Source organism: Alligator mississippiensis, chromosome 7 (genome assembly GCF_030867095.1).
Source record: "Alligator mississippiensis isolate rAllMis1 chromosome 7, rAllMis1, whole genome shotgun sequence".
NCBI lineage: Eukaryota > Metazoa > Chordata > Crocodylia > Alligatoridae > Alligator > Alligator mississippiensis.
The window spans coordinates 21,192,800-21,264,888 of NC_081830.1; the positions used below are offsets into that span (position 1 = coordinate 21,192,800).

The window sequence follows — 72,089 nt, forward strand, 5'->3', positions numbered from 1 at the left end:
AGTTTGTGAGGAGCCAGCAGTGAACTTCAGCCAATCCACTGTGAGAGCAGAATCAGTGCCAGCGAAATCCAAGCCGCAGAATTCCTCTACCCACGCTGCTCCTATGATTAATGATAGAAAGGAATTAAAAAAAAGGGAGAGGGGAGAAGGGGTGGGTCAACAGCTGAGTGCAAGGCGAGTCGCTAGACAGGGAGTAATTAAGATACTTGGGTAAATATGATTAATAAGCTCAAACTGGCAGGGTGTGCAGTAAACAAGGGCTAACCAGATGGTACCCTTTCCTTCTGACAATGCTGTGAGCTCGACAAAAATAGGAAGGCTAACTCCGGATCCTTTAAACTTGAATATTCTTATGCTGGGAGGCATCAGCATTGGGCCGGAGCGGTGAATCACTTGATAGGAATGAACGACATTTCCTTCTTCATCCAGCGGCTGTCAAACCGGACTGCAAGTGTAAAACAAATGGGTGTTCTCTCGCGTCAGGGAGGAATGCACCCTGTGCAGAGGGCCCAGTACAGGCCAGTGCATCTCTTATGTCCTCAAAGGAACATCTAAGCCCCTGACCCAGCAAAAGCATTTAAACATGTGCTGATCTTTTTAAGTATGAGACTAGCCCCATTAATTTTGCTCCTGTCAAGATATATGGAGACCCAATCTGCCTTTAGGAAGGGATCCTGGTTAGAGAAAGCAGCTACAGCTAAGCCCGCAAACAGGCCTCCGTGGTGCCCGAAATCCAGCCTGCCCTACCTAATCGAACTTGGGGTTGTGCCCACTTCACGGTGCACAGAGGCTAGTAGCTAACTAGTGTGCTGCAGGGCAATATATTGCTATAAGGTTTGTGTGCGTGTGAGAAAGAGAGAGAGGAATTGAGGACCCACTCATTGCATGCATATTCAGTGGCTAGGAATAATATGGTGACTGCCTGGGCGCATTGAGGGGCCCTGCGTGGTTGTATCATGGGGTGTCATATTTATACGAATAGGAACTATTCCCATTTTCACCCTTACAGAATCAGTGACTTGTCTTTTGAATCTCTCATTTACTTTGGTTCACATTAGTCACTGTCACAGCAGAGCCTGTATTAAAAATAACAAGTGCACTCAATCAGTCCCCAAGCCCCAAACATCCCCAAGTAAATCCGGTACAACTCACCGTTATGTGAGGAGCCACTTAATAAGATGTTATAATGCAGCTATCAGTTTTTTCTCAACTCAGGTGCATATAGAGGGAATGCATCTGAGTGAGCAACTACACTCGGGGCTAAACTGTGCCTGTGGTAGGGTGTAAAAAAAGCACCACCTCCGCTTGGGAGACGCTTTATTCAAAAGGCACTGCACTGCCTCCTTCTTGAAGGTAAATAATTTCCAGCTGGTCAGAAAGATTGCAAAGAACTTAACAATTCCAGTTCATCCAAAATGCAACATTTAAGAGGAAATGTGCATATCTCAATGACCTTTCATTTAGAAAGAAGCTGCCAGGGTTTGGGCAATAAGTCATCTGTAGAAGATGCATCTAAATAGCTCTTACCCAAACCAGGTCTTTCAGAAACATCAGCTCCAAAACTCACAATTTTCAAAATACCGGTAATTATGGGCAGCTTCCAAGATCTCAGAGTGGTCCGTGTGCATTTTTCAATTACTTATTGTCCAGTGCTTTGAAAATGTCTATTATAATGTATCAGTAACAGATCAAGTAGCTCCTTAGACTGCAAGTTCACAAGGCCCCATGCTTGTCCTTGAAATTTGTTGCCTGTAGCAGGCACCCACAGTAATAACAGCAAAATAAAGGTCTCATCTTTGCATAGAAAGAGACAGAGGAATGGGAAAAGGAAAACTCTTTAATCAGAAAGATGTCATCCAGGAAACAGCATGTCACCAGTTTTGGCGCGGATATGGTTCTTTTTGTAACGCACCATTTTAATTACGTATAAGCTGTCTTATTACTTTAGTCAATTTGTCCTGGATTGGGAAAGCTTCCCCTTGACAATGTCATAGGTCTTGAAGATGTCACTTTTAATTTCTCTGTGGCTCAGCTCACTAACTGCAACAATACTTCAGCTGCCTAGTTAGTCTGTAGGCTCCTCAAGGCAGGGACTGCCTTTTACACAGCACCTGGTGCAAGGAAGTCCTGATGAGCGGGAGCCTCTGTATGCTGCTGTAACACAAAATATCATCATAAAGCAAGGTCTGATTGTCTCAAGGTAGGAAGGGGCTCCCACAACAGTCAATGACTGGTAGGATGTGGTGAAAGGATTGGAGTTAAAGAAGAAAATGCAGCTCACTGGCATGGCACATATTTTTCCAATATAAAAGCAAATGGGGGAATCCTTAAATAAATTGACTCTATAAAAACGTCTCTTTGCATTACTGCCTCAACCTTTTCAGGGGGAAAACCACAAAGGTTTTGTTTTCATGGCTCCCGAATAAAAATATCATTGCTGCTTCATAATTTTACAGAACCAACAAACAGTCCATATCTATTTAAAATACGCAGGCGGCACAATGTACGGGCCCCCTTTGGTAACCACCAACCGACCAACTGCAAGAGCAGCTGCCACATAATTACAAGCCCTCGTCACGAGTGCGGGGAAACAAGTTGTGGCATTTAGGAAAGGTCTGCAAAAATAGGTGTCAGACCTTAACTAATAGTGATTGTCCTTCCATTCTGCTGTAATTTACATTTAATTCACACGTTTCATTTCCATTTAAAATATGATTACAGTGTTTTGAAGCACATCTCACCTGTCCCCTCCTATTACAGCTGGATGAAGCTAACAAAAAGTAGCAGGAGCTAGGCAGACTACCCAAGATCTTGGCTGTCGGATCGTAAACGCAAGGTACCTTTCCCAGATTGGGAGACGGGGGACGAGAACGCTTTAAAGCATCGCAAGAGGGGAGTGAAAGACCAGAGGTGTCCTCGTAAGCTTCCCTTGCTCATGTCCCAATGATAGGATTTGTGACATTTTCTTATCGACTGCCCTCACTAATAAGAGTATTTGTACTGATGTAGCAATAAGAATATTTCAAACCCTACCAGGAGCAAGCATGCTATGTGAATGCAGCTTCGCCCAGTCGGCATCTTAGGCTGGGCATCTCTTCTGGAGATTTGCACCAATGGAGCGGTCTCATTTTTGCTGCCCTCAATGCTTAGAGATCCCCTTAAAAGGAATAAAGCTAGTTTCGGGTTTTTTTGTTTTTACTTTTTAGGTTAAGTGACACAGGAATAACAAGTACAAGAGATATCAGTCTAAGCTGAGACCTGAGGGTTCTGGATTATCTCCTCTGGGGCTGGGCAGTGCCATCTTTTACAAGGTCCGCCTCCATCCCCAAAAATGGGGTTCAGCATTTGAAGCCTTTTAAGGCCTGGCTGACAGGCTCTGTCTACACTGCAAACAAAAGTGAGATTGCCACAGGCTTGGATGTACCCAGGCTAACTTGAACCTTGCTAGCTCAGGGAACAATGCGCTGAAGACATAGATGGCATGTACAAGCTTGTCATCGACTTGGGGACGTAACCAGATGGCTGACATTCATACTGCATTGTCAATCAAGCTAGCTACAGCTAACTCGGGTATATCTACAAATAGTGCTGTTGTACTTCCCAACCCCAGCGTTAGGTGCAGCCTAAGAGTAAAGTGACTTCTGAAAAGGAGATTCAGGCAACCAACGGCCAAGGCTACTGGCAGCCACAGCAGTGATTATAGGGTTTGGACTCTAAGGAGGAGCCATTCGCTGAAGCAAGATTCAGGGACTTGGAAATGATCTGGTAAGCCTTTTATTTGGAGGCAGCTGGTTAAAACCCAGGGCTGCTTGCTTGTAGTCAGCCTAGTCCTCTGTAGCCTATGTTATTATCACATTTAGCATGTTTCTTGAGACATCAGACATTAGGCTTTGGCTGGGAACTAATACTCCATAATTCACATACTGGAGGTTGCTCTTTGCAAGTTGCAGCAATTTGCACCAATCAGTTTAATTTTTGTTCCAACTGTACTTCCCCTTCCTAATGGTAAGTAATAGCTCCTAATTGTATACACCGTTATCTGGCTGCTTGGGCATCCAAAATGAACTTTCTTTGAAGCTGCATTTCCATGAGTTGTTCAAAAGTAGGGAGTAAAGGGGAATAAACAGACCGAGCGTCTGCGTTTCATTTACCGCCCCATTTCCACTTCAGTAGCATCAGTAATGACAGAACACCTTGGAAGGAGATTTCCCCTTTATTACTGCAATAGCACCCAGATGCTCCAGTGACATCAGGACCCAACTGAGCTATGCACTTAACACGGACCGCAAGAAGCAGCAGCGTTGGCCAGACTGAGCTTCCGATGTGAGGCTGACACCATTGCTAAACACAGGTGCTCACAAATGTTTAAGATGGGCTTAAAATCATGGAGGTTTAAAAAAACCCAAACCAGTAATTTTTTGGTGTTCCAGATTTTTTTCCATAACTTTTCTTTCTCTTTGTGCTTCCCAGCTTATCCACAGAAGCTAGAAATTCACTTGAAAAATAAAATGGAGGCCAAGATGCTCCCATAAATACCATGACTCTAGCACTATAGTTTTAAGAAAGACCAGGAGATTTGGTGGGGGCTATTTCAGTTGCCCTGCAGGTGTCTTGTCTCTGAGGAGCACCCAAGAGGTAGTCTCAAGTGGCTTGTTAGGTGTATCGTCTTCACATGCAAAAGCTGTTGTCATGATGTAAAAGAAGTAAGCACAGCTGGAGAGTTCAAGGGTTCATTGGACCTCACATGGAAGCACAGGGTTCGGTGCATGGGAATTGTAACAAAATGCTGCTGAAGCATTGCATCCAGACACAGGCCCTAGTCCTGTACTATGAGACAGGTGGAAAGTTCACACCCGGAGAATGGAGTTCAATATAAGTTGTCCTTGCCTTAATATGGGAAACAGCAGCCTAGGAGGAACCCAGCTTGGGCAATGGTTTATCCAGAGAGCATCCTGAACTCAGAGTACAACTGAGAAACTAGGTCGCCTTTCTCATAGGAAGAAACCCATTTATAGGAGGTACAGCTTTCTGCTTGATTTCGTTTGAAGGACCCCATTGACCTACTACACATGATGGTGGCTTGATTGTGTCATTGCACAGCTGCTAGGAAGGCAAGTGTCAATTGGGTTTCAGTCCCAGCTCACAGAGATCTCTTCCCCACTGCACACTTACGTGATCTGCTTTCAACACCTCTTTCTCCCTTGGCAGGTAAGATGCTCAGAGAGAGATGGTGATTTTTCATGGGAAGATTCCAGTGATTAGTGTTCACTGTCTAAATCTCAGCATCAATTTTAAAACCACTGGAGCATCCATTTCATAGCTATGGCTGCATTTTCTTCAACATGGCAGCCGGCTTCTGCAAATCCAGGTGCACAGTCATTTGTTCTGATTAGGCAAAGAGTTTGAAATCTTTAATTTGCCTCTCTTATTTTCCCCTGTTAATTTAATGTAAAGGCTCTGCTTGTAGGGAAGGGGGTACATACATTATCTATGTATTTGGGATGAAATAGGTCTCTGGGCAGAGTCCTGCAAAAGCACCGAGTATGGTGACAAAATAGAGTTTCAGTGGGGTTCGATTTGACTCCATACCATAAGATTTCAAGATTTCTCTAAGGAGGTGACTGCCAAATTTCTCCTTCAAGGTGGACAGCTGGTTAACTCCTTTCAATGCTGGAGCAAATAAAAGCCTATTCATACTTTAGCTCTCCCAGTTATTTGGAGGAATAAGCAGCTAATGCCCCCAACTGGAACGCTTCCATGCTTGGGTCATCAGCATGTATCAAGCATGCCCTATGTAATGTGACAGTCGCTTCCTTGTATTTGCAACTCAGACCAAGTGCCTAATGCTGTACACATGCAGCTTCTCCGTGCCTGACAGGCGTACAAGGCTGACTTGCGTGAGGGCCTATGTTTAGGACCATGCTTTGGAGCGCATCTCTTCTCTAATCCGTTGCAGACTTCCTCATCTCTTTTTTAGAACAATGAAGCAATAGTGCAAACTTCAGGCTGCCTTGTCATAGCATCTGTTCGTCTCAGCTTTGACATATCCAGTGCTATGACTGTCTTTGGCCAACTCTGTTACACACTAGAACTAAAAGCCTAAAGCTGAGCTGGCGGGTTGCTGCTATCCATCAGCGGCACAGTTGCCCTTCGACAAAAACTGCAGGGATCCCTACCAGATCATGCCTATATCCTGGGCCAAAGCATCCAGTCTCAGCTGTTCCCAAATGGCTTCCGATACCCAAAGCATCCAGCTGTGCAAATACTTTGAAGAGGGCTCCAGTTCATGTTTTCCTTGTTGGCCCACAAAAAGCTTCTGGAAAACAAGACCTTAGCAACCCTATATTACCTAATGCAACACTGAAATGAGACAGAGCTGTGGGAGGAGACCTGGCTTGGAAGGAGGCCTGTGGCCAGCAGCTGTCTTACTGCTGTGGTTTAGCAATCCTTTCCTGGCAGGAGGGTTGCACAGGGTGAAAGGACAGAATTTGGTCTGAAGACCACAAATCCAAGCCCAAGCTTGGCCTGAAAAATGCAGATGTGTTACCAATTTCCCTTATGTGAATGTCAAGAAGAGTGACTGTCGAGCCATTTTAAAGGAAAGCCTCATGTATGGAAAGACACTGACCATTTAGGCCCAGAGCACAATATACCTGATGACTCACTGTACGGTAAAGACTTTACTGGCACGATGCTGATATGGTGCGTTAGTTATTTGTGGAGCATGCAGAGAGGGGGAGCAGCTATAATTATTAATATTTGTATTGCAATAATACCTTAAGCTCCACCATGGACTTGGATCCTGTTACACTAGGCACTATACAAACAGAGGAAAGATATAGCTCCCTACCCAAAAGACTAGCTCAATGGGAACAATGGTTTCTACAGAATTGAAGTACATCACTTGCAGGTCCAGAGAAATAGAGACATCTTGAGATCCTTCTTTCTGTCTTTCTACGGTCCTGTATCACTGTACAGCTCAATGCTGCTCTTGATTGCCAGGGCATCAGGGAGTCCCAGTTCTGACTCTGACACTTTTGCTGCAGCCTTCACCATGTTACTTAACTTTGCTGTGCTGAATGATCCCCAGCTGTGAAGTGGGAATGAGGAGACTTGTGTACCTTGTGGAACGGCTCTGGGCCTGAAGCGGTTAATAGTTGTAAAGTCCTTTGAAGAAGAAGAACAGCATGGGTGAAATTCCTCTCTCAAGACTTGCTCTGAGCACGAATGCAGGACTTTGATTCTGCCTAGAGCTTGTGTGGGTGCCTCCACACAGGGATGGAGTCCATTATATTAGCTGCTATTGTAGCTGCGGCTTTGCTTTCACTGAAGCTGGGTTCCCATAACACTGAGGAAAAGAGCAAAGGTCGTGAATCCCCCAAATCACCCACTGCCTATCCAAGCTTCTCCTCTGGCTCTAACACACTCTCTGTCTTAAAGCCACCCCCTGCTGTCAGGATCTGCTTCTCATATTAGATAACCAGGCTTACCTCGATATAGATAAGACAAAGCCTTCCAGACCACAGTCTGCTCGACTACAAGGAATGCGGAAATAATGAACGATGAAGGCTGGCCTAATTTTACCTATGACGATGCTGGAGTTGTTAAGGGCTTGTGTATGCTGACTGCAGCCTTCAAAGTAACGGCACCAACGGGGACCCCAAGACACATTGGAGAAGCCACTGTTTGCTCAGCGGTGCTGGAAACCAGCTGATGCTGTGTGGGGGCAAAATGCGTCTGATAGCTGTTGAGGTGCGCAGGCATCAGGGGGTGGTAGCTGTGCCGCTAGCCAAGTCGGGGGGTTTTGCTGGCTTCACATGGGGCAATTCCCCAGAGTGGACAAGGTTCGGGCCAGGTTCACTGGCTCTTCATCATCCTCATGACTCAGGAAAAAAATAAGTGGTATTGCCAATCCCCTGAAGCTCTTTAGAGGGAGGGTTTTTTAGACACAGAAAGCCTCATCTAGAAAATAAATCAGAAATACTCTCCCATCACCACCACTGTCCCCCTGTACTTCACAGCCCCAGCACCCACCCACAAGGAGCTGGGAAGGCAGGGGCACTCTGATTAATATCTGCTACGTGTAGGGGAAAACAACAACCCTGTAAACAGTATTATTAACCCATGGGCTGGCGATAAATCAGCGTGAGAAGGTGACCTCAGCAATGCTGGAGTAATCCTGTGTGTCAGGGTAAATTTATGAGGCCAATTTTATTGGCCTGTATGACCCAGGCTCCTTGGAGATGTTTCAGTAACAAATCCAATCCATATCATTTATTAGCTTTGTACAGTGTCAGCCATAAGCATAGTAGAGATCCCATTAAAACATATTGCTCCCTCTGCAAAGGATGGGTACAAATAAGCTATTGGATAATTGTCAGCTACGAGGAGCTCCCAATTAAGAAATGGCTCATTGTGGATTTGCTCTCAAATCCATAAACTAGCTGGGGTTAGGATTGTGGTGGGTTTTTTCTCGCCCCCTCACTCCACTTGACGACCTGCTTGATGGCACTTGCAACTGTCCTGGAGGAAAGGAGAAGAGATTGCCTAATATAAGTAAATGAAACAGCCTGGCTTTTGGGGACAGGCTGCAGCTGGTGCTGCACTATGCATAAGGTGGGTCCTGGGAAGGCTCAGCTGCCTGAGCTCATCACCCACAGAAGTCAGTGCATTTCAGCTCCATTGGCTTCTGCTTTTATCCCAGGTAAGTCAGTAACCACTCCAGCTTTGGCATGCTAACTAGATGGCACTTCAAGCAGTTCATTTAGGACACAAAGTTCTTCCCTTTCTTGGCCTTTTTCAGTGACATGGTAAGGATCTACAGCTATAGGGCCTGATGCACTATTGCCCGGCGTTTTGCAACCACTGCGCCACTTGCAATGCAGGCAGGGCCGGTCCAACCATTAGGCGAACTAGGCCTAGGTCACCAAAACTTATATGCAGAACAAAAAAAATAACAGGATCATTATAAATAACAGCCCTGGCTGGCTATGGCTCTACCTTGGTCTAGGACCTTTGGTTCAGTAAGGAGAGAAAGACCTCTGAAAAGATCTTAGAGGAAAGATCACTCGCGACTCCTACCTTTTCAACCCTCAACCGGACTTATGCCAAGAGCATACTGCTGGCGACGCCATCCTAAAAGATGAACCCCTACTCCTACAGCTCGTGACACTGATTTCTTACACCTTCAGTACATGTGAAAGTTCATTCAAGACTTCTTATTTTCCTCTATACTTGAAGTGGTGGGGGAGCCGCGGTACACAGTTTGCCTTACCCTTGGACCGGCCCTGAATGCAGGGCAATATCAACAAGCCTTATCAGCCCAGTTGTACTGCAGAAAGGAGAATTAGGATTTTTTTTTTTTCTTAAACAGAAACTCAGTATTATTTATGGGAACTCCCCCTGCAGGACAGGAAACGGCTGGCAGGACAGGAGGCATTTGCCGTCCCTAGGTTTTGATAAAACGCTCTATCTAGGAAAGGGACGGATGCTCCTTGTGCATGACACCCTCCCACCAAGGAGCAATTGCACTTTCACGTGGGCACCTCCCGGATTTGATCTCTGCTTGCTAACCAGAGTCTGGTAGAAGCAGTTTAGGTCTGTTTGACTGTCCCTGTCATCATAAGGTTTACGGATGGTTAATTTATTCTTTATAGCACAGTCATTGATGGCTGTTAAATCACAAATGAGAGCCAATAAAGGGTGAATTGCAGCTGAAATTACACTGTTTATATGACAGCAGAGTGCCGGCTAAAAGATTCATATGCCGCTGATGAAGTACGTTATAAATTTTAATTACCATAGTTTGTACAAATGACATGTTTGAAATGCTATTGAGTAATGTGACCCTGATAATGAAACTATAAAATAAATCATTAACTTTCTGAATGAGCTTTTTTATTTCCATGCTACATGAAGTAAACTTTCCAATTTATTCCACTATAGCCTTCTTAAAAAAAAAAAAAAGAAAGAAAGAAAAAAAAAGAAATGTTACCAGCCACCTCCTTCACTGGAAGGGACACACTGGCACCCAGACTGGGACAGAGCTGGAATGGAGTATGTTGCAATGGGCAGGAGGGAGAGCAGCCAAAGCACCAGAAGTACTAGCAGGGTCCCTCTTCTTATTGTCAAATGAGGAGTTCCTCCTCCAAATACATCTGGATTAGCAGGGGGGAGTGCCAAGATTGAGGCTGGAGACTGAGAATAAAATCTCCCCTCCCCCTCCTTCTAGATACAGAAGGGAAGAAAATCTTTATTAGAGTTGGGATGTAATTATAGCTCAGCCTTTGTCGTCAGTTTTGAAATCCAAATCATTAAAGGCTCCCTGCGGGGCTCCCCTTGCATCTTTTGAAGCAGGTGCCGAGGTGCCTCGTGGCCAATCTTGCAAGAAGAGACCTGGATAATTCTTCTGGATGTGACTGCCAAAGGTGAAGGAGTCAAGAGCTGCTGTGTGAGCCGGGCAGAGGATTTCCTGGGAGCTTCCCTAGGTGAGGTATGTACCCCAGGCCAGTGTCAGACAAGCATCTGGTGCTCTAACTCATTCCTTAGAAGAGTGAACCAGATTAATCAGAAGAGACCAAGAAGTCAGCTGTAATGAGCCTGTGCCCTCGCCTGGTCATCTGCTAGGTGAAGGACCATACCCTCCAGCCTGGTAGAGGGCATCAGTTCAAGAAGCAGCCCATGCAGGAGGTGGCTCGATGGCATCACAGGGCTGCAAAGCCACTATTGACTAGTTTTTTTGTATTACTGAGGCACCTAGCAGCCTTGGCCCTAGATCAGGGCCGCACCATTGTATGTGCTATGCGCAAAAGAAAAAAAGACAGTAGTAATGCCTTGCAACCTAAGTAAATGCCAGGTCCAGACAGGAATTTATTACCCCAAAATACAGGAAAGGAAAACTTCACAGAAGTGTTTATTTAAATGATGTGCTCGCTTTGCCCCTCAGCCTATTTTCTGCCTTGGAGATGTGAACATGACCTGCAGTATAGTGTTCGGTGCCTGCACTTTGCCATCTTTGGAGGTGGTCACACTTCAATGCTGAGTCTCAATCTGGCTATGGCCCTGTGACCCTTCAAAGTGAAAGCCCAGAGTGAGTTACAGAGCTAGCTAACAGCTTTCCTGGACTTTGCCAAACTTTTTCAGAATTCTCCTTTTTTTTTACTGCTTTTTCAACCAATTTAGAGAGTCATGGATCGGATCCAGCTTCTGAAATCTCGGCAACAATTTATTCTAAATGCTGACATTGTTTCGAATGATTGTATTTTGCATACTTCTGCAACTAAAAATCCCACCCTTTTCAGCCTCTCCTGATAAAATACCAGTATTGATCCACCACTTCTGGAAATTGTAATAGTTTCCTTGCCTGAAGGGGTAGGTGGCAGACTTAGCCCAAGACTGAAATTCGGCCCAACTGGTTTTTTTCCATACTGCTCAGTTGCAAGGCCCAACCCTTTTTTTTCCGAGAGTGGGAAAGCTTTTCAGATTTTAATACAAAACCAGCTGGACAACAGAAGCAATGGGGCAGACTTTGATTCCATTAACCTCCACACCATTTCAGGTCTCCCCATCCAGCCTGCCAAAGCAATGTGGCTAGCCCAGGGGTGGGCAATTATTTTGGGTGGAGGGCTGCTTACTGAGTTTTGGCAAGCCATCGGGGGCCGCATGACATGCAGTCCAGGGCAAATTAATATTAACTTTCTAAATTTTTTAGAGGCCCTGCGGGCCGGATAGAATGGCTTGGCGGGCCACATCCGGCCCCCGGGCCGCATTTTGCCCACTCCTGGGCCACCCTGCAAGGCTGACTGAAGAAGGAGGTCAGAGAGTCAAGTACTTACAGTGGGTGGGCTTAAACAGAGACTGGATAATTTATGACCAATAACGACATTTGCTTTTCTTTGGTCTGGGCTAGAGGCAAATGTCAGGTTTCAAGGCAGCAGCTGCTCCGTGCTGTGGTCAGGAAGGTATATCTCCAGTCCTTGTTCTGGATCCACAGTTTGTGGATTCAATAGGGCACAATTGACCTCTGAAACACCAGCTTGTAGTATCCTGGCCCTATTCAAGTGACTGGCAGTGACTTTGATACCCTCACAGTATCCAAGGGCTGAGTGCTTGCTGCTTTCTCTGTTCAATTCCTGAGCTTTTTCTTCTTGTATCTTTATCCATGGTCTCTCCTTAGCAGAGCACAAGCCCAACAACTTCCAAACTTCAGCCAAATTTCACATCTGTGGTGTTTCACTGGATTCTGAATCCAGACAAAATGAGCTTCCTTCCCCCCACTTCCCTGCTACCTAATCTACTTTCAGAGCCGTTGGGAAACTGGACACACTGCCTCTGAGTTAGAAACCCTACAGTTTCTTCACAGCCACTTCGTCTCTTGAACCTGAAGCTTACCTTTCATTGGTTCAAGAGGGTAGGGATCGTTTAGAGTTAGTCTTGGCTGTGAGTCATTGACTCCATAAGTACAACTCGCAAATGTTGTGGCCAGCCCATCACCTCTCACAGTGAAGGTCTTAGGTTGCTATTTTCCCAAGGTGTTTTGAGTTGGATGAGATTTTAACGCCTGCTTTCCGTCTTATCAGCCGGAGCAAAAACATTTCCAGGCAGACTGCTCATGCCGCCCTACTTACCATTAAAGGAAAGGACCACATTATTGCTGTTATAAACCATTGATTAAGGTTTATAATAGCAATAATCCCCTCGAAATTCATTGTTACTGCAGTTAATGACCAGTTTATTAGAGCGTTAACCATCCTTGGCAATGGGCTGAGTCGTTTAATGCTGGTAACGACCAATTTCTCAAGGGTTATTGCTTAAATAACAATCCTTTGTTAGATATATGCTCAACCACCAGATACCGCTCCAGCTGGAACCTTCTCCTGTGAAATAATTGTTAATTATTTCTTTCAAGTTTTGCCACCATGTCTTAAAGTTTCAGATCCAAAAGGTTGCCTAGCAGAAAAAGTAGCTGAGAAACAGTATGTTAAGATTAGATCAAGCACAAGGAAGCAGACGGTAGAAATCACACGGGTCCTAAGTGAGGGGCATGGAGCGCAGGCAGCCGAACTTCTGAGGTCCTTACAATTCTGGTTTCGGCGATTCTGCAAACACTGGTAATATGACCTGTCTGGAGACCGAACAAATCCCAAACTTCAAATGCAATCCTCTAAACATCCCACGGGGAGGAGGCAAACTCAAAACTATGTTATGGTTTTGGTACCAAGCCTCCTGCAAAACTTGAAGAAGTCTATTTGCATCTGTGGAAAAAAAGCTGTATCTATCATAGTTATAGCTGTCTTCAAACCCTGACAGGGCCTAGTTCCTGGTTTGGTGGCGGCTAAAAATCACAGAGGAGAATTGCAAAAGGTGGGTCTCTCATGAGAATATCTCAGCTCTCAAGACCTTGGTTGCTGGGGCATAATGTCCACGAGAACAGGTTGTGTGTTTTCAGCATCAGTGAACTTGTGCCCGAATCCTACCTCTGACTTAAGTTCTGGATCCTAATCCCAAACATTGGCATCAATCTGGTCTACAGGGTAGTCCCGTGGAGGCTCAGCCATTGACCTGCTGGGTCACCTTTGGCAAGTCTCTGCACCTTTCTGTGCCTCAGTTTCCACAGCCGGAAGAAGGGGATAATGTGACACTGGCATCCTTTTTAAAGCCCTTTGAGATCTACTGGGGACACTCACTATACATAGCCAAGTATAATCGCTGTTGCTGATGCAGAACCCAACTCCTATGGGTAACGTTTCAAACAGCCTACGTGCCTTAGGAGACTAAGTTGCATTTTCAAAAGCGATTCTGGCACTTAGAAGCTGATGGCTCAGTTACTTTCTTTGAGACTGGGGATCCGAAATCTGAAAATTGATACTTGGGCATCTCCAAAGGTATCCCCGCTGTTCTCATTCTTAAAATGTCACCATCCATAAGAGAGTTGGCTCCCTGTGTGCAGAGAGACATGGACCACACAAGTGCAGAGGAGGACAGTATTGCCCTAGGCTCCTGGGTGCAGTGGCAAGTGACCCAGAAGAGACAAGCCCCATCCAGAGCCATTCCCCCATTTTCATTTTGTTAATATGATCTGAAGGATTTTTTCACATTTAAGTATTTCCCATCATGTCACGTTAGCATCATCCTTTAATGGCATTCATTTTGCCTAATGTGATACGAAAGGTACAGATATGATTATACTTTAATTGTGTCATATTAACCAAAATAAATACGGAAAGCGTGAAGCTAATGCAGCCTGATGGCAAATTGCTCACGTGCTAGGAAGCCAAGGAGCTGGCACTCGACCCTCAAATGAGAAAGGAGGCTTCTGTGCTTCTCCAGAAGTGTGTAAGCAAAATGGGAACTAGACCTCTACGTAGACCTTCCCCAACAGACTACCAGCTGCACCCACCTCCCCCACACTCAGCCCAGATGTGGAGGGAGTCACTTGGAGAATAAAAGGAGAGTCTACCTACAGAGAGCTCTGGAGACGGATCTGCTGAGACTTTGAATGAGATATCTTTCTTTGAAAACGTTCCACTTCAAAAAGTCCTTTTTTTTTTTTTTTTTTTTTTTTTTAGAAATGAAAATGTCCCCAGCCAACTGAATTTAACACTTTTCAAACTGGTCAAAGAATCAAATGAAAATCCAACTTTTTAAAATAATATTTTTGAAGCAGCATATATCAGAAATCAGTTTGCCTCCCCCCTGCCCAACTTTTGTCTCCATAATGCCTCTGTCTTAGTTTTCTAATTTGTCACTGAAGAAGTGCAGCAAGGGGGCAGGGAGGGTAAACCATCAAAACCAGAGGAAAATCAAGATCCTGGTGTTGGACCATTCTAGTGCACAGATTTATTAACCCTAGTATCATTGCAAAGATCGCCCAGGGGGAGTCCTATATGAATGGCTAAAAGGGACTGCACCTTTATCCACCGCAAAGTCTCGATGACCCTTCCAGCCGTGTCTCCTTGGACCCTTTCCTCTAACCGCTGGGCAATTCCAACACCTGGTGCAGGATCGTAGGGACTCTGCATTCAGGCTGCTTCCTTGGTAGCTCCTCCACCCCAAAGTTCAGGCTTCTTTTCCCATATAACATAGTTGCCATTTGGCTTCCAGCTGTGCCTTGTAGTGACAAAGACTCTTCAAGTAGGTTCGTGTTGTAGCAAAGCCAAGGATGAATGAAGGAACCCAAGCACTGGTCTGTTCAGCTCCTCTGCCCTTCTCTTTGTACCCAGAGCTGCAGCCTGGGTTCAGCCAGGCTGGATCTGTTTCTGGTCCCTGTTGTGACGGCTGCAGGGATTTGAGCAAGCGTCCGTGTTATTTCAGAGATAACGTGAGCAGAGCGGAGCATGTCACAGGATAATGGTCTCCTGCTGTTAGAATGTTCTTGGCATTTATCAAAAATGACACCAGAGGGAATATGCTCCAGGGAATGGAGGTGTCGATTTGATGACTGCTATTCGATGATAAAAGTTAACAGAAATAAAAATGAACCCATTGCAAAATAGCTTATTTATGGAAGGGCCCAGCCAAGAAATGGAACAGAGTCTAATTGAAATATTTAGAGAAGGCTGGAGAGGGAAAATCCCCTGCCCACCCATTAATGCTTTTCTGGAGGGGAGCATTATAACTGCAACGTAGTACTAGGGTAAGGTAAAGGGTTTCTTCCTGCTGTTCCACACTTACCCCTCATTATTTCAGTCATGTGGAAGAAGACATGGACAAGATATACCAGAAGTACCAGAATAACAAAGCAGGCTTGCTCCTCTCTCTCCCGATTTCCATTTTGCTGCTATTTGGCTTCCAAATAGGTTCTTGGAACATTGATTTAATTCCCCTCCAAACTAAGGGGCTGAATACACTAGCAAATTACTCAGTAGTAGTACCAAGCCAATGGGGGTTTCTGGAGGGCTGCAGATCTTGGAAGGCTCCATTTGGACAGGTCAAGAATACCGGACTCGGAGCCTTTGCTGTGGCAGGTTGAGGTCGTGGCTTTGAATGACTCCTGAACTGAAGGGCTCTTCAATGCAAAAAAAGACCCTGAAATCCAAAAGGACCATTCTGACACAGTAGAGAGTAAGTGACTACAGTGGAAACCCCAATTCAGTCTGTTAATTAAAATTCTGAAACACACAAAAGGCTGATGAGCAACCAAGCACATAGTACAGTTGATAATCCAACACCCTATGTCACCTGTCAGGACTCTCCCTTCCCCATCCTGAAAAAGAAAAGCTCAGCATGACTAGTATGTTACTTAGGTTTGTTTCCCCCCCGCACAACTTCTTTTCTAGGTGAGAAATGCTTCTCCCAGTTGTTTAGCGTCGGCATTAATCACACTTAGTTCATTTTTATGCTTCTATAGCAGGAAGACTGAAGTAGTAGCCGGTCATCTTGGGAAGCAATTTTGCAAATTTTCCATTCTGGTGGGAATCCTTTTGCCATAGCAGGAGCTTTCTTATATGCAGGCAGTATCCAGCTAGGTCTTCTGCTCTCTGGCACATTGGCAGGAATGTATAGCCCCGAGGCAGTTTGCCTGGTAGTCGCCTCGGAGAAGGAAATCAAGGTTTCATAGAGCTGAAAGGCCAAAAGGGACTATGAGATCATGTAGTCTAGCCTACTATATAACACAGGTCATTAAATTTTGCCCAGCTTGCCCCTGCATTGAGACCTACAGCCTGAGTTAGATTAAAGCATTTCAGTCCTCAGGAGAATAGACTATGATATGTTGTGAGCAGAAAAAAGGAGAGGCCAAGCAGTACCCAAAGGCACTGCAGTGGCAGAGAATTGATTTTGTGGTTATTTTCAGATGTTCCTACCAAGTGAGCCATGCTCTGTGCTGCAAGAGGAAGATGAAAACCTGACACACTCTCTGCCAGCCAGACCAGGAAGAAAGTTGCTTCCTGACCCCAACCCTGGTGATCAGCTGCCCAGGTACTAATGAATTTAAGTTCTGTTGTGGGAGTTCCTGATCCGAGTGCCTAAGTCATTTCAGGGGTGTTGGTTGTAGCCGTGTTGCTCTAAGGACACAGCAGACAAGGTATTTTGGGTCAATCCGATATCTTTCATTAGATCAAAAATGTCAGCACCCAGAACATTGTAGACTACCACCCTGAAGGCTGATGCTCAACTTTGTTGCCTTTCATGAACTACTTGTGTCGACCAAAATGAGACCTGGCTTTAATGCTTTCCAAAGATTGCTCTCCAGGTGGGATCAGTGCTTCAACTGCTGACAGTTCATGGTATATTCCAGTGCATAAGGGGTTAACTGAATCTCACTCTCTCTCTCTGACACACACACACACCAGCATTGCACACGTGCACCACATGAGCCTCATTTCCCAAGCCATCCCCAGTGTGCAATGCATTGAAAGCATCCCCCTGGGCCCTTTACTGAATATCAGACCTGTTAATGATGGCACATCTGCTTCCCGCCAGCTTACAGCTCACTGGGTGGAGGGAATCCCTCAGACAAGCAGGGAGAAGCCTGTTACAGGATCTACTCACTGTACACACAGACAACGCATTTCAAAAAGGGCCCCTGCTGTCCTGTCAGACTTGTAAAGTAATTGATATGCATGCTGCCAACAGATACTGTATCATTCAAGCAGTCAGCAAACAAGAGGGCACCCTACAGGTATTTCAGTCCCTGCAATATGCTTCTGCTAACTGCGGGGAGGGTTTGCTTTTGTACAAGCGGCATCCAGGGAGCACGAGGCGTTACGTCACGTGTGTCACGATAGCACGGCACTTGGCGTGAGCCCACGCCGAACTGGTTTCGCTTGTAATGGCACTCGTGAAGCACAACACGCCGCACCTAAAGCAATGGCAGCCTGTTGCTGCTGTTCGTATTGCATCCGTGCCAGGGGACGTGACTGACAGCAGAGCTCCATTTGTTTTAGGTGCTGTACAGGCATCGCATGACACAGCTCCAGGCCCAGAGAGCTTGCAATCGGAACGTGCTAATTGACAAAGGCAGATTACGAACCCATTTTACAGATGAGGGTCACGGCTCAGAAAGGTCCACAAACTCACTATCACCCAGGCAACCTGTGGCGGGGCTAGGGAGTAAACCCAAATGATCTTATGAATCCCTGTTCAGCCCTGCACTAACAAAACCATCCTCCTGAACTGTAGTTTGAAACCTAGGTAGTAAACTTTCCTATGGAGGGTACAACAGATTATGTTTTTTAAGCAGCATACAAGTGTTTTTAAAAAAAAACAAGTCTGTCCATTTTGGATAGACAGAAAAACTATGTCCTGGCCATCCTTGTAACAAGCATCTTCAGAAACAGATCTGGCAGAACACTGTTATTTCTGAATATAGCTATTGCTGTTAATTGTTATATTGCTATTTTGTGGTGGGTACTATGGCCAAGTTTACAGGAAAGGTTTGAATAAGAGGAGGCCAGTAGCAGAGAGGACTAGACCATAGTTCTCTCCTATGCTGGGGATTACACAGAGGTGATAGAAAACAGCCAGTGATTTTTTTGGTGATAGTCTTAAAGTTGAAAATAAGTTTCATTGCACAGACTTGCATGTGAATTATTTTTGTTTTTCACAATTTGCACATTAACTTTTCAATGTTTTTTTCCCCCCCCAAATGTTTAGTCAAAATACTGAAAATATTTCCTGTTATTGTTGTTTTAATATTGTAAAAGTCTTTTGAAGGGTACATTACACCCTGTTCTATATTTATACCACATTCATCATAGTGATGTGTAAAGTTAGCAAGACTCAAAGCAACAATACGGGTAAGACTTTTTGTTCCAAAAATATTTTAAATGAGGACATAGTAGTAAGATATTTTCAACAAAATTAAGAATCTGCACTTTTAGCATCTTGTTTTGATTTCACCAAATTTGCTCAGTTCATGTGAGGCTGCTGTCTTTAAGCTGAAAAACCTTAACTCCTGAATTTCAAAATTGTGTTTAAAAATCAGTCAGTTCATCAGAACATGTGAAATTACAAAGCAGCTCCCATTTCTATAATAGATCAAGACCCTCACTCCACAGCCAGCACCAAAGATAGGTGCATAGACTGTGAGTACTAAAATAATGCCTTAAACATTTGAGCTAAAGTACTCCTTTAGCTATATTTAAGTTGTAGACTGTGTAGTTGCTGAAACCTGCCACTAAAGGGAGACAGGAATGAGTACATACACATGCGGCCACATACCACATTTCATTTGACAACCATTATTTTATACCCAGCAATACAAAATGGCCTGGGAAGAAAGTAGGAATTCCCCCCCCCCCCCCCCATGTCATAATAGAATTAGAAAATATTTGTTGTTTTTGTTTAGCCCTGGTAAGTGGCACCAAATGAACTGGAAAAGTATAGCCAAGTTAAAGGCAGAGCCAGAGAAATGCAATGTCCTTGTTTCCAGTCTAATGCTTCTCCCCTGTCAAGCATTTTCCTTGCAACTTTAGGAATGCAAGATGCCGACAGTGTATTCTTGACCTCTGCCTTTTACACAGGAGTGCGGAAAAGGTATTATTTTTGCTGTTCAGTGATGCAATCCAAGCCTTGCAACAATAACAAGGGATTGCTGGGCCTCAAGCTGTTTGAAAACTGTGTTGCCTGCAAGTAAATAAATATAAGTAAAATAGGGCACATAACCCCAGTTATTTCCTTTTGCTGTTAGCAGTCAAGGATGCTAAAGGCTTAATTCACACCCTGGCTAAAATGCCCAGTGCTTAAGTGCGCATAAGTCTTATACTGGCCCATTGCACAGAAGTGGATTGTGTCTCCCTCTTACTGCATTGTGATGATCGCTCTGCGTAACCCCACTCTCCTACCCTAGGGCAAAGTCTTTCTGCAAAGTCTGTGGCTTGAAAGGTTCATGACTTTCAGGAGAAGCTCCTTCTTCTCCCTGTGCTATGAATTTCATTTAGTTTATCTGGGTCTCAGTTGGCTGAACCCTTCATAAAGGGGCTATTTGGATATGCCTATATGGCACAGTGCAGACAAACACTTGCTCTAACTCAGGCAGAGCTCCAGAACTGGAAGCAGGGCAAGAGTTACACAGCAGCCTGCCCTGCTATCTTACCTGGGTAGCGTGCCATTTAACATGCCAAGCTAGCCCATTTGGAGCAGGCACAAGGACCTCAGCGCAGCCTATTTTGTTGCAGGGGTGTTCTCCTAAAGGACACTATTTTGCCTGATTCAAGATTTAACAGAGGTCTCTGGTGTTAAAAGAGTGAGTCTCTGCAGCTTCCATAAACTCTGTGGGGCAGGCCCCGATGGAGATAGTAAGACAGTCTGGTGCCCTGGATTATTCTATTGTTATAAAAAATAATAATTTGGGGGCAGAAAATTGAACTCATAGTAAAAAAAAATCAGGGCCTGTCATTCTAACTGGAAAAGTGGGGGAGAGGGGAAAGGCACCAAGGACAGCTTTTGTTGCATGGTTTCAAACAATCCCAACCATGCATATTTTATTTAGTTACACGCACACAAATCCTATGATATAAGTGGGAATTGGAGTTTCCAAAACAAGCCATCAAAGACATTCCAGCAGTAAGATGCCTCTTGCTTTATCAAGATGAACAAATTAAGGGGCTATTCGCGACTGGGGCCAAGTTCTGCCCACTTTCGGGTTTTGAAGGTCTGTTATTGTTATCTCAGCTGTGGGAAGAAAGGAGTAGGAGGCGAGGAGAAGGACCTTGAAGCACCTGGATTCGCTGGCCTTACATTTAATAGGAAGCAGCATGGGCCACAGGGGACGTGTCGCTCTTTTCCACCTACATGTTATTCCAGCCATAAATCCGAGTGACAAGCTTGAACTTTTCTCAATTGACATGTTTACAAGGGAAGTCCGCATTTGACAGGAAAATTAAGCATATCAATCACTTAACGAGCTCGTTAATGAATGGCTCTCAGATCTCTCTGATTTTGTGCCTGGTAGCACAATTTATTGATCAACTGTGTCCTGCTAGGCCTGCCTGCATCCCTCTCCAAGCCAGATGTTGACCCTCCACACCGGTGGCTGGTCCTGGTCAGGGTTTATCAGGAGGTCAGTTTCTCCCTGAGACCCCGTCTTTCCCTTTTTCATTTTTTTTCCTCTTTTTCTTCCTTTCTCTAGGTTTTTTTTTTTTTTTTTGACAGAACAAAGAGAACAGATGCAGGCTCCGGGCCTCTCACACCCACTCAAACATATGGAAGCTATCTCCTCTGTCTTTGCAATTACACAGGAGCTTGCTTTTCAATGGCTTCGGTTTTTATTGCACAGAAACCAACCTATTCCTACATAAAACATTTTTACGGTCTCTCCCCCAGGGGCTCCTTGGCGAGGTCTTGTCAGGTATAAAAATGTGCAGGACCCCTTGACAGCTAGCGGCAGCTTTAAACGTCCTAAGTGCAGACTTGCAAGGCACTCGGTGAGGAGCAGGCAGTGGTTTAGAGATAATGGAGTAGGTGTGGCCCTTGCTGGACAAAACATGAGCGTCAGGGTTTCACTGAACATGAAGTGAGGTGAGAAGACACCAAGATGAAGCTGGAAATGGTTAAAAAGTGTGTGTGTATATATATATATATATATATATATATATATATATATATATATATATATTCTCCCCGAGCCTCCTGGGAGAAGGTGATAGCTTTCCAGAAATGCGAGAACACACAAATTATCCCCAAACCTTAGTTACAATGAAAGACGGAGAGAGGGACCTGATCCAAAACCCTTGTTATAAACCCCATCCCAAGTACTGGAATGGGTGTGAAATAAAATCTCACTAAGAATGTATAGCAGTCCCGCCTGAGCACCTCACAGACATTCATGAGTTTATGCACATGGTGCCCACACCTGCTAAGAAAGGATTATGCATATGTTACAGCCAGAGGCAATAGGGCCCAGAGGCCCTGCTCCTCCAAAGTGTGTAGATAACTATCTTATCCTGCTAACTCAAGTGAAAGCTACTGCTCTCTGATGAGTAGGACAACCCTACTCTTGGTCGTGGAGGAAAGGCAGGTCCTGAATGACTTGCTCAGGGTCACACCAGAAGTCTGCAGCAGAGCCAGAAGTGAATCGAGATCATTTAAGTCCCCGAGGCCTGTTCTTTCTCCTCACTATCGGAATTCAGGCAAGGGTTTCTAGAAGACGGGGTTGGGAAATGCTTGGAAAGACAGTGGAAGAGACATCTCTGAATTACTCCACCGTCTAATGGATTTTTAAAAATATATATATAGCACATCATGAATAGCCCCAAATGCAAAGACAACAATTTAAGTGTTTCAAATGTGTTCAAGGTAATTCCAAACAAATCTTCAAGCCATTTTAGACTATAAAAAGCCTCAGCTAAATCACCCGTTATGTGGCACAAGTGCTTGTGTTGCAAAATATTGCAAAGATGGAAGGCAAAGTTTGGAGAAGTGACAGCTAATACTTATACATTAGTTATTTAGCATAGAAGACAGATGTGTAGAGGACCGGTTCTTTGCCTGTCAGGATGCTGTGAACAAATGTACGTTCATTGGTCACTTCCTGCTCCTCCTCCTCAGGGGATGGTTTTAGACTGGGGTTTATGGAAGGGAAGGGAAATTCAGATGTCATACTCTTTTCAAAACTTATCCAAGCAAGAGTGATAAGTCAAGACAGGCCATGCAATAGTGAGAGAGTTTTTTTCACTCTGGTTTCCCTCTGCAGATATCAAATTGCTTAACACATTTTGGTCCTGACCTGTATTAAGTTTCCATTTATAAATAATTAATGAACTGTTAATTACTCTTACAAGCATGAAACAGATAGGGGTAGCATTAGACAGAGAGAGCTGTTAACAAGTCAAAAAACGTTACAAATGGTTATAAATCAGACTTATAAGCTGAGCTGGTAGAAAATTTCCCAGCAAAACAGTTTTCCACTGAATAATGCTGATTCAACCACACGCCGCTAGTTATGCTATGCAAGCAAAGAACATAAGCCGGGTCCCTGCCCCACGAGGGTTACAATCTAAGTATACCTCTCAACCTGTCCTGACTTCAGCAGCCACTGGAAGCACTGATTAACCTTTTATCAAAGTATATAGTAATCCATTACTAGTCCTTTATACACTCTCCATTAGTGGAACCATAATACCAACTCTGATCCCAGCGTATATTATAATTTAGTACAATTCCCCTTGGAATTAAAATGATTTGTGCCTGAATCACTCTCCCATGCACTGAGGAAAGCCAAATTTAATGCCACTGAAGTCTATGGCATACCGCAAATACAAATGAAAGGTATTTTACCTAATTTTGCCTGAGGGTAAGAGCATGCACGCAGACAATTGCTGAGGACTGGCTAACACGCTGTGAAGTCCCATCCTAGCTTGAAATGACGTAACTTGTAAGAGAAGAATTGGATCTGTTCTCTCCAGTCCCCAGATGGAGAAATGTAAGTTGAGGGGGTAGGATTTTAAAATGTATTTGGCTTTGGCCTATTTGTGCTCCCCTACCTGTCCATGGGATTTCAGTGGGAGTAGAGCTAGGGCAGTGGTGAGTCCCACTAAACAGAAAGGAAGTCATTTCCCTCTAGTCACATAGCAGACCAGGGTCAGATCTGGAACAGATCCAATAACTACTATATCCCCAGGCTGGGCCATAATTGCACAACTCAGAGCACCAGATGCTGCATAGCATTGCATCAGAACGGGCCGCCACATTATTTAGTTTTATCCAGCAGACCCCCCATGCCTGCACATTTACCACTTTAAAGAATCCTGATCCCGTTCATGAAAATACCAGTTGTAACACAGATGGCCAGAGTGCAAATGCTCCGACCAGATGCATCAGTACGGCCTCCTGCAAGGCAACCGTGGACTCCCAGCCCGGGACCTGAAGCTGAAGACCCCTCGCCAAGAGACAAGCAGGCAGCAGTAATGCCAGGTGCGCTAGTAGGGCACCTCCTGCTGTCTGAGCTGGCAGGAGCGTTGCTGAGAGCAATGCAGCTGCAAGTTGCTTTTGGCAGACAAAACAAGATTGGAAACGAGGAGCCAAGAAAGAAGTGATGCCTTCTCAGCATTTCTCACCTTGCGCAAATGTAGCTATCTAGATGGACAGTTTCCACCTGAGCTCACTCCTTTCCCTGAAAGGACAGGTTGTGCTCCTGCCTCACTGAACACTTCCAGTGCTTTGTAGATTCGTTGCCTCCTGCTGGAAGATCACTAGCAAAAATGAGCACTAGAAACAAACCCTGTGGTTTCCCATCTTCCACTTGCATTTTGCAGCCCTTTCTCAGTATTCATTCCTGCCCAGGGCAGGGCATTGGACTCGATGATCTACTTAGGTCCCTTCCGACTCTACATCTATGAAACTATGAAACTATAATCCTTCACCTGTCTGGTCCAGAGAGAATGCAAGCTCTTAAGGATGGGAACTGTCTCTCAATGTGGCTAGGGACAAGACATTACACATAATAAACTGGTTTAAGTCATCAGAAACTAGTTTAAACCTGTAACAGAACAGACATTCAGTGCACATAAACCAGTTTCAAAATGGTCCAAACCAGTTTGAGATGAATCTGGTTGAATGTAGTGTTCAATTTAACTGACCAGCATGCCTACCTGCACATTAGGGACCTGCTCTTATTTGGGACCTCTATAGACATTAAGGGAAGGGTCCGTTCCATGTACAGCTAGTTTTATTGTCCACAGTGCCCTCTCTTTGCCAAGGAGGCCGAAGATTAGCAGCAGGTCCTGTATTCGATTCTGGATCCTTTAGGGTAAAAGCTGCCATGTCCATAAAGAACAGCTGGGTTAGGTTTCCTGCCTGTCTTGCAGCATGTCTTGCAGCACTCCCAGCTGAAAGGGAGAGCAAGTTACTAAGAAAGAGAGGTCTCGTGAGGTCTCCCAGCTCATTCCAGGAGACAATGACCTGCGTAAGCAGGTGAGACACTTTGTGTTGATGGAATTAAAATGTGTTCAGGGTGGAGTGTCTGCACTTTGGGGTTGGCTGTCCACTGATGGTGGGGATGACAAGACATCTCCTGCTTCAAGGGGGACTGGTCTCTTCTCCAGTCCATATATTTTATCATAGCTCTACCATTCAGGGCCAGAACCCCAATGTGCAAGCAAGAAAATCCCTGCGTAGAGAGTTTACAAGCAGGAAAACATGTCATAGACAAATTAACCTACAGATAAGGGAGAAGGAGGATCTGGTATCCAAGAAGACCAGCACTATCCAAGTTTAACTGCACTTGGATAGATCATGTCTCAAAGCAGGGAGGGCCAGCTCTTCTTTGCTGACATGAAATTCCTGCATGTAAGAAATAAGACTTAAGCCACATGAACCCCTCTCCAACCCAGGCAGTGGCTACAAGTGCATCAGAACTGCTGGTTCAGGTCCCAACTTCTCCCTGATGTACTGCTGGGCAGCACCGAAATGCATGGGGAGACCTAGGGGCAAGAGAGGAAATTTGGATGCAGTTGAGCTCGACTGGTGCTGCAGTACAGCATCACTAGTGCCTCCTGCTGACCTGCTTGACAGAATTGCACTAAACTGCTCCCATCGGCTGTGACTCAGACCTTTGGCCGGTCACTGCTCTAAGCTGCTCCTCACAGTTTATAGCAGGTCCACATTGGCAAAGACTGGATCAGCCCAAGTGCAGTCATAGATGCAGGGAGCAAAGTGGTTCAGATTCCTGCTCCCAGCAAGGGGTAGGGGGAAGGAAGATAATAGCACAGGCAGTCCCTGACTTCTCGCATTAGCAAACCTGAATGGCTCTGAAGGCTGCAAAGAGCCTAGTGCCAAGAGAAAAGGACGCCCTGAACCCAGGCCTGGCATAGCTAGCCATGAGTCTCTCCACCTGGCAGGCCTCGGGCAACTCGTGGTCAGCTGGGTTCTGAGAATTTTCCATGGAAGGTTTTCTTTTTTCTTTTTCACTTCTTGCCATCTTGCAAATGTGATTTATTCCCAGACAGCATCCCAACCTCTGCCTGCCAGAGGAATAGAGCTGCCGAGCCGTCTTTCTGCTACATTGCAATAATGCAAATCCTTTTGCTAGATGTCCATATTTCACACTCTGCCAATGTATTAATCTTGCTGGGAGAGAGTGGAGCGTACGCAGGGAAAATAAACTTTTTTTTCCCCTTCCCTGTGTTTTTGGGCTCCTAACTTTTTTTGTGTTTGTGCCCTGATTTGAGAGAGACGCACACACTCTCTGTCTCTCTCGCTCTTTTCCTTTCACCAAACAGATGTAACTATTTATTCCTTATGTCCCAGTTTTCCTGTAATTTCATAAAGTGCAAATTTGCTGTCCTGCTCCCAAATGCCGAGTCGGTGGTTTGTCATAACAGTCATCAGTAACTGTCGCTTTCTGCCTGGGGCTTAATTAACCCACTCGCTCATTAGCATGTCCATGCAGTTGTAAGGAATGAAAGCCTGATTATTTTCTACAACAGTCGCAGCCAATTACTGCACCGAAATGGAACCACATTAATCAAATCTTTAGTACAGTGGCAAATTCAGAGATATCAGATTGCAAAAGACTGCAAAACTAATATGTCACTGTCAGCGGAGCTACGCAGGCATTTAGCGAATTGCATTAAATAGATGGCTTCGCTGAAACCGCATGAATTTAATATGTGATGGGATCTGGAAGCTATTAGCGTGACATGGCAAAGTAGTGGGAGCTTGGCAGCTCTGGACTTTATCCATGAACTTAGGAAACTAATGTAAAAACTTTTGTGTGTGTGTATGTGTGTGTATGTGTATCTTTGTGTTTGTGTAACAAAAAGACTGCCTGCTTGGGGAAAAGGGCATTGATAGATCTTCAAAAAGTAACAAAGACAAGTAACAAACCAGCCCATAGTAAATAGCTACTGGAGAGCACACTGGAGAGCGTTGTCCACCGATTAGCATATGGGGTTGGGGTCAGGACTCCAACTCTTCAGTGTTGTTGGCCCCAAAGGACACCTGGTGGAGGATTAGGGCCATACTGTACAAATGAGTATCGCAAAGCCAGCCCTGCCCCAAATTGCTCGCAAGGTAGTAGTTAAACATATGCAACAGGTAAATAAGCCTGGGGGGTACAGGAAAGAGGAGGAGGGAGGTAAGACAAGAGTAGAGACAGGTGTTTGCCTAAATTAGCTGTTAGGATCAGTTAAATATTGCTCACTCTGCCTCTAACTCTGTGTGGCCTTGCAGGATGTACTTCTTCTTCCAGGGCCAGAGTTCCTCCATCCATGTAAAGGGGATAATGTTACTTACCTAATGCAAGGGGAGCATTGGGCAGCCCATTTCCCTGCACTACTGAATGAGGTGCTTTGAAGTACATGGGCAAAGTCTTGCTATCCAACGACAATCCCAGATACAAACAAAACGCATGTTAAAAACACCAGGTAGTAGTATTTGCACAAGGTCTTGCAAGCAAAGCCCTTTTCCCCAAGCCATTTGATATACTAATGCCCTTTCCTCCAAGCCATTTGAAGATCTGAATAGCAAGGCTGGAAAGAAATGGAAGTCAAGTGAAGGAGGAAGTCAGCTACCAAGAGAATAGATCAACTGGGATGAGATGGAGTAGAAAGCTACTGGGCCATGATAGGAAGGGGGGCCATGATAGAGGGCAAGGCCCTGCAGTAGCACCGGTGAGTCATTGCAACTTCATGGCAGTAGCCTGGGGAGGAAAGAGGTGGGACATCCAGAGAGGGCTTTACAACCAAAGGGTAATACAGTCCCTCCAAAGTTGTTTCTTGGATCATGGTGGCACCTGTGAATCCCCGCTATAGCCTAGGATGATTTTATGCCAGGAGCTTTACAAGCACCAAACAAAAAGGCGGCCCTCATCTCAAAATACTTTCCAACTCAGGGGGAATTTTGCTCTTGATTTGAAATCAAGCTAGGTTCACTCACATGGGTGATTTTGAGCTGGATCCTGATATGAGTAGAGGGCCCTGGGAGCTGGCTGGAAATGAACCAATATAAAGCAATTCCTTGGTAAGTGTGAGGCAGCCTGTCTATGCGTCTTCCCAGATCTGTCACAGAACAACCTGGTCCGTAGACAGAGCAATAGAGGGCCTTATTACTCTCTTCCACATCAATCTGGAGTCCCATTAGTATGACTTGATTGAAGTTGCTCTTGTACATGCAGATCAGCACCTGGCCCCTACAGCAGAGACCCATCACAAGTTCGTGAGCGACGAGGAGCCCAGCTGCTGTTCTTGTGCCAGTTGCCATGAGTTCTGGTTCCCTTCCAGGGTACTGGGACGGGAATGCCAGGCAAGGAGGCAGACAGAAGTTAGATGTCAGAGCTCCTCTTAGAAGTTCCCCTCTTACGACAATCCCCAGGGATTTGGGGAAGAAATGAAGCATCGTAGATCACCAAGTCACTAAGTTTAGATCCAGGTCAAGTCTGCATTTGGGATGCTAGTTCAAACCAATCTCGAGCAAAACATAAAAGGCTAATCCATCCAGCATATAGGAACTACTAAAGTGCTTCAGACTGGCGCTCCATTCTGCCAGGATTTTACCTCCGTGCCTCGTGCTTGAGAAGGTGTGAGAAACCTTTCAATAGGCACTTGTTAGGATGGCTTGTTCCTAGGCACAAATGTCTTCCTTGCCTCCCTCGCCCCTCTCTAGAGCTGAGCGAGAGCTTACCAGCTGTGCTCCTCAATAATGCAAGCATTACTGAGGCAACACAAGGGTACCTGGGTGAATCATGCAGCTTGCAATGTGTATTAGTTTAATACCAGCCTTCAATATCCTTCCCCCTTCATCAAGCTGCCACTGTGTGAGCAAACCTTTAGTCCCTCTTGGTTATACTTTGCAATATGGTCCCCCTCGAGTATTAGTTGTAGTGGCTGAAAAGGTCCAGAGAGGAGCGCGGAGTGGTATAAGCGGGACCTAAGAGGAATGGAGTGACATAAGAAAAGCTCTGGCTTCTCTCCGTCTACCCACTATGGTCTGTTTTTTCTTCCTGAGTGTCACTCCCTCTTCTGGCTGCAAGTTCCTGGTGGAAACAGCTAGACACGCTCCTCTTCCTTCTTATCAGCTTCCCTAGGCATTGCGGCTCTGCACACTCTGACACTTCTGGATGTTGGAAGCACCAAGCACTCTGTGCACCACAGCTCAAGAATGATTTAATGGGATTTTTCTATTTATGGTCCCACAGTGGGTACAACTGACCACCAGGCTGAGGTCTCTGCCAAGGCCTGTGCCCCTTTTCAGGTCCTCCTTAGCTCCCATCGCTCAGCGCTCAGCTCGTGCTGGCCCTCTGCACAAGCATGAGTTGCACCCAGACAGAGTGAGATATCCCAGCAACTTAAAAGAAAGTCAAATACAATAAATAGACGTGCCAACTTCAATCATCCACCGAGCAAGCTCTGCACACTCAGGCGTGAGCATTGTGTCCGTTCACTTTTAAGAGCCTTTCGCATGTTCTTGTTCAGGGACCTGGCGACATGCTTTGAAGGAATCCAGGGAAATGCTGACAGCAATGACTGATGAGTCTCAATAGCTAGGGTCTGCTCTTACACAAACTGCCTTCATCAGCAACTTGCTGCTCCCATCAGTTAATCTTGCAAAAGGTACACTACTGGTACATTTGTACATTTCCTTTCCCAGTAACCTAATCTACCATCTAGTTTATGCATACATGCTCTGAGCTTTTTTATTTTTTTTTCTAAGCAATCAATCTATCCAGCTAGGAGCTGCAACTGAATTTAAATACCAGGGTTTTCATTATCTCCAACATGGAAAAGAGAGAAGGGGGGTGACACTGGAAATACAGTGAAATAAATTCCAATCTATTGAACAATATATTCAAAGGTATGTATATTTCTGCAACCATATAATGCCTAGTATATTTTACAAAATCTATTTCTGCAATAATGGGAATATATTTTGAAGGTCTATTGTGAAAGCCTTTTGCCTGGGTTCTTGCCATCCTCCCTTTTGACATACTTTAATCTTTGAGAACTGTTTCTTATTACTTCTACTCCATTAGCCCCTTGAGACCCTGCTGGAGGTCCTGCTGTCTTAGGCACTGTACAAATGCATGGCGATGGACTTCCCCATCTCAAACGTATCACAGGCTACTGGATAAGACGAGCAACGGGCAGGACACAGAGAGGGTGAGTGACTTGACCGTTGTCCCCAGGTGAATCAGTGGCAGGGCTTACCTCAGCTGACCCCTTAGTCAACCCGCCATCCACTAGACTTCTCCCTACCTAGATGTATAAAGTTAGTGGTAAGATTATATACATCTTGGGAGTAGGTGGTGACATGCAGAAATAAATAATAAATGCCTAAATAAATAATAAATGCATAATTACCAATAAAGCATTAGGGGTTACATATGAGATGAATTTGGCCCCATCTATGTTTTTCACCATTATTTAAAAACAATGTAAGAGGCATAAAAAAGTAGAGGCTAGCCACCATACTACAGGGGTATAGGTTGTAGCTGTGTTGATCTAAGGACATAGGCAGGCATGGTTCTTTGGGTAAATCTGATATCTTTTATTAAACCAACTCAAATAGTAGGAAAAATTCTTTTTAGCAAGCTTTTGGGTATAAATACTCTTTGTCAGGCTGAGGTTTTGGTGGAAGGCAGCATTTATTACTGATCTGATCCATCCATTTTGATAAGCTTTGGACCAGGCCACAACCTCACTTCCAATTCCATTTAGTACAATAAAATGTAAGGGTTGTCTCAAGAGGGATTGATATTTTATAAAGTGCAATTCCCCAGAGTACTAATTAATTAGTCGCAGGACACAAAAGCAGTCTCCGAGCCAAGCAGGGTGTCACCTTAGAGAGGATAACAGTCTGCATTTATAGCTAACCAGTATTTGAGTGAATTGCCAACTGGATTGTAGACCTCAAAAATATCCAGATACTGACAGATGTCAATTATGACGTGGTTTTCTAACTTCCAAGTCAGGATTAAAACCACTGGCATCTCAAGTGGTGCCAGGGAATACTTTTTTTCAAACCAGGTGTGAAGTTGAAGCTGTGATGACTGGTAACTACTAAATAACTTGGAGCACTTTTTACAGCGCTGCCTCATTCATCCGGGTGTCCAGGTTAAATTGAACTTGGGCTCATTGCTTTCTACCAACCCAACGCCTTTCTTGCTTTCCTCTCCCTACTCTGTTTTACCTCTGTGTGACATGTTCCTTAATTTCTCATCCAGACCTGCCGTGTGTATTTGTTCTGGCTTCTCCAGAGGTATGGCTGCATTTTGGTGGCATGCGAGGTGTTTCCTGTTTGTTAATAACTCTGGGGTATTTTTGAGAGGCACTGAATAAATGCAATCTACTGCATGGCTTCAGGTCATGGTGACTATGATCTCACAAACACAGCATTGCTTTGCTCGCTGTTACACAGGACATAGCACCAATTTGGTATCAGCTCGATCCATTGAAGCCAATGGAAAGATTCCTGCTGGTTTCAAAAAAGGGCTTTGGTTCAGGCTTTGGGCAAGATGGGCCTGTCATCTGTTTGCCTGAAAATAGCATTGTAAAGTCATGCAGCCCAGCCAGGTCATTTGCTAAACCGTGGTCCGAGCACACACTTCTGTAACCCTAACCAATACCTGCCTGTCATCTGCTTTGCACGTTGTAACAGTAGCAGGGGCTCAGCATTGAAAGAAGTTCCCTTTAAAAATAAACGGAAATGTATCCCCCTGGAATAAATAGAAACATGTCACACCCATGCAAGCGAATGGATTGGGTTTCTTGTGCCGGTGAGAGAAGGCAGCAAAGAGGGTTTCCCACCTGTGGAGCCTGTGAGTTATGGGCCTTTTCTGCTTGTGAAAGAAATGTAATACCGACATAGCCGCAGGCAGATCGCGGACACCGTGCCTTAATCCTCCCTCCTTACCTACATGTCCCGGCCTATAAGAACATGAGCACCAGTTGAGCATCTCTATTTCTATTCCTCCCCTGTGCCCATACAGGGAGCAGCCTGCAAAAGGCACTGTCCCCAGAAGCATGGACATGTGGACCAGGTGTGTTATAAGGTGGAGATTGAAAGGCTTTCAGTAGCATTGAACGCCAAAACCCAATTGCTTTCTAAGCAAGGTCAGGTTAACTTTCCACTTGAAAGACTTGCACAAAGGGCAAAGACATTCATAAGTCCTTGAGCAGGACAGACCCTTGGCTGGTGTCAACTGGTCAAGGTATGAGTATTTCTGAAGAGGCCCGTTCTATGGCAATTTATATTTCATTTGCACTGAGTTCAGATACGCTCAAGCTGTAAGTTCTTCCTTATCTTTAATTGAGCCTCCCCACCCTGCCCGGTCTTCTTCAATACAAGAAAAAAGAAATTTCATAGACTTTATAGACATTAGGGCTGGAAGGGACCTCGGAAGATCATCGAGTCCAGCCTCCTGCCCAAAGGGCAGGAAATCTTCTCACTGGTAAGACTGAGTTAAAAACAGAGGATGCAATCAACACCACCTAGGAGAAAAACCCTGCATGGCCAGAAGAAGGGCTGGAAACCTAACAGCCAACATTTTTAAAACATTTCACAATTTGACTGCTTTTTGAAATCTTCACAAAAAGCCAAAATTCAGAGCAGCTGAATTTTCCATGGAAAGATCTTTCCCCAAACCCCTTTGCAGAAAATAGCCTTTCCAAATAAATGGAAAACATGCTTTTTTTTAGTTTAAAAAAAAAAATCAGGTTTTTATCAAAAAAAATTAAACCACATAATTGTTCTGTATAAAAATAGTCACTTGGAGTATTTCAATGAAAAGTGGGGTGGGGGAGTTAATCATCAAAAAACATTGTTTTCACGGGGGGGGGGGGGGGGGGAAATCTGGCCAGGTCTAGAAATTGCTTTAAATCTAGGATGCTAATAATATAAATGCATTTGCACCCAGGGCCACATTTTTAAATTCTCAGCATGTAGTCTGTGAGGTTGTTGTCATGCAGTCTGTGCGGTTGTCGGTCAGATTGTTTTTGGAGCCTCTCACCTAAATCCTGGGGAAGTCCCAAAAATAGCAATAGTAATATTGCATTTTCTTGTGCCTTCTCCCTTTCACCTCTTTGGTTCAAGGGGGCTCTTGACTTTCTTTTTTGGTTTTGTTTTCGTTGGGTTTTTTTTAACTTCTTCATTCCCTGATTACTGAGTCAAATGTATCCCTGTGCAGAGACCTGGCCCAAAACCTAACTATTTTGTAGCACGTTAAGTGATGCATGGACTTTTTTGTTGCACAGGTACAAATTTCACCTTGTGTTAGTTTATCCCTGCGTAACACCTAGGAGAGCATAGCAAGGAGGCAAGGCTTACAGCAAGGACGTGGCCCCCAGATCAGGTCATGAAAAACCTTAATCGAAGCCTGTACAGGAGAAATCATGCATAGGGTTGCCCCTTTGTAATCTGAGTGCAGGGGCCTTCTGAGTTCAAATAGTCTGAATTTACAAATACTGAAAGAGGCTTCGTTCAGTCTCCTCTGCCATGGGCAGAAGAAACATTTCTTGGGTGTGCACACAACGATTTGCAGCTCACCTTTTAAACAACACTGCCCTCCAATCAATGCCCCCCTTTCATGTTTCATCACAAGGTTTTTATACGCAGCCAGCCAATGGGGTTTTGCCTTTTGCCGAACATGTTTCTTTTCCTTGTTCTATTTCTTTTTTCCCCAGTGGGAACTGTACAGAGACTGATGGTTTTATTTTACATGAATCACTGATGATCTAACAAATTAATTACCTACTCTTTCCCTTTTTACTGAGCGAGGTCATAAGAGGTTTCACGGGATCAGCCTACCACCCCTAGCTGGTGGTATCATGGCTCCTATTAAAGACTGGAGTCAAATGTCAAAATTGCCAGTTTAGGTTAGAATCAGATTTAAATGTATCTTATTATACACAGAGGCACACAAACTCAATATGTCATCTTTAATGGTTCAGAACAAAGCCTAGAAAAATAGTGTCCCGGCACACAGGAATTTTATAACCTTTGATATATAGCTTTCATTATTAGTAATAATTTCTGTAACTGCATCCGGATTCGCAGGGACACACCATGAATAATAATTCTACCTCTTGATTCATTCCCTGTTCCCTCCAGTCTTTTCAGGGGGACCCAGATTCCAGAAGTTACTTTCATCCCAGCAGTTTGACACCTTCGGAGCTTCATTCGGGAATAACACCCCAAAAAAGACTTCCAGCTTGGTTTGCTGCACAACAGCAACATTTTGCTCATGTTTTACCTTCTCAAACCTGTCTTTAGTTTTATTGTGCATTCCCCCCATTTTTGGCCACCCTCCCAACATGCGTGTCACATTAAATTCTAATTATCAAGACAGCACTTCACCTAAGTCATCGACAGGCCCAATTATTTCTAATGCATGCATGCAAAAAAAAAAAAAAAAATCCCCACATGTATACGCATACACACAAAGAAATGAACAATAAAAAGGCGTTTGCTAACCTCCGCCTTTTTTCACAGTCAGGCTTCAAGTTCACATGTGAATTTATGCCAGTTTTGACATTAGCAGGAAAAATTAACAGTTCTCGCAAAAAAAAAAAATGAAACTTGCACAAAAGAGGTTTTGTGTTTCAAGCAGAATAAATTATAGTGTGATGTTATTAAAACACTTAGTTGTTAAGTTGCCAAGAAAATCCAGTATATTCACACGGACTCAAGGACCTGTCTCCATGCAAAGTAATTAAATTAGATTTATGGGCTGCATTACATCAGTGTTTGATAGTTCATTTTTCCTTTCTTCATATTTTGTCCTGCTTTATTAGAGCATGTGACAGATGGTAAAAATAGTGTGAAGTTTCTTGGCCCTGTGCTAAATCCCCCTTCGGTAGTATATCTCTCTTCTGTCAGTTCTCCCCAGCGATGATAAATTAACCTCTCCTCTTCTATCCCGAGTGTGGCAGTAAAGCACTCTTTGACACAGCACTATCACTTTATCTTAATCTGTGCTGTTCTAGGGGTGGGACAGAGAAAGGGGGGGAGCAAAAAGGAAAGGAGATGATGCAATTGCTACCATGAGTTTAAAAAAAAAAAGAAAAGACTTATTGTGTCAAAAAAAATACCAAAAAAAAAACCTGGTAGGGAAGGGTGTTGATTTATATTATCTGCTTTGTTGTATTTTTTTTTCCTTTGCTGTTTTCTCTGTTACTGCCAAAGTGGAAGGGGTATGGCTTGGGCAGGATTTACTAGCACTGGGGCTCCCAGTGGCTGACTTTCCAAGGCATCCTCTCTCTCTGATATGGTGGATGGAGGGTCTTTTTCTCCAGAAATCTGGTGTAATTTATGTCCCAGTATCCCTGCATGCTGCCTTTGCAAGAAGGCAGCACACAAATCAGCTCAGCCCTGCAGAGGCCTTGGCAACCACTGGAAGGTAAATTAAAGAGTCTTCCCCACACCCCCACCCGCATCCCCCCAACACACACACTCCTGCCCCACTTCATCAAGGCTTTATGGTGTGCACTCAGATGACACAAACCTCCCCACGTCCTCCACCCTAGCCCAAAGGAAGACTAATGCAGGCACCAGGAAATGGTGCCACTTTGACTTCTGCAATTCCACAGGCTTTCTGCTCCATGTTTTCTGTTAAGTGCTGTGTAAATAATTATCTTAATCTACTGCCCAATGCAGAATAATGGGAGGGTTAGAGATTTGCAAGCCCTGGGTAGGTGAAGGGCCCACTCTGCCACCATCTTCCAGCACAACCTTGGGCAAATCACTTAATATAGCTGTATGAAACAGGGACTAGCATTACCATCTCCTAGTAGAGGTTTCAAATCTCTTTGTGACTGTAAGCGTATCTACATGTACAGCTTATTGTGCCAGGCAACAGCACCTGCCAACACACTCTGATGCTCTGCCTAGGCTACCTTCTGAACCAGAAGCAGTATGGCCACATTTACACAGCTCTCGGGGCAAGCAAATTAGCACCATTTTAACAAGGAGTGCATAGAAACTCTTAGATGTATGTGGGACCCAGTCACCTAAACTTTGAAATAAATGGGATCTGGAGTAGGATGGGGTGGGGACTGCCTGCACTGTGCTTCTAGACCTTCTCTTTGACTTGCCGCATGACCCTAAGGAAGACACTTGATGAGACCCCACAGCTTGTTCATATAAAGCAGGCAGGGGTGGGCAAAATGTGGCCCGGGGGACCGGATGTGGCCCACCAGGCCATTTTATTCAGCCCGCAGGGCCCCTAAAAAATTTAGAAAATTAATATTGATCTGCCCAGGGCTGCCTGTCATGTGGCCCTCGATGGCTTGCCGAAACTCAGTAAGCGGACCTCCGCCTGAAATAATTGCCCACACCTGATAAAGTGTAAGCTTCCAGAGACTGCCTCTCACTTTGCATTTGTACAGCACAAAGAGGAACCAATCTCACGAAGACTTGTGAGACAAGCCACCCAATGTGTGAAAGCAGAATTAGCAGGGATGCCTCTGTGTCAGCATTGCAGGAGTCATATAAGGCACACTCTAGCTAGCTTTCAGCTAGGTAGCAGCCTAGTATTGGGGAAACTCAATGCAAGCCTGTGAAACCCATCCAAGACGCTGGGAAAATGCATGGGTGACTAGTCCATGCTGAGCTTTGTGCTGACGGAGCTGAACTATGACTGGCAGCCTCAAACTAGGTAGGGTGGGTAGCTTGGGTATGCCGCAGCGTACAGCAATGGCTGCAGTGTAAGCAATATCCTTAGGTGTGGGGAGAGGGTTAGACGCCCAGTCAGTCGCATTCCTCCTTTGATACTGCATTGCCTGCTCTCTCCATTTAAAAGCCAATTCCTGCCTTTACAGGGACCATTTACTGTGCATCTTTCTTTCCTCCTCAGCCAGATTTCAGCTCCAAGCAATTGATTGAAGTGTTCAGTCACCTGGACCGTAACTAAAGAACACAGGATATTTGTCACAGACAAGAATGTAATCACTTTGCACATTGAGGTATATTTCTTCCAAGCATCCTCTGTTCAGTGAGAAGGCAGAAAAGGTGAAATGTGGAGTCCAAGGTGTTGGCACTCCACTCAGTTATACTGACGTAAATCAGGAATAACTTTACTGCCAGCAATGAACTTTATCACACTGATGTAAAACCATAGGGTGAACCTATATAGTGGAATCCATACTTACACACATTCCTACACCTAGTTAGACTGAATTGTATTGTCTGAGTCTGTCAAGGTGAAACGGCTAGTAGTGACCTCCTCTTTTTCTTTAAAGTGGCCCCAAGAGAGATAGGAGGAACCAAATTTGTTGGAACAAGCCCAACGGTAAATGCCTATTTCACCAGACTACAGTTTCTCCATTGCTTGCTTAATGATATGGTGCACGGGCAGGACTAGATAAGCAACATTTCACAAGGATGCTGATTGCAGGAGCCCATTAAAGGCACAACTTGTCCCTAGTGCCACTGCCAAGGTGCTCCATAAATGCTGATCTGGCCTGGACAATTGCGGAATGGACTGCAATCTATATTATAGAGCTAAATGGCTCTTTCAGGTCATTATGGTCTATTAGATCAAGACCTTAAGGCCTAGCGATAGAATTTTTAATTCACAGATCAATAACCAGATAACACTAATGATGGTATCAATGCAAGTTAAGAACCCGAAGGAAATACCGCACAGTGCAGTGGGTGCACTGATTCACAGCGAGAATGGACTTCGGTACGTCACATCCTGCCTCTGGCCCCAGTAAGATGATATAAGAGGAATAAATGAAGTGCAAACTTTTTTTAGGCCTAAATTACTTATTTATATTTTAGTATGGGTTTCCTTTCCTTTTTAATATTGGGCTCTGTTTTCTGATTTCTAACTGAATGAGGCAGTCTTTAGGGAGAGAAAATCTGCAGGTACTTGATTCAAGCAGATGTCCACTGTTTCTATCCTCCATAAAGCCTTTGCCTCTTCTGTAGCATAGCTCTGAAAGCATAGTGTCAAACCGCCTGCCTACTCAAGGTGGAGGCATCTGGTTTGCCTGAAGCAGATAGCTGTCAATCACAAAAGCAGAGGGGATCCTTCTAGACAGGTACCTCAAAAGCACAAGGAGGGCAACTGTTGTAGTGCTATGGATCTGACCCAAGCTATGCAAAACTGGAAATATCTTTTGACGTACCTGTCTTCTGAGGTTTGCTGCTTGCTGGGAATAAGTTGGCAGCTGTATGTCAGTTTGGTTTTTCATTGATTCATTTGTTTTTCTGATAAGAAACTTGAGCTGTTTCGGTTCTCAAAAGAAAAGAGCAGCCAGATATGGAGGCAAATCCCAAAATGGTTTGCATTCTTTGTGTAACCATGAACATCATTGTTACTACTGCTATTGATATTAGTAATTTGTTAAAATAGCAGCCAACACCCCGCTCAAGATCGGCTGCCTATTGTGTTAACAATGCGCAAATAGACAGTGAAGAGATGGGCGCTGCCCTAATCTAATAGTAAAATGCAGTGGTTAAAAGAAATCAGGGGCTGATGAGATGCATCGCCTCACCACATTGTCACCTTTCGCTCCAAGTGCAAGCAACCTGCCTTCTCCAATATACACACAGAGCACAGTGGACAGTTAGAAAACTGAAGCTAAGCACATGCATTTCTCCCTCCAGGGACAGGATGAGAGAGAGCAAACTGCACATGACAAATACTGGTGACATCGCTGAATGCAGGACCGGAAGATGCTTGGACACTGGAACGATGAGGCAAGATAAGCACAAGAATAGGACAAAGCAATAATTGTGGACTGGATGGCCGCATCTCTTTCCCCTTATTTCCTGTTGTGTTATACTGGAACCTAGAGACCTCAGCCATAATCAGCCACCCATTGTTGCTGGGGGCTACACAGACACCGCTTAGACAGCCTGAAATCTAAGTAGACTAGGCAGATATATGTCAAGGGGGAAAACATCAGGTACAGGAGAGGAGAAAGTGAATTGCCCAAGGTCATGCAGAAGGTCAGTGGCAGAGCCACAGCTAGGGTCTCCTGTTTCCCAGGCCAGTGCTGTACATCCTGGGCTGGGCTGTCTCCCTCAAAACTTATCTCCCATTGACTATTTTTCCCCATAGACCCAAAACTGTGAAGAAAATGGGGCTGCATCCTATTCTTCCATTTTTGTGCAGCTCAGACCTGCAGGTCTAACTGTATTAACTAGCCAATCAGATTTCATTATGAGCTGAAGTAATGCTTATCATTAAACCTGTAATTTATTTCTTCTTTATTTCATAAAATGTGAAATATTACCATTCTTCGGGTGCCCAGAGAGAATGGGGATGCTCCATTAAGTTCAACACTGCTCCTCCATAAGATGCAGTAATTATATGCAGCTTTTTTACTGCTAAGTTCCTACTTGCAGATGCTAACAAAAGAAATAAGCTTTTAATCCAAACATAATTAATATGAATTACCTCCACAGTACACCCTGGCTTTGCACCATTAAACTTAATTTTTGTTTTGCATGATAATTGTGTTATCATTACCATTTATAGGAGAACTCGGGGACCTTCACTTTGTTTTCAGCCAAGACCAAAGGAACTGGAAATGGATATCTATGTGTTTGCAGCCTGAAAACTCAGGAGGGAATTACTGGATTTGTCCAGCCTTTGATTTGTCTTCACATTGCATCAGCGATGCAGAGTTTCTGCAACACCATCTTCCTTTTTTTTCTCATCGCCACTAAGTGTGGGGAGGTAGTGGTGTACTTGGACCATTTCAGGACTCCAGTTTCAGATGAACTTGGCCTGACTTGTGCTTACATCTGAGCCACATGAACTCTGCAGTTTTTAGCACAAGCCCATGGCATTCCCAAGGAGCTTGGCTTTGATGGTGGGCTTGCTTAAAAGTATTCCTTCAGTCCCCGGGATTTCTTACAGTCCCAGCTCACTTTGTCCTACTCCCTACAAGAGGTCGCTGAACCTTGGAAGCAGGATGGTGCTGGGGAAAGAAGCTCTAAAAGACAGCTTACCTTAGGCGGCCGCAGTACATGCCAGTTTTTGCCTTTGTCTGCTTTAATAATGCATTTTAGGACACTGCTACAGTTCATGACTTCCCCAACAGGAGGTGCAGAACCAGCCGGTGCCTGAAGCGTGGATGTGTGTGTGCATCCATGTATGTGAAGGAATGCTCAGAAGAAAACCCCTTCTGGAAAGGCACTTCAAATACCAGGCCCACTGGGAGACAGCTGAGCCTAGGAATCATGCTTCCCCTAATCCTGCTTACCATATCCCAGACAGACAGAGGTCTGGCCCAAAGCTCTTTAGTGTCTGAGGGCATACAGTACGCAGGTAGTTGGACCCCTCTGATAAAGCCCCCGTGAGCTATTCAGTCATACGTGCCAAGACTCTGACTCTCTGCTCAAGAGATGGCAGGAGATTAAGCAAGAATGAAAACCCATTTACTTTTTTAGGAATGCAAGGATCGGTGTGGGCAGCTGCCTCTGGGGGTCCCAGCATGGGCATGAACTAGAAAGAATTTGGCCTCCACGATAGCTAATTCGATAGCTAATTTGTTTGTCTCGACCATTCCTTGCCTGCCCATGCCTCTGCACACTTTTCATGAACACAAACACCCATGTATCCTAACTAGATCTTCCTGTTCCTGCACTGGTCCTGCTGGCGTAGAGGGTATGGGTTGAGGGTGACAAGTACTGGAGAGCTGCAAAAAGGAAAGATCATAGTACATGCACAAAGAAGTGTCCTAGCCTTCCTTCTTTGTGCTACAGGGATAATTTTATACTGACTTGCCTTTCATCTTATGGAGAGAGCTGTGGTGCACGGCCCCATGTAAGGGCACACTATTATCATTGTTATTGTCAAGCCCTACCAAAATCACTATTTTTGCAGTTCTGTCCTGATGTGATCCTGCCCCAGGATCCCTATAAGTGTAATTTCAACTGCTGCAGCTGCACATGAAGAGTGCAAAGGATTCCTGGTTGCCTCTGGAGTGAAACGTGCTGGTGTCACGTGGCTGAGACAAGGAAGAGAAATACCTGGTGAGGAGGACAGAATTGGGCAGGAGTTTTGCAGATGGAGAGTGGCTCAGAGATGACCATCTCTCCTTTCTGCAGTTGGGCTCTTCAACCTTCCTGAGCCCTGATGGAGCCCATTCACCCTTGTCAGATCAATTTTACCTTTTGCCCTCCAAGCATAGAGCTGGCCTAGGAAATATGCCCAGGTGCCAGCCAGAATCGAGCTTCTAGGCCATGGAGCAGTTCTGCCAGGAACTCTTAGCTAGCGATGCCAGCCACTTGACAGCACCCTGGGCCTCGAGAGGTAAAAAACCTGAGCCTCTACAGCAGTGGTCTCCAACCTTTTCAAGCACAAGGTCAGTTTTTGAATTAAAGTGCAGTCCAGGATCTACCTGTGCACAGGGAGGAGGCAGCCACTGCTGCACACTGTACTTTGTGCCCCGGGAGTGGCACAATGCCACGTGCCTGCTGCCACTGGGCTGCACAATCCCCCCTGCGTGCGCACTGGGCAAAGGGTGGGGAGGGCAGGCAGAGTGCTTGCACGCACATGCGCGCACACACTCGGCCACCCCAAAATATTTTTGTCCCCTCCACCTATGGAGATGGGGGACTGAGACTGAGATTGACTGTCAGAGCTCCATAATAGACCAGTCAATCATGATCTACCGGTTGGTAACTACTGCTCTAAAGCTTGAGCTAAAGACCCATTCCCTCTGTGCGTCACATGCAGAAAGGAGGCACTACACACCCTGCCCAGTGGGTTACAACGGCAGGATGAATGTCACCATCCACTCCACTGTGGCGGGAAGGGGGAGCCAGGATTGCTTTGGGTCCTGGTCCTACAAGCCCAGAACACTTAGACCAATACAGAGTCCCACTGTTAATTAAACATGCACCCTGTGACGAGTTGATGCAGTCATCCTCCAGGAGGAGGGAGTCCAAAACCAAGCCCATAATTATTTATTGAAATTATAGCCGCCGTCGAGCCAGACTGAATTACTGCAGACTCCATTAGCTGTCTTACTGCATATGAGAGAGAGGGAATGAGAAAATGATGGATGGGAGTGAGAGAAAAGGTGGGGGGGAAAGAAAGAAAAGAGGAAAGTGAAAAAATGAGAGACAGCATGTGAGAACAGCAGCAAGCAGCGGAGCCCAGAGTAGAGGACAGAGACAAGAACAGTCAGTCTCCCCTGACTTCATTTATCCCTGTCAGGAAAGTTTTCAAGGCAAAGCACCCAGATGATGCCAGCTTATTCCAGGGGACTGCTGTCAGACCTGACTACTGCCGGAGCCACAGGTGCAGTCTGCAGATGCAAATCCAGCAGGCATGGTGTACTCTGTTGTCTTCAATATCCATCAAGGCTCATGTTGTGGGTGAACACAATGACATGACAGCCAGTACTCCAGAAAGCATCCTATTTCAGTTGTATGGGGCCAGGCCAAGCCCAGACACCTGAGCATGTGATGCAGGTGCTGGCCACATTCTTCTATTGTATATGAAAGCATAGCCCAAGCCAGTCAAAGTTTCCTGGCTGTGTATTCAGCTACTGCTGATGAGAAAAGTGCAGGTCAGGCTTTGGCCGAAGTAAGGCATGAACCCTCCAGAATGGCAAGGAGTAAAGATCACACACACAAAGAAACAAGTCTCATGAGGATCAGTTCTGAAAGGTGCAATGCAAGCACCATGTTTCTTTACTGAATTATCTCACGCACGTACTTGCACCCTGTCTATTCTGTATGAGCTCCTTGCTTTGTGCCTGCCTTGAATTCTCAACTTGTAGCTAGTCGTGGGTGAATTGCTTGAGGTTTGAAGAAACTTGCATTTCCTAATGAACTGAAATGCCCAAGTCTCTTAATTAGCCAACCCCCATGCATTTACTGGGACTGTGTCAACACCTTAGGTGTTAGCCAGGATGTTAGAAACACAAGGGCAGGAATTAAACACTTCTCTGGATATATCAGGCCCCTAATATTTTCCATCTAGAAATGACCAAAGGCTGAGTGGAGAGAGCTCTTCTCCTGTATTTGTTACAGTTCACATGCACAGATGTCTAGCCCCAAGGCCTGCGCCTCTTGTACGGCCCACTGGCTCTGTGTGTCCCTTCTTCATGGGGGTAATTTTGCTCGCGGGGGTAATTTCACTCACAAGGCACTAACTAGCCTGCTCTGAGGCTAGCTGCTAAGGAGTTTCTCTGACAAAGAAAGGGGGCTCTTGAGCTAAAGAGTGACTTAATCACACAGGTACTTGGGGATTTGTGACTTTGACAACCGTGTGTGTTAACAGAGAAGATGGCAGCTGTCGGCGACATGGAAGATCCAAGTTAGCTTCCCACCCAGCTCTTCCACTGATTCCTTTTGTAATGTTGGATAAGTCACTTAACTTCTCTGGGCCTTAGTTTCCCATTAGAGTTTATAAAGCACCAAGTACAAGGATGTGCTGTCCATAACTGCAATACAAAATGATATATACTGTTAAAACCTTCAGTGCTGTTGTGACGGTGAGGTGGTCAGATACTAGGGTGAAGGGTCACATAAATACTTGGATAGAAAGCAGCAGGTGCAGCTGATGGTAACCCAGGAAGCTGGCCAACAAATGAGGTGGATGAATAAAAAGAACGAATATCACCACAAGTGCCTGAACCTTTAAGAAAGGCACGTATCATCGTTAAAAGTTTTCTCTGTAGTTGTCTGTGATCAGTACTTTGAATGATCACATAAATATATTAATTACACTAATTAATTTCTTCAGGAAAGCAACTTCAGCAGCTGGAGACAGCAGGTATCTGAGGGAAGGTTTGAATATCGTTTTGCAGGTAGTGCAGTCTCTGCAAATTCCTTAATTAGAGCTTCTCAGTAAACCTGAAGTTTGGGACATGGTTGTGTTTTGGGGAGTTTGTTGTTGTTGTTGTTGTTTTTTAATCTGCCTTTCCTTTTTTTTCCTCTTAAATTTTGTCAATGCAAAACGTTGTGAAAAGCACAAAGTGATCTTACAAGGGCCTAATTAAAGAACAATCTGAAAGCAGCAGCTCATTGTACAAACATAACCAGCCGTAGACCGACCTGACATGAGCAGGAGTAATTGCTCGTGGTTTCGGGAGAAGGCCTGGGCCACGCTTGTGAAGGAGCCCAGCGTGGCAGGCCTCCAAACCAAACAGATTGGGAGCCTGTATGGAGTAGAAGAGAGTACAGCACAGGGACTTACTGTCATCATTATGTTTCTAGGGGTGTGGCATGCTACGGGCCATCAGAATCGCCAACCATCTCCCCCTATTTTTCTTAGGAAACCTGTTCTCCTGTTCTTAGGAGAATAGGCAACAGCTGCCCTCTGAATTTGCCATGAGTTACTGAAGTCTAAACTTCCAGGGTTAACCCATTTAGCTTGAGCTAAAGCACTAAAGCTGGCAGCTGCAACAGAGGTGTCATAGCCTTTGTGGTTCAAGCTCATGGGAAGGCCTGTAGCCCATACTGAGCAGTGGGGTTACTAATAGGTTCAAACCCTCTTCAAGCCCTCCGTGACTGTGCCCTTGAGATTAGCCACCCAGGTCCTGCGAAAAAATAGACATGTGATATATGAAAATACAGCTCCCCAGCCTTGGCCAGCGAGCCAGAAGAGTTGGAAGAAGCACCGGAGCTCTTGAGCACCTCTCCCAGTGCAGCTGGGCTCGGATCAGGTGGTGGTTATCCTGTCTCGAGTCTCGCCCTGTATCATCAAATGGGCCTTGTTCGCTCCGCACACCCTGCTTGTGAGGGGTCGGCCACCGTGGCAAGAGCCGAGCTCCTGGTATCAGCAGGGCAGTGACTGCCGATTCTCCGCTGAGCGCATTTCTTATCATGAAAACAGCCAGGAGCAACGTCTTCAGATCACACCTTCTGCCTGACATTCTCCTGACACCTTCAAAGGCTTTCAAAGGCATGGGAACCTGGCTGTCTTTCTGCTTCAAGCAGCATGATGCTGACAGACAACTTCTACCGTATAGCGAGTGTGCCAGCTGGGGCTGTGGAATAGCTCATGTTCCTCCCCTTCTCCCCCCCCGCCCCCAAACATCTGGGAGCCCCTGGATGTGCTTCCTCAGTGTGGGGCAGTATGGGTCTGTGTCCTTGATCCATTTAAAAAGCCTCTTTTGGGAAAGGCCCCTAGCTCCTTCCGAATCCCCAGGAAGCTACGGTCGTGTTCAACCATTTGACTTGTGCTAGCCAAATTCTGCCTGAGAGTAGCTCTCTAGATGATAGTCATCTGAGTTTGACATCACAACAGCTCTTTGTCTTTCATCTGGGTGCTGCCAGGTTGGAGTGAAGCAGGTTAATCTGCTCTTTCAGCAGCCAGGGAAGCTGAGACACATATAAAAGTTTCGTGTTTCTACAGAGCCAGGAAGAGGACGTTCCCCTCCATCTGCCCTACCATCCGCAAAGTCCGCATTTACAGCAGAGATGGTGCTTGTGCCTTGCTCACACCAAAAGGGCTGGCCTAGAAATTGGGGCTGTCTGTTGTGGTTGTCCCCAGGAACTGGTCAGTTCTATGATGGGGGAAATATTACTGTTGCATGGCAAGCAAGACGGTATTGTAGCCCTGTGAACCTCTGTTATGTTCAATCTTGCAGGGGAGAAGTCATATCTTGATCCCCAGTTGGATGTCCCAGGAAAAATCCTGGAACATATCCTCCAGTGACTGCTACCATTTCCAAATGCTATCAGCATCCCCAGAACCCTCTGTCTCTTCCCAAAGACAACAGCAAAAAAATATTTAAAAACTGCTGGTTCTGGCACCTGTGAAGAGCTGGCTGACACCTGATCAGGACAAAGCCAAAACCTTCCCCGCAACTTGCCTTTTCTCTATGTCGGCATTACAAAGGCCATCTTCTTATGAAGTAAGTGTGGCTACAGCCGCTGTGCCCCCCCCCATCCCCTTTCCAACCTGCCTACTGATAATAATGAGCCCAGACACTTTTATTATCATTATTAATTAGCACTTTCAAGCAATGGAATTAAATCAATATGGTGGACTGAAACTAATTTTAACAAGCCATTGAGATCAATCATCAGGACTTTTATCTACATAAATGCCACTAAACTCAGCTCGTTAGTGTAACATTAGCTGGAAAGGGGGGGAAGAGAAGGAAGACTGGCGGGATTTTAATTAGGAAGACATAAACTGTGCCACAATTTTTCTTCTTTGATTTGCTTTTAATCTCATCTGTGAGTTCTTCTGGTGCCCTGGCTGATTATTACTCCCTTCACCTCCTATCAGGAAGCAATGGCAGTGGGAAGGAGAAGAGGGGGAGAGGAAAAGGGAAGGAGAGAGAAGGAGGGCAAACACAAGGAGAAATGTCTTTCCCATCCCTGTCACTCAGACTTGGTGGCTCTGGTGTTCTTCTCCTTTAGATGGCTAATGACTTCCTACAGCCAGGTGACCTTCCAGCAGGGATGAAAAGTCTCAACAGGACGAATAGAGGTTGAGAACATGCCACTAGGGGACACTTGGGGGGAATGTCCCCTGTTGGGGACACCCAGCCATCTCCTCTGTCCCGTCAAAGCACTGGTCTGAGTAGATCACCAAGGTAGAGGTGGAGGAGACTCTCTAGGCCCTATCTGATGCATACCCAAGGGCTCAGTGCAAGATGCCCCCTCACATTACTTTGGCTAGGTTGAAATGGCTACAGGGGCAGACACCGGGAGAGCCTGCTGATGATGAGGAGCTCACCCTGTGGCTCAGCAAGACCGTGACTTAAGACTGGATTTCTGGTTTCTTCTCCTGTGGGCTGAGTCTGAGGGATTGCAATGGAAGGTGAGAGGCACAGTGTGTCCTTTTCTCCTAAGACATCTGTCGTAGGTGCTCATGGCCTGTGCATGGGGTGCAGAAAGAGGATCAAGTCCTACCCATCCCTAGGGACTGTCTTGTCCTAGAAGCCGTAGAAGGTGTTAGCGTGATGATGATGCACCATCTCTAGCAAACACTATTCTCTGGACACAGAGAAGCTGAAAACTTCCCAACACGCAACATTCCTGTGTCAGGCTTTTTCTGTAAGCCAGAGAAATAAGCTGGTCTGCTGTGCCTGGGTTTTGGGAGGACTGGGTGATTTTTTTTTTTTTTCTCTTTCTGGAGTTCTGGCATGGCTTTGAAGCTGGCAGAATCTGACTTGCCTGCTATAAGCAGGAGTGGAGCATGGCGTGATTATGCCATCAATCACCAGAGTGCCTTGCTAATAGGCACCTCTGAGGTTTCCTATGATCAAAGCTGCCCAAATGAAAGGGGGAGAGAAAGGAGGTGCCTTAGCAAAGCTGCCTGCATTCCCCCAGGCTCAAACCCTCCTGAACAGAAAAAGAGCTGATAGCAAGGTGAGGTTCTGCGAGGCCTGGTTTAGGTTCAGCAGTAATCAGAGGCTATAAAATTATCCAAGGCTGGGATTAGCAGGTTATAAATGGCACTGGGTGGTGTAGTAAAGGCATCCTGTTGCAGCTCCAGTCACAGGCATCTTAGATGGGCTCCAGACTTCTGCCAAGGGCTGCCCCCAGTCCGCCTAGCTTAAAATACATGCTCCATTACCAGGGCAAGGGTGTCAAAGGCAGGCAGGCATGATAACAGTCACGGCACTCCTGTATTTGCCATTGGCTTCAGAAACTTGTGTGTTTTAGCCATGCTGACCCAAGAGGCCATTTGAGCTGGGATGTACCCTTGACCTTTTTGAAAGTCAACACCTGGGCTGCACTGGTGAGCAACCTCTGCCACAGCCACACTGGCCACACTCTGCACTGGTGGGCATCATTCCCTGCGTGCAGTGCCCTCCATCTCTAAGATGCAGCAGAGACGTACGTACAATGCTGGATGTTGTTGCTCTTAAACACAAGCAATGATCTTTGCAGCCTCGCAAGAGTTACAACCCTGAGTGAGCTGCTAGGGGACATAAATACTGGGGAAAAGACTATACCATTCAGTTAATTCAGGCCCTGACACTACAGCTCTACGTGGGGCTTTTGACAGCAGAAATAGTTCCAGGAAGGTGGGCTAAATACTCTGCTGCTCTAAATAGGCGAAGCTGTATCAGCATCAGCAGAACTCTACTAACCACCAGTTTGGACCCCGTGGTATTACTCACCTGCTGAGACGGGCTTTGTCTGTATATGGTCACCTAGCTGATATGAATATGCGCATCATTCTAACCAAAGCAATCCGATGGGATTGTGGTACGAATGGGAAAAATAACTGTGTAGGCTAGACTAAAGTAGAAAAAAATAGAATATAATATGCTCCATAGATCCTACCTATATCACATGCTGCACGTGGATTGCACAGGGTACCATATGCATTTCCATCTGTTCATTTGAATCGTCTCTAAAGATTCACCCCTTGTTAGCCAGGGCCCTTAACAAAGACTTGCACCAAAACCCACTGAAGTCAATGAAAAGGCTTCTTTGACTTCAGAGGGCTTTGTACCAGGACCTGAGTCAGTAATATTCAGTGGGTGCATCTACATATGCGCTTCAATGCAGTTGACTAATTAGCACTGCAGCAAAGCGTCACTGTCCACATGTGTGCCCACATTAGGGCGCAGTATATTAATTTACTCTACCTTAGGATAGTACTGTCTGGGACAAGTACTGTCCTATGGCAGAGTAATTTATGCTGCCACGGTGTACATCTAGATGGTGACTGCGGCTGGCTAGGGCACGAGCCCTACCCCTGCATTGTAGCACCCTCGTGCCCCAGCCAACCCCTCTGTCCCCAGACGATGCCACCTGGAGCCCAGGGCTGCTCCACCCCTGCTCGACATGCTGTGATCCCAGGTGCACGTGTAAACATGTAAACTCCAGCAGAAATAAACTCCAGTGCAAACTGCCGGAGTTTATTTATTTGACCTAGCTGCATGTGTAGATGCACCTAGCGTCTTATATCATTATCTTGCTGATGTGCAAATAGACTATAACACAGCCCCCAAGGCATAGATAGGCCTCTGATTGTAGCTGAAGCCAAGATCTGTAACAGTAGTTACTCGTGAGTTTTGGGTGCACCTGGCACTCTGCAGGCAAAATCTTGCCTCTGTTAAAGTTGGACTCCTATGGAGGTCGGATGCCAGTCTCCTCCTCCCTCCCTCTGTCTCCCACACCCAGGAAATAGCCTGAGGTTCAATTATGCTCAGAGTGAGCAATCAAAGTGGAAAACCCTCCAAGCTGGTGTTTGCGGCAGGGCAGTATCTTACCACCTTTGTTGTCTGGGAAGCACCTCACACCCTTTTGGCATGCTAAAGTAAATCTTGATTGCTATCTTCCGAGTCCATGCTGCAGTCTCCACTCTATTAACTCTGAGTGTGTGTAATGAACATAGGCCAATTTTCGAACTTGTTATTAATGGGCTAGATTCCAGGCAGCCTAGCTTCCTTGACTTCAAGGGGGCTATGCTGGTTTACATCACCTGAGGATCAGCCCCTTATGGCCACATTTTCACTTGCATGTACCATACCTTTCTGTGAAATATGACAGATGCACTGGAAAGTATTTCCTTTTTGTTTGCTGGATGGGTAATAACTTGCCTTGGAGACATTCTTTATAGTCAGCACAAAAGTAATTTACCTACATGCAGTGCAACCAGATTGCAATAAATCTGCTGTGATGTAGTCACACTATATATTGTGCCTTACCGCATGGTTTAAATATCACAGAGATGGGGCCCTTTTGCAATAGATTCTGTATGGCGTGTCAAAATTGCACCCGTGATAGACTGCCCTGTGCACGCTTCTGCCCTAGAATAGTGCCTCCACCTGGACAGCAGCTGGGATGATGCCCTTGGCTTTGGGCCCCAGCTGCTCCCGGGTCCCAAACCAAAGTTAATATTTGTGAGCAAAATAAATAAATAAAATGGAGAACACCACAATGGCATCGGGGCCCTAAATCACAGAGACTTGCCTGTCAGCCAATTTCTCTGCAGAAAGCTCTTAGCAGTTAATTTCTGGCTAATTTATTATCCTTCAGCTTAGCCCTACAGCACCATTAGCAGTACACTGACACAACTGAGTGAAATATTGTCTAATTTATTATCTTATTACTCCTCTGGAACAGGATCAATTAATTACCCATTAAAGTATTTCAGTTGCAGAGATTTATTAGGGGACTCAGCGTTTTAACAGATGATTAGTTATATATGTTTGTTTGCCTGAGGAGCACAGACTAGCAAATGACTAGAGGGGAAGGGGAGAGACACTGAGCCGGGAGGGAGCTAATGGATCTTTTCTTGACTCTCTGAAAATGGAGCAGTCAATGACAAGAATTATCGACTCATTCACTTGCGGTTTTGAGATAACCATATGTACAGGGAGAGAGAGAGGGGGTGAAGGGAAAGGGAGAGAAAAAAAAAAAAAGCCTCACTCAACTGCTTTTTCCATTCAATAAATTTGCTTCAGAATATATTGGATTGGGGTTTGATGGCTATTTCGTGTTTTGCAGAGTGCTGACACTGGTATGATTCAGTAATTATTGTTTCTTTTAAGTTATTGCTGTAATTTTGCTTTCTAAGATCCCAATCAATTCCTGCCTCTCAAGGGCACGCTTGAAAAGCGATATTTGAAAACAGCCCTCTGATAGATTGTGCCGTTAGACAGTGGCTGAGACAAATAGCCTAATCTGGCACAAATTAGCTTGGCTTCCACAGATAGTTTTATACAGCAATGTAAATTATATTGTCAGGGCCAGTCACTTTCCTGCTTAGAGTGCAGCTAACAAGAAGCCATGGAGACGTTATTGGTGCTGCCTTTCATTCCCAGGGCTGCTGCAAAGCCATTTGTAAAAAGAGAGAGAGCGACTCCACCGAAACAAGAGGGAACTGGGAGGTATGGGCAGGGCTCCCTGGGTGAGCAGTACTGGCAGGTGCGTCCCTGCCTGGGAGAGGCTCAAGGGGGGGTATTGGGCTGCCCTGAGCTGGACCAAGCATTTGGTGCTGATGAGCGGCTGCTGGAAAGGTTGCATTCCTCATGACAGCCCCATGGCCCGCTTTGCCCTCACCCTTGTGGGTGGGAATCCAAAGCAACTTCATTGATGTCCCTGGCCTGCTTGAGAATGGCAAGAAATCACTTGCCCAGCAAGTCCACTTTATGACTCCTGCTACAGCACAGGGCTGAGGGAAGCTATCACATCACCATTTGTATCTGCCACCTAAAATTGTAAGTGGGCAAAACCATTAATAAACCAAGCTGGAAAATGCCGTGCATTTCTAAGCACCGGTGCCCAGAGCATGAAATGAGGACCTGTCATTAGAAATCAAAGTGAATAAATAGATATCCATACAGTGGCAGGAGCAGGGCTGTTATGGCCCTGAGCCCGCAGGTGGAAACCCGTTGATCTGGCTAGCCTCTGAACATCTCTGATTGTTTCAATGGTCACGGCCCAGTCAAGTCAAGTCAGTCTGGAGGCTGCTGTGACCACTGGGGCACCTTAGATGAAATGCATCATTGGTGATTCTCTGGGCAAAATGACCTGGTGGTGCCCATCTCCTATCCAGATGTGCATGGCCGTTGGCTCACAGGGAGCTCATCTGCCCTTTGACAGGTCTTGTTTTTAGTCCTGCTGGGTGTCCACCCACCCTCCTTACCCAGGCTAGCCCAGGTGGGGGCACCAGTTGAGTTGCTGACAACCCAACCATGGAATAGGTTGCACTGGTTTTCATGGTACCAGATAGCAGACCAAGAGACCAATAGCTACTTCCCAGCAGCAGAAAGAAAAACCTTTTTTTCATGTAATTTATGTGTAATCAAGGCTGGAGCCTTTCTAAACTTTGGGGTAAGCTGTGTAGGCACCCTGCATGCAACCCCAGCTAGGCCTCACATTGAGAACCACTTCTCCCCCTCTTCCCCAACATAACACCTCCCTTTGGTTGGAGGCACTGGCCTGAGCCTGTTTTAGCTGCTCGTGACTCCTTTAGTTGAGAGAGGAAGCAGCCAGAAGGAGGGAGGAAAACAAAATAACAAGGATGGAGAACATAAATCAGATGCTGCCATTTATTACGGCTACATGAAATTTCGCCGGCAGTTTCATTTCAATGCTGTTTCAAGCTCGAAACAGCAAAATTGAAAAGAAAGAGAGAGCTTCGAAACAGCCTCAAAACAAAGTGAGGCAAGTCGAAACGTTTTGAAATTTTCAAAATATTTTGAGTTTTGAAGCTCAAGCTGGGCTTGCCTGCAGGGAAACAGAAGCTGAAGTAAGGAGAGGGAGGGGGAGGAAGGAGTGCTCTCATGATTGACTGTGCAGCTGGCCAGTGACTGTCATCCTTCCCTGAGATCTCTTCCAATCCCAGTGCTCTGGGGGAGGGATGGAAAAGCTGCATAAAAAGGCAGCATTGTTTGAACTGGCCTGCTTTCTGCCTTGGTGTCAGCTGAGTGAGGATGCATCTGAACACACACACAGTGTCACCCACCCATGTCACGAGTGTTGCCTGTCCGCAGCTTGACATGCAGTTTCCCCGAAACCCCTGCACCTATCTCCTTGAAACTTGGCAGGCATGATTCCCTCAGAAGGGGCTACCATTCCTGCAAGTGTCATCCAAATCACGCCAGAAATGATAAAGTTATATGCTGTTTTGAGCTTCCCCGTTATAGCCAATGGGCGAAACAGCAAAACTGTTTCGACGAAATGAAACGGGATGGCAGTTTTGAACTGAAACGAAATTCGAAATGAAACGCTGTTCTGTCAAAATGCAAGGTGAAACAGAACCATGCCATTTCACCCAGTCCTACCATTTACCCCTTCTTCGAGCACAAGAACAAGAGGACATGCATGTGAACTGCAAGGCAGCACAGGGAAATGCAACTCTCCTGAACTTACTGTTCACCCGTGGAACTCAAGGGGCTATTCAGGACAAGAGCTTTGTTGGATAAAAGAATAGGTTGACCTTTCATATCACCATTACATTTGAGGGAGATGGTCAACTGAAACCAAATTAGAAAGTACCTAAACTTTCGCTTATGTTTCAAGGCGTCAGTAAACCACTGAGTCACCGGAGCAAGGGAGATCCTTGCAGAGTGGGAGGATTATTCTGTAATTATTCATTACACGCTTTCCTTTTGCTTGCTCTGAAATATCTGGTACCAACAGCTCTCACAAACAGACTCTTGGATTACATAGATAAGATGCATTCTGATTTGGCCTGACAGAAGACAGAGCCTTACAACACAAACATCTAAGGGTGACCTTCAACATTTTATCCAAAGAGCATAACAGGTGACCTAGCATGAGAAAACCAACCTACAAGACTGGCTGGAAGCAACTTGTAGAGCACTGGCCAGGGCTTTAGAGGGTCTGTTCAGATAAAATGCCAAACACTTTGATCTGCAGCTCAGGCCCAAAATCCCACCAGGACAGGGTCCTGTGAGAGGTTTGTGTGACTCCCAGGTCTCACGGGTTGGAAATGGCGTGAGCTGGATTTGAGTTATGAACGGAGAGCCTGACAAACTTAGTTAGATCCAAATTAGAGGCCTCATTCCTGAACAAAGAGATGGCTTCCTCAGCAGGGAAATGCTGTAACACAAGGAAAAGCAAAAGAGCATCCACTGGAAATACCTGTAGGAGCAGATGGGGCCTCCATCTGCTTCCAGGGAAACCCGCAGGCCTTTCTTAACCTTGAAAACAGCTTCCGGCAGCACAAAGAGATCAGGTATCTCAAACCCAGAGGACTTTGTTTTCTGGAGAAAGAGACAGTGCTGCTTCATTTTCACTCCAGCTTCCCTGAATTGGCAATTTAGCAGGAGGACACGGAGGTGGAATTGATGACTATAATGATGATGTTCGAACTGAATATGGAAGCAATTGCTGTGGCCATCTAGTTAGCAATTATCAAATAAGATTGGGATGACACTTATTTGGAAATACAGCCCTGAGGGATACAAAGGAACTCATTAAAACCGAGGGACATGGGAGGGGACAGCTCGGGAGACCAGTGAGGAGATGCAGAGTCCTCTGCCTCTGATGTGCTGGCTACAATCTTTCCCAAGCTCAGAGGCAGTCCTATCTCTTCAGTCACCTGCATGAAATAATAGTGTGCTCTCAGCCCCATTCCCTTAGGAAGAGGTGCAGAAGTGCTGCACTGCAGGGATGTATCAGTCTATATGGAGGCAGTTGCAGACTGTTAGCATTATTCATAAGTTAATAGGCTCAATAATGCTCTTCCTACTGCTGCTGAAAATGGCTTCCAGAGCCCAGCTTTTAAGAGAGCGTACATCACAAATGGCTTTAACTACAATCCTCCAGGTTAGGAGCCAGCTAGAAAGAGGCCTGCCTACTATCTTGCAGCCACAACACCCCCACACCTATATACAGAGGCACGTGGTGCTGTGAGACGACTTACAGTACTTCAGGCTAGGGGTCTATTCAATATTCAAGCAGTGACTAGCACAAGGATCCCGAATGAGGCTGTTAGATACAAGCACAACACAAATGACAGTGATAAATAGTTAACAGAGTCCCGGTTCTGTGCGCGAGCAGAGTCCATCGGTCCCCAGCACTGTCGATCTGTCTCTACTCCATCAGTACCACATTTGCCTTTTTACAAGCTGTGTTACTCAGTCGATTTCAATCTCTACTGCTGAGAATCTGGTCATGTATGTCCGTGGAGCTACCCCAATGCACACTTGCTAAAGGTCTGCCTATTGACTGGTGCTGGGGAGGGCCATCTCCCCCAACCCTTTCATCAATTCATTGGTTCTTCGTGCTATAGCTGGAATCTGCAAACAAAGCCAGACGTAAGCACGATTATAAAAGCCAACTTGAGGAGGGGTTAGTCGGAGAGTTTTGCTTTAAACTAATGCCAGCTTGGTGGGGTGGTATAATGGATATGTTACTAGCGTAGCCTGGCATTAACACAAGCCCTAAAGGGAATCACTGCTGTTTTGATGCTACATTTTTCTGAATCACATGAAACCACTAATATTTTCAGGTTGGGGCCTGCCTTGTAAGTATTAATTAATAGCATTTGCAGTTGGGAACTGGGGTCCAAACTGCATTTCATTTTGCAGCATCAGAAATAAACACCATTGAGTGGGTTTCCATGGTGTATCATTTTACTAGGACCAACATATGCCGAACTAGACCTGAAGAGATCCATGTCCCATTGTTGCTTCCATCTTAAATTAATCTCGTGCAGAATCTGTTCTTGAGAAGGCCTCTTGGGGACCCTGGGTGGACAGACCCGCCACTTGACAGGCCATTTTCCAATTGTCTAAGTGGTTTTTTTGCTATAGACCACCTGTTGTCTTTAGTAGGAGCCACATGACAAATACTCCAGGCCTTATCCTGCATACCACGATGAAAATCAGCACACAGGTTTGCTTGGAGGCACTTCAATAGCAGCAATGCTCAGGTGTTTTAAGGCAGGATTTTCCCCCTTGTGTCAAATGCTCTGAAATAGTATTAGACTCCACAATGGAGCATTAGAGAGTCTATGGAAATGGCATTATATTTCAAAAAGTGTCCATTTTAAAAACCCCACCAGCTTATTCTATATATCTGCTCTCTGTCAGGATTTTCACATGGGACTAGAAAGAGATTTAGGAGGTATGAAAGAAAGCCTCCCATCAAGGGTGAATTTTTCCTAGTTTGTAGGAATCGCAGATTCCCTGTCCAGAAATAGTTAGCTGTTTGTTGGGAGCAGCCTAACCAGCTTGAACACAAGCATGTGAACTTTCTCCCACAATTCAACATGCAGCGAACCCAATCTGCAGCCACTGCATTCTTCCTTTGCTAACCTGAAATCTAGGTTGCAGCGTTGTTACAGTAGCATTTCATAAAGGTCCCAAGTCAGCCTCAAGATTCCTGCGTGCGAAACACTGCAGACACCAAACACTAAGTAGACAAGGAGGACTGTGATTACAGTGGCACAAAAGTGGTTGATTGAGATGGGGCAGGGCCAGGGACTGAACCCAGATCCGCTGTATCCCAGCCCGTGGTCATAGCTACCCGATCATCCCTTCCCATTTAGGTGTAATTCTCATTCCTCTTTCAACAACTGAGTAATGGCACTAGGAAGATGACATATTGATTTAGGAGCTTGACCTTGGCGAGGCTACAGCGAAAGCTGCAGTTCCCCGAGCACTGCTTCGCATTCCCTTTTTATGAACACTTTACAGGTTGCACATATATTTGGATATGTAGCAGCCAGGCAAAGAACAAAACGAATGCAGGAGAGAGGGAGGGGATGAAAAAAAAATCCCTTTTATATCTCCAGGCTGCCTTCAACAACAGCATTCCTAAATAGGAGAGGTTAAATATATTGCTGCCATTACGCTCTACAAGGAACACATTCCATAAAAACGAAGGTGCCGTAAATTATACAAATATGATGCTAACAAGCCAGGAAATGCGCTGCTAATGAGGTCAGCTATAGAACTCCCGCAGTGCTGCAAATCATGTGCCAATCCAGCACAGGAGGTACAAGAGCAGCCCTGGGTCAGCATTTTCTGAACGCGTTTGTAACCCGCTGTTCAGCGAATAGTTATACAGGTAGATAAAAATCCTCCCCCTCTCCTTGTTTATGTGTCAAATAACCAAGGCACCAGACGAGCGCGCTTTGCATTAATGTACCTTGCTATTATGCCTATTGTTCTGTGGTGCGGAGTGGAGAATTAGTCACTCCAATGTGCAAATATTGGTTACACTTTGGAAGCATGCATGCTTTTGTGTTCCTATCAGGCTTGTTTCTGGAGGAATTATACATGCTGGCACCAGGTTTTTTTGTGCACACCGTATTTGCTAAAGCTCTAAAAAAAAATCAAATAAACATGTTCTCAGCAGCTGAGTTATTAGCTCATTCAACCTTCCCTCCCTGCAAGGCAGAGGACAATAAACACGCCAAAATGTGGCATTTAGGAACCAAAACAAGAAACCAACCCCACATTTGTGTGTCTGAAAATACAGACCCAAGCCCCTTTGAACTGTTTCATCCAAAAGCATCAGCAGAAGTTTCTCAGTCAGTCTGTCTAATGGGCAGTATTTCCGAGGCATTAATCTCCAGGTATCAAGGACAAAGCAAAGGTGCCCATGAGACACAAAATGGGCCCTGATTTTACACCTGCATGAGTGACCTTCATGTCAGACTTATAGTCACAATTGGAGCAAGGTGAGGAATTGAGAGGGATAATATAGTGTTTGCAGTTTTTGCAAAGCTTTGCTACTGCTGTGAACAAGGCAAAGAGGCTCTGCATCTCTTCTGCTAAAAAGGCAGCACAGTCACACTTTGTGAAACTTCTTCAGGCTGTAAATTGCTTCCTCATCCCAACCCACTCCTACACAAGCCAAGAACCTAAAGCCTCCCTGTCATCTTATTTCACAGTATCGTACAATCTGCTTCAATGATAGCTTTATGAGCCACCAGGAACAACTAGTCCAGCTCAGGATTACATTATAAACATGATGCCCTTCTTGCAACAGAGCCCAAGGTACTTGACTCATAGGGATGGCCCAGATCTCCAGCCCATACCTTTTTTTCTAGGAAGAGGAGGACCTTGTGATGGTGAGGAGATGAATAGGATGGCACAGATGAGTAATTCCTTGCCAGTGTGAGTAAGGGATCAACAATTCCTGCCTGAAGTAGCAAAAACCAATCTCCTGAACAATCTTGGGTTTCTCGTAGGCTTCAAAGATGGTGGTGGGATGCTATCTGGACTTTGTAAAACTGGTTGTACCACCTAGAGACCTCCTGGGTGACTTTGACCAGCTGGTGAGGGTCAGATTTGAAAGGCAGGTGGGAGCTCAAGACGCTGCTAGACATGGGGTAGGTTGTTCAGCAACACCTAGATGCTGAAAAAGTTTTGTTAGAAGGTTGCCCATACGTTCTTCCCAGCTCCGCGTATCCTTGATCTTCCATGGGAACCACACCGCTTCTCAGAAACAGCGGCTGTCACCAAGTGCTAAGTAACCAGGAGAGTAATAAGTGTGTCCCTCTGTATTTAGCTCAGATGACTGCACCCATCCTCTCAGACAAGTATCTGGCCATGGCAGTCCATGTACCTGCGGCCTTATTGATTGCAGCTTTTATTTTTCTAGAAGAGAGCTAAGTGCCAGATGTTTCAGGGGAAAAGACAAAAAAAGCCAATCTTGTGGGTTGTTTGTCTTTTATTGGAAGCTTCCCTGAGCTTTTCTGGGCAGGACAGGCTAAAATCTAAATAATAACACCTAGGAAGAAAGCCATGCACCTTGATGGAGGTGGGGACACAGCTGCCCATCTGCTCAGCAACACAGATCACCACAAACTCATCACTCCTGGTTCTCCGCTCTCTGCACCAGCTCCAGATCAAAGTTCCCATCTTACTGTTCAGAGCCATCCCAGAGATAGGCCTCAATGTCCTGATAAACTGTCTTCTGCCTTCATGACCATCACTCTTGGAGGCACGTGTGTCCACCTACATCCCTGCATCCTGAAGGCTGATGTCCCTTTCTCTTGGTGGCACGCATGCAGGAGTGTCTGGTTTGCTGGAGACAGTGCTGTGTGTACATGCCCTGTGGACCTCAGTATATTCATAATGGAGAATTGCTGAAGACAGCCCTAGCCCTGGCAAGACAAATTGTGGAATACATGTTTTCTCTTTGCTTTTATACTCTTTTTACAAGGCCCCCATGTAAATGCTACAGCAAAAGCCTCTTGTGCAGAAGCCTTCAGACCTGTCATATTTATTACCGTAAGAAGGAAAAGGCAAAAACATCAGGTATCTAGCCAAGTAGAAGGGATTATCTCTACTTGAAAGGACCCAGACAAAACAATGACTCAACCTCAGAAGGGTTCCCCACCAAGGACCACAGGCTTTCTTGTGCCTGTGATGAGTGCTGGCTCTAAGTCCAACTTTGTTGCTTGGGGTAAATTGACCTTAAGCTCCTGACAGTTGAAATAGGTGTTTTGCAATCAGACAACTGCCATCTATGAGTCTCCCACGACTGACACCCACACACAATAGCCTCTGCCAGGGCATGTGCCAGGTGGTGGAAAGTTTCCTTGGTGCTCACACTGTAAATTCCAGTGGGACATGGAAGAAACTCATAAAAAAGACACCTCACCCCTGTCAACCCCTGGCAAGCCCCATGCATGCCCCCTCCATCTCTCAGCCTGAAGAAGAAACCATCCCATACCAAATGCCACATTAAAACCCAGGGAAGCTCTAGGAATTGAATGTGTGCTATGTAAGATGTTCATAAAGTATGAACGCAACTGATAAACTGCTCATCATAGACACTTGGAGATGCTGTAGGGTCTTGGCAGTGAGTTCTCATGCCCAAGCTGGATATTATATTAATTGGTAGGTAAATTATCCAAAGGAAGAGTTGAAGTGCACACATGGACACATACACACACAACTGTGTGCCCCTAAATACACACAGACATGTAACCGCTGCCGTCACACCTACAAAATGACTGATCAGTCAAAGCAAGAGACACTCAGTCCAGCAATACTCGCTCAGAATTGGCTACCAGGCAACCCTCCACCTCAAATAAAATAGGAAATACTGGTCTGTGGTCACTTAGGGCCGCATTGCCCTTTGAACAAGTGCAGGCCAGAAAGCTTCTTTCATATTGTTTCTTCTCCTGTAAATAATCATTGCAACTAGAAATGTATTTCTATATTTAATAAATGAGATATTTACGTTAACTAAGTAGCAACTAATTATGAAAACATACTTAGGAGGCTGAGCAATTATGTTATAATATATTACATAGTTATTAAGCCTCCAATACACATGTCCTTAATAATCAAAATATTAATATGCAGCCACTCTTCTATTATACAGCAACTCTGCTATTATACAGCAAATGTCCTATTACTGCCAAATTAAATGCATAGTTAAGCGAATTTAGGACACTTAATGTAATGTGTTCCCAAGAGTTCACCATGGCAGATTCTACAAGACAGGTCTTCATCTAAGTACCCTAGCAAAATGCAGCGGTGGAAATCTTAAAATTGCTCTTTAATCCAAAGCCATGTGACTTCACTTAATGACCATGGGATATTTAACTCTTGCCTGGGCAGTGCATTGCTAGGGTAATGGCTGATACAGTATTATAAGGAAGAAAAACCCATCACTGCCAAGAATGAAAAACCCACCTGAAGGTGTTATTGGCTTTTTGTAATGGATTGCAAAGGATATTAGATAAACATAGAAGAGATATTTCAAAGCCGAGGTGTAAAGATCTGTGGAAAGAAAACTAGTGGCAAGTAGGAAAAATAAAAGGATGTGTATCTGTATTTTCCTGAGCACCTGTTTTTCTTTTTATCTGCACAATCTCCAGACAAAAAGCCCATGATTGTGACTGGCGGAGGCCTTCTAAGTCATGAATCCGACCTGTAGTTTTCCCTGAAAGGTACTGTGTCAAGTCAGACCTTGGAATAAATTTTTGTTTAGCCTGACGAAGGGTTTTTGAATCCAAAAGCTTGCTTAATAATTGTTTTCCAACTATTTAAGTTGGTCTAATAAAAGATAATCAGATTCACCCAAAGAACCTTGTCTGCCTATGTCCTTAGACCAACACAGCTACCACCTACACCCCTGTTTAGCTTCTGTGTTTTATTACACATTGGTTGTATCACCATTTCAGAAACTGGAAAATAGTTTTCCCCCTATGTATTGTCCTCTTTTTCTGAGCCAAATGTTGACTGCTTATTTTCCCTATGTTTGAATGAAGCATCCAGGGCTGTTATCCGTGCAAAACATCTTTGTGCACTGCCTCTGTCAACACAGCTCTGGGAGCTACTCTATTCACTGAATTGCTGGGGCAAAGGCACCAGGAGGAGCAGAAGAGCGGTATAAACAGTTGTTGCACTTGTCTTTCCAGTAGGAGGAGCAGAGGATATTGTATTTTGGTAGGCCATTTTATTTAAAAATGCAATGGGCTGGATTCTCTGCCACTTTACAGTTTGTTTTTTCTTTTCAACCTATGCAAAACGGGTGTGAAATGTGAATATTTCCATTTGGTAGGAATCTCTGCCCACTTCCAGCTCTGTGTGCACAGATATAAATGAGGACACAGAGTGCGTGGAAAAACCAAGTGCGACAGATTTCTTTTCAAGCAGCATTAAGGCAGTAAACTAAGGAATATATGGATTTCCATATGCTGCTGTTCTTTTGATCATAATGTCTCAATAGCCAAATTTGGAACCCAGCATCATGTTCGGTGACCCTTCCCAGCATCAAGAATAAAGATCTTTCAAATTAATGCCAGCATTTTGTTTGGAGTTTCAGAATTGCTGTTCGCATTTATTGTTTCAAACACATACATTTTGGGGTAGGAAAGAAGTTGATATAATTTAGCAGTGAGGTCACTTGGGCACTCAGCATTTCTTTTCCTGTACCTACACCTAAGATACATATTGATGTCAATCACTTCTTATCCACCAAGCCACTTTGTGATGCTTGTGTGGCATCCTAGCATTTATTTGTTCATTGGGGTGGTGCCTGATTGCAGGAGCTGCTGAGAGATGTCCCAGCTCAGATTCCTTCTGTATGAGTATCTTTGTCCCATATCTCACTTTCCTCATCTGTAAAAAAAAAAAAAGGGACAATAGCACCTTACCTTACTGGGCTCCTGAATGCTCTCTGGAGTGTTTAAGGTTGCTGGAAAGATGAAAAATGCAAAATAATTATTATTTGTTTAGAGCCTATTTTACCCTCCACCACTACTGTCACAAGGACCAAAAAATGTCTGTTTGTCTCCACTTTCCTACTGCCTGGTTCATCAGGAGTTGTGCTACTGATGCCATCCCACTGTAAAACCCAATGCAGCATTGCCTTGCCCCTTGTGAAATACTGCAAAGCAACCGTCACATCTTCTGCTGGTGAATGTGGTAGCAGAGCTTAGAGTCTCTTGTGTCTCAACACAGGACGACCTGTGTCTGGCGACTGTGCCTGTGATTCAAATAAAACCGGCCTTGGGATCAGACTAAAATCCCCAGCACAGCCTTGCCCAGACTGTGCCCTATCATTTTCCCTCCAGGGGGATTGTCACCTTTTGGAGTTAAAGAAAGGCTTTGGGTTAAAGAGGACAAGGCCAGTAGCCTCTAGAGAGGAATGAGAAGGAGGTGCTTTGTTCCCTTTCCCTTCCTCTTTCCTCTCTAACTTCAAGGAGGGGCTGCCTGCCCACTGCTGCTTGTGGTCATGTGTTTTTAAGGTCTTATCTGCCACATGGCTTCCAGTTGGGATGATTTATGGGGTGAAGAAAGCACACTGATAAATTTTACTGCTAGGCCCAGCAGAGACTGGGGGTATCAACAGCCCAATCCAGACAGCCCTAATGGAAACTGCCGGCACCAAAGAGCAAGGCATTATTTATGACTGTCTGTAATGCCACTGTTGGAAATTTATCATCTCTTCTTTGTGCATGCTTGAATTGCAGCAGCCTGGTCAGGGAGGGGGAAAGGGAGGGTGGACACTTAAGTGCTCCCTTCCTACTCTGAGCTGGTTTTTGCCCCACATTGGGGCCAGGCTGCTTCTTAAAGGGAAGGGAGAACTTTGGCAAGAGCATTAGATGAAGACGCTGCAGGGCTCGGAAGAGGAAAAATTGCAAGGGAGGTAGGGAATGGGAGTGTGGGAATAGATTTAGCAAGCATGAAAGGCAGAGAAAGCAGAGGACAGCAATCAAGTGAGACCAGCCGCTGACCCTGGGAGCTTAAGCAGAGTCAGATGAAATGCTCCCTTAAGGATGAGGGGCCAACTCCTCTGCTGGCACCAGCCAGCTCAGCTCCGCTCCAATCAAGGGAGTGATTCCAGATGAGGATGTTGCCCTTCCAGATCCCTTAAGCTGCGTACACGACGTACAAAAGGAATCTGAACTCGTAGTAGAGGTGATCTCTTTTATTAGACCAACTAGGTTTTTGCAAAACAATTTCTTTAATTGCAAGCTTTTGGGCACAAACTATGCACAGGATGCTGTCTGCCCCTGGTCCCACAAGGTCATGCACGTAACAGCTGCTGCAATCCTGATGCCTTTTGTGCATTTGCCCGCTCAAGAAACCACTGTTCTTTCTAGTGCTCTCTGCTCTGCGTTCATATTCTCTGCTTTCCCTTGACACAAGCCTGGCTTTGCTGTGTTTAGCTAGGGCGGGGGCTAGTCAGATGCCACCCTGGCCTTGGTGAGTCCTATTTCTGCCCAGATGATGGTGTCCAGGCCTACACTGCCTGTTGAGTCATGGTCAGCAGCATGTCACATACTAGATCATTCGCTGTGATGTTCAAACCCACGGTGCAGCATAAATGAGTCATTTTCAGCTATTTTCTCCCAGGCTCTTGCATCCTTCCTCTCCATGGCCAGCCAACCCAGTGATTTACACAGAGTTTGGAAGAGAGGAAACAGTGCTTCCTTTTGGCTTCACCTGCTCTCCACACGATGTGGCAGAGGTTTATATAATGAATGCTCACGAAGTGCATCGAGTATCTGACAAAAGAAGCTAGCGATAATGGCATTAGTTAGCACTTGCGGGGATGGACCTTTCCCTTCAAATATTTCCAAGCCTTCTGGGAAGGCAGAGCAGTACTAGAACAGCCATATTACCAAATGGGCAACAGGTTGTAGGAGAGCAAGGCCAGAATTATCAAAAGAAGATGCTCATTAGCACACTTCCGCTGCTGGGCGACGAGAGATTCCCCGTTCCCCTTCCCATGCCTGATGTTGTGAGGACTGTAGGATTGGTGGGTGCTAGCATCTCTGAAAAGCATCCCTGAGTTAGGCTCACCAAGTCAGAGGCTCCTTTTGAGAATGTGGCTATAAATTATGTGCTCCAGCTGATGTCGGAAGTTTTACATGAGACACGGGGAAAGAAGTCCCAACTCCGTCATCAATTCATCAGATGCCTTCTACCTCTCTCCATGAGCTGAGATTCAGGCTAGGAAGCCCGACACCTTTGCTTCTGTCTTCCAGGGGAGTACAGACAGCTGAACTCACTTTTGGGAGACCTGGATTCAAATCTTGGCTCAGCTATCCATTTTCTGCCTGGCCTGGAACAAGAGCCTTCACCTTTCTCTGCCTTGGGCCCCTATCTGCAAAAATGGGGTAACAGCACATCTCTTACCAGAGGGGAGAAAGGGCCAAACCTACGATTTACAATTTGTTGTGTTCAGATAGCAATGAAGGCCATATGGATATCAAGACAGACAAACGCATGAGAAATGACTTTTCATTGGCAGTCTCTGCATGTGGCTAAGGACTAAATGAACCACAGAGAAGGAAGCCTCCTGCAGTCGCAAGAGGACAGACTTCTAGGAAGTTTGGTACCATGGGGAGGGTGATGTTAAAGCTAGCACTACTATAGTTATGCCTTTTCTCTTAAAACAAAGCTGCCACCTCCACAAAGTGCTGGGTCCCCCTTGTCTCCCCACCCGCACTAAATTCATTGCACAGTAAAAAAATAATACATTTAAGTGGGAAAATATTAATAGATAGCAGCCATAAGATTTGGATACCAGTAAAATGTTTCAGGAAGATGAATTCTTCCCATGTAATGGTGATCCCTGATACTGAAATGTTGCCTGAATACATATGCATAGCCCTATGGAATATTATTTGTAGATGTTTTTTGCAGCCTATAAGGAAAAAGGAGACGTATCTAGCCAATTATGGCTGCAAACCAAAAGTTACACGTGAGCCCAGGGCCATCTTCAGCTTTCTCATTTTGTGGTTTGGTAAAGGGCTTTCTCTCCCGCTGTCCCAGTCCCCTCTCTTTCAGTTCTAGAGTTTGAAGATATTAATACTGAAGCTGTTTTGGGGAGAGCACTGACTTTCTCAAGGTATATGGAAGTTATATTCTGTAGACAAGTATGAAAATCCATCGGGGACAGAGGGGGTGAGAGGGGAACTGTTTGGGCAGCCACCAAAACTCTCCATGTGGTGCTAGGAAGTATCAGTGTTTGCTCAAGTTACGCTATCTCCCTGGACAAGAATGATTAAAGCTTTGAGGACTGGAAACAATGGGACTAGGAAGTAGCTGATTACATGGAAATACATTCTCCTGCGGAACGAGAAGAAGGGCACAGGAAGGGCTAAAATCAGGGGCCCTCATGGCCATGCCCCCTCTGCAGGTCAGACCAGGGTTTAGGTCTCGGTTTCTGTCATGCAGAGGGTGAGGGCTGAGGGGTCTATTATTATGCTAATATCAGAGAACAAAAATTATATTCATATTAATATTAAATGAAGAACACAATCCTCAAAGTTCAGGTTCGGAGGGGATAAAAATGACTAATAAATTATACTTGCCCATCTGCATGAAGCATTCTGTGATACTTTTCGAGTGTCAGAATCATTTATCTCTGTTTGACCGAGGAGGGCAAATATCAAGACCCATTTATTTGTTGTGGGAAGAGAGACTTCTCCATTTGGAAACTATTCTGAAATTTTCAAAGCATCCAATTCAACTTTCTAAGCCAATCTTCCAGTCTTCTGGTTTGGAAGGTTTGTTTGTTAGTTTTATTTTTATTTTCTTGTAAAAACCTCTGCCAATTATGGCTGCAAACCAAAAGTTACACATGAGCCCAGTCAAAATGGAACATTTTTAAATGATTTAAAGAAAAGATTTCGATTGGCCTGAATGAACATTTCATTTGCATGTTTTTGGCTCAAGAATATTTTCTAGATCTGTACTATTTTTCCAGTCCTGAACTGGGATGAAGATTTCCAAAAGCTTGATAGCTTCCATCAGACAGGAGAAAAAGCCTTGGTCCAGATACTCAAAAAGCCCAGGTTGGAATTGATCTAAGTTAGGTGGTTTTCTGTAAGCAGTGTCATTTATCCCCCACCCCACCCCTTCTAAAAGTAACCCAGTTATTGATCATTTGTGAATCGAAGACTTGTCTTCTACTTGGCTGATCAGCTGTAGATAAACTCCTGAACTTGATATGAACCTAGATCTCCATACACCTGCCAGCCAGATAAGTTCGGAGTCCAAAACACATGGGTGGATATACTACAAATTCTGCCCCTTGTACAGCCAGTCTCATAACAGATGTGCAGTTCTGGAGCAATCACACGAGTTAGTTTAGTCTCTTGCTTCTGGTTTCTAGCTGGAACTAAAATGAGATAAAGTTACAAACTGATCAAACTCGGTTTCCCCTCGGAGGCTGGGAAGCAGAAATGCCCCAATCAGCATGAGCAAACGGCTCTTAGCAGACATCCAGCCATGTCTGGATAGTCCTGATAAAGCTCAGATGTTCTGGATGCTATTCCAGATCCAGTCCATGAAACATTAGCTAGTCACCCATCATTAGCTTGAGTAAGCGTCCAAAACTCTACAGGTGAAATTCATTCATAGAGTGATTGCACTAAACTCATGATGCATTTTCATTCTCAATGAAACCCTGTTCATCATAGTGGATCTGCACAATAGGGCTGGGAGAATAGACTGGATCACAGTGTTTCAGAGGGAGGAGGGATTTGTAGGGAATGCACTGAATGGGGACTGCAGACAGATGGGATTCAGTCCCTGATTTTGCCACTGATTCTCTGCGGCTGCGGCCCATGGAAGTGGGGCAGAACTGGTACATGCCTCTTGCTCCCCATCATCCACATACAAGGCCAGGACACAGGACATTAAACAAATCCTCCACTCTAAGACATCAGATCCCCATTAGTCAAGTGAGATTCATAGTCCTTCCATTTTTTACTAAAGTATGTGCAGATACTCAGCAATCTGGGCCTTCGAGGTGCTACTGTAGTATTAGTGATTTATTATTAATGACAGTGATTACTACTATTGGCTATGTGAGCCATCCCTCATGATGTGGGGTACTAGCTTCAGCAGGAGAGACTCTCCTAACTCGGATACATGATTCCTTTCGACGCAGTCTTTCTCTGGAGGTAGACAAAGATCATTTCTTTTACCTGAATCCATTTGTCCCCAGCCCTAATTCAGCACCCAGGAAAGAAGCCAGGACAGATGATGACTCCCTGAATTTTCTCTCCTCTTTGATAGGGACAAAAAGAGTTTGAGTCATCACCTAACAAGGGATCGGGTGGGGAACAGCCCAGTGTTAGACTGAACTGACCGGCTTTGGCCTGGCAAAAGAACCAGGCCTGGGTTATCAATGCTGATTATTCTACAGCGGTTTAAGCAGTCTCTTCTGCCTAGTACCATTAAAGCAGGAGTGGGCAAAATGCGGCCCGCCAGGCCATTCTATCCAGCCCGCGGCATCCCTAAAAAATTTAGAAAATTAATATTTATTTGCCCCTGGCTGCCTGTCATGCAGCCCTCAATGGCTTGCCAAAACTCAGTAAGTGGCCCTCTGCCCGAAATAATTGCTGCATTAAAGTGATGCCTTTGTCCAGGAACTTGATACTAATGATGATAATTGGTAACACAGCAGCACCAACTCAACAAATGAGATCAGAGTCCCATGGTGTAAGGTGTTATGCATATACCTAGTGAGAGGCAGCCCCTGCCTCAAACACCGTGACAGCTCCATTAGGATGGTGGGGAACTGCAACACAGAAATATTGAGCCACTGCTTTAGGGTGAGATGCAACCCCAGTGCTTAAGTCATGGCTACTCCTTGGGTCCTCTTGATAAGAAGCACTAGGTCACTTGCTCGGAAATCCACTGTCTGCAGGACGGTGGAGCAAGCATTTTGCTTTCCAGCCTGAGTGAGCGGCACCCCTCCTAAAGCAACGGCCTCCTGAGCACAGGTCACACGCACGAGAGGCAGAATGTCATTTGTCACCAAACAAAGGGGCAAAATCCCTTTCACTGTGCCAGTGAAACTCTAGCTCTAACTTCTCCCTTTTCATATACCCCCACGAGCCACTGCTGTTGTATGTTTACGCCTCTGGTGACAAGTGATAACCCTGGAAAGCCCAATTACATTCCACTCATGTGTTTTTTCTTTCCCGGCACAAAAAAACCCTAACCGTTCACCCCCTGTTCAACTCCTTAAACAGTACAAGGACAATGACAGGTACAAAGCCGAGTGGCACATTCCTCCTTATTAAGAGCGTGAGCATAATCATTCTGCTTTGAATGCAGATGCTGCAATAAGAGCCCAGCCTGAGAAAATTTGGTTGTAATTCTGTTATGAGACTCCCAATTAACAAGCAGTCTGTCACAAGGCTGTTAACACAGAGATCTGCTGGGGGAGAGTAAGGAAACAACACGCAGAAAAAGAGAAAGGAGGCTGGGACTCGGGTAAACAGCACGACAGGTACCTTGCCTGCTTCAAGAACTTATCTAGATGCATAGGATTTTCTTTTCTCTCCGGGCACGTGCATGCATGTCTGTGCGCGCACACGTGTGAGTGAGTGCTGCATTGATGTCAAACTGCAAACGAAAGGGAAAAGTTTGAAACCAGAGCTGGCCACTGAAATAAGTAACGGGGGCTTGCAAGTCATTCAGCTTTGTTTGGGGGAGATCTTGTAGGCACAACAAAGCTGATCATCATCAAGGCAGGAAGAAGCCCAAACTGCTGGTTATAATTTTTTTTTAAACCTGAGTGTGTTGGGGTTTTTTTGATGATAATGACACTTTTCCATCAGAATCAGAACTTTTTGGAAAATATGTCAACCAAATTTCAGAAAGAAATTAAATGGAGCATTTTGATGATGTTGGAATGTACTGCCACAATGATTTCTGAATGGAAATTTTGGATATCTCATTTAGGAATACGAGGTTCTCTGGCTGAATCCGATATCTTTTATTAGACCAACTCAAACAGTCGAAAAAATTCTTCTTAGCAAGCTTTCAGGCACAAACTTTTTGGGCCCTTCGTCATGCTAAGGAAGCATCTGCAGCTGGTCTGGGCTTTTCCTGGATGGAGTGGTAAAGCAGCCCGAGGCCAGCACGTATGCAAGACTTCAGGAATGACATTTCTGAACAAAATTCCTTTTGTCTGTGAATGAAAATATCTTTTAAAGTTTTAAAAGGTCAAAACTGGAATGGTTCAAACATAAGAACATAGGGCTGGAAGGGGAATCTTGAATGGTTAACTCCAATTCCCTATTATTACAAGCTCTCGCTTTATATAATCCCTTACATCAACCAGTTAAATGCCATCTTTCCTCCACCGCTTTCCTGTGTCACTGGGCAAGCCAGTTCATCTACTCTGATCCAGTGAAGAGAGAAAGATGTGGTGAATGGCACCTGCAGTTAACAGTGGCCTCCACCACCAGATCCTACCACTTGCTTTGGTGGGACTCGAGGGAAATGGCAATCCTGGCCTGATTTCTGCACTTGCAAGATCACTTGGCAACCCAGAGATTCTGCAACAAGCCCCAGAGGCGTATTGCTGTTTGCATATTGCCATGCTTCCTGGCCGTTCAATTTTCCCCTCTTGGAATGAATGGCAATTAGATCCTGGTTTGTAGATCACGCTTTTACTGTGGCACATGTTCATAATTTAAGCCCTTTACAAAGGCACTTGGTTAACATTGGAGCCTCCTCCCTGCTGCCCGTACCTTTTGTGTGCATGATTTACTATTCCTCTGTGCCCCTCTGCCCACTGACATTCATAACAAAACTTTCACACAGTCATAGAAAGCTTGTAATTATAGCTGTGTCTGGCAGTGCCATTAGAGCTAAAGGCCTGCTGGCACTTTCTTTTAACAGGAATCCAGCTCCCAGCTGGAATGAAATTTGCCCTGCTGACTGAGCCTTTTTATTAGTTTGTTTGAGCCCTTATTAAAAAAAAATAACTCCTGTTTTTTTTTCCAGTAGCGATCCAGAATACCCTACTTTACTGTAGCGTTTGAGACGGGGATTTTCAAAGGAGCTCTGGGAGTTAAAGAGTTAAATTCAAGAGGCTTTGAGCATCTAACTCCCTTGGGCACTTCTGAAAGGCTCAGCTTCAGCCCATGAGCAGAGTGGCGTGTTGTTATTTTTTTATGAGAGAGGCTTATTTTTAATTATTCAAACTGACTCAGCCAAATGTCTTAGAAATCTGTATACAGCCCAATAAAAACCTGGAGATGTAGGGGTGCTGTTACAGGCCTTCGTAGCCAAAGCGGCTTTGTTTTCACTTTTTTGTTTTTAATGTAGTCCTAACAGGGAGTAATTGTCTTCACCCAAAGGGCTATCAGGCTGGCAGGACAGCCCTGCGGGGGCTGAAATGCTGGAAGACACGGTGCAAATAGTGATACAAGGTGACTGCCAAACCGCAGCACCAAAAAGCTCTGTGTTACCTGAGGGAGGCCTCACCTAGGCTGGAGAAAGAAGTTTGGTCTCCATGAATTGGTTCACTGGATCTGCCAGTAAGCACCAGTTGCTTCCATGATCAGGAGACCTACCCCCTAGAAAGAGGGGTTTTTTTGTAGGGCCTTCTCTTTTAAGGGGAATATCTTGGAACTGTTTAAGCCAAGCTAGGTCTGCACCATGCTGTACACCAACTCGAGACAGCATCTTGCCCAAAATACAAAAACTCTCTCTTCAGGTACTCTGTAGGCCCACGGGCTCCTGTCCAGCACTCCCTCTAAGCTGCACGGCGTGCACGGCCATGCCAGCGCGCTTGGCAATGCGGCATGAGCATGCCTGCGTGACCATGCACACTGCACAGCTTGGAGGGACCGCTGCTCCTGTCACCCCGATGACTCAATATAGCTTTACTTAGGGAGCGCTTCATAGTTTCATAGTAGTTAGGGGTCAGAAGGGACCTAAATAGATCATCTAGTCTGACCCCCACCACTGGCCAGGGCACACGCTGGGATCACACAACCCCAAACAGGTTTTCATCCAACCTCTTTTTGAATTTATCCAAGGTAGGAGTGAGGACCACTGACGGCATCCTTTTTTTTTACCCACAAAATCTTTGCAATGGGACTTCATTGATTGTGGCTGGGATTTGAAAGGGTAGCAAAGGGAACTGAGCTCTAATCCCTTTAAATTCCTTTGAAGCTCCCACCCCCCATCCACACTACAGCCAGATTCCTGCAATGCTCCCAAAAGGCCTTGCCTGGGCAGAGCCAGGTGCCTGGTAATATCTGACTGAGTCATCTTAAATGCTCTTCTTCTCAATCTTGGACTGTAATCTGGAGAGGACGTTTCCCAGTCTGGAGAAGGCGGTTGTTTCTGGAACTGAAAAGCCTATGGTGCCTGAGAAGCTAGAAACAAGAATCCAAGCAGAGAGAAATGAAGGAAAGGAAAGGAGAGGAAAGTGTTTAGAGCTTCCATAAAGCATTTAAAACACTTGGAAAGTACAAGAAGAGCATTTTCCAGGCTCCAAATCTTTTTTGATTTTGGAAGTCAGCTCAGTATTTGAACAGCTTTTGGAATCCATCAAAGGTGACAGAATTCACAAACTACAAACAGCCTGAGGGGTTGGAGGAGCGGCTGATCTGCTCTGAGTCAGTCGCACAGCTTCAGAGGAGCTCATATACATCATGCTCAAGAAATATGTAATCTTTTGATTTGCACATGACGTTTCCCCTCAAGCAAAAAAAGTCTCTCTCTCTTTCTCTCTTTCTGTTGCACGTACACACACACACACACACACACACACACACACACACACACACACGCACAGTTTGGGAACAAAAGAAAGAGAGAATGATCAGCAGGGCATTGCATTGATAGACCTGAATCTTTCATCAGCACTAAGCCTTGGGACTGGAAATGGTTTGGGTTACAACCCGCTGCATTCGGCCTTCTCAACTCAGTGCGGTACCTAATGGCTGAGAACAAACAGCAGGGAGACATGCGAAAATGCCTCAGCCGGTAGTGTGCAGACAAGCACAGGATGTGAAAGGGCTAACTCATCCGCATTCACCCTGGGTCACCGTGGTGTGTCTTCCTGCCTTGGCAGGGAGTAGAGTTCTTGGGAGTTTTTCTCTCTATCCAGCAAGCTTCTCCTTTGTGGTTCAAGCATCAGGATGAGAAATTATACCTTGTGTATGATTATGTGCGATGAGAAGCTTGGTGGGTGATGAGAAATTGGAGTTTCCCACTTTTTTGTGTCCAGAAAGGCAGCAGGGCAGGCTCCTTCTGAAATTGAGGCATCAGAGCCCAAGAAATTTCTCCTCCAGCTACAAAGACCTTACTGCACTGCCTAACATCCCCGGTATCTCCAACTAGGTTGTCCCTGCAGTGCAGTACAATGCATCTGCTGTGATTGCTGACTGTATCCAGAGCATCTAGACAGCATGCACTTGTTTCACAGCCATATGTGCTATATGGGGCTCAACGTTCCCCTGATACCAGTGTTGATTGGTTCATCAGCATCAGGCATGAATAGGTGAATGGGTCAACCTGTTTTGCTTGTAATTCTTTGCAGTGAACTTGGATTTTCTGTACAGGTGCCCCTCCATTTGAAAGCCCGAAGGGTTAGCTAGG

General features: G+C 45.2%; 1 long non-coding RNA gene across 1 annotated transcript; it reads left to right on the forward strand.

Moving 5' to 3' along the window:
* Positions 1-236: 236 nt before the first annotated feature.
* Positions 237-40,528, forward strand: LOC132251393 (uncharacterized). Its single transcript, XR_009463385.1, has 5 exons — positions 237-10,492; positions 16,793-16,917; positions 29,909-30,035; positions 36,728-36,836; positions 38,488-40,528. It is a non-coding gene; the product is annotated as an uncharacterized LOC132251393 (long non-coding RNA).
* Positions 40,529-72,089: the final 31,561 nt, after the last annotated feature.